Below are 53,844 nucleotides of genomic sequence, written 5' to 3' on the forward strand. Positions count from 1 at the left end.
CGGAGCAAGAAGAGCCCCAGGAGGAGCCTGGGGAGGCTGTGCCCAGGCCCTCCACTACCAGCTGGGGCAGGGAACGCCCCCGGGGGGCCACGGCCACCCCCAAAGAGGAGCACCAGCAGCTCCGAGGACTCTCCAGCCAACAAGAGGCCAGCACCACACCAGGGACCCTGGAGGGGCCCTCGCCAGACGGCCGAACCAGGACTGGGCCACCAGCTGCGGCACACGCTGGCCCTCAAGGGCTCCCAGATCCCATTAGCCAAATAAAAGAATCGCATGCAAATGACAGAAAAAGTCTCAGTGTTACCAACAGCGCAGATGGCTTTGCTGTCCTCACCCTTTTTAGCTTTTCTTTTACAGGGAGGGGTGGGATGTGAACGCTGAGGGGACCTTCTGCGCGTGCCAGGCACTATTTTGTTGTTCTCCCCCAAGGCAAGTGCTGCCCAGCTCCAGGCCTGCAGCTCTGCACTGGTCCCGGGGCAGATGTCTCCAGCCCGGGGGTCTCCAGGGCCAGCCCGTGCCCCATCGCTCAGCACCCCACGCCTGTCCCCCTCTTCCCGCACCCTCTGCCCCCACGTCTCGGGGCGCTGCTCCCCGACCAGCCTGCACTGCTGGGCGCAGCCTCGCGACGGTGGCACCCAAAACCCTGCTCCTGCACAGAGTCACGACGTGGTGCTGCTCTCTGCACCAGCCCAGGGTCGCACCCTGCCCCAGCAGAGCCCCAACAAGTGCAGCCAGGGGAAGCGCAGAGTCCTGGCCCTGGGGAGGTCACTACCAATAGAGCTTTGGATCCTAAAAAGATGCTTTCTGCTCTGAAAGTGAGGGTTTAAACCCTAACAAGGGAACGGTGTGCCCTAAGAAAGTCTATGGTTAATAAAAGACAGCTTTGGACCCAAAAAAATGAGGATTTCCGCCCTGCAAATAAGGCTCTGGGATCTAAAATGGATGGAGAGTGTCTAGAAATGACGCTTTGACCTCAAATGGAGACTTTGGACCCTATAAACAATGCTTTGGACTCTGAAAAGGAGGCTCTGCACCTTCAAAATGATGCTATGAGCCCTGGGTTTGGAACTTAGAAATGAGGGTTTGTACCCTAAAAAGGAGGCTTTGGGTCCTAAAAAGAAGGCATTAAAACCTACAATAAAAGTTTGGACACTAAAGATGAGTCCTGGAGACCAAGCGCCACCCCCACCCCGTCCCTTGGCAATGACAGACTCACAGCTGAGGATGGTGGCCCTCTTGCAGGGGCGGGCGCTGGCGGCGGCGGGGCAGAGAGCGGTGCAGAGGAGGTGCAGGCGGCCTCGCTGTCGCAGCCCTCGTGGAGGCAGCGGCAGGTCTGGCCCCGTCTCAGCAGGGCGGGCAGCGTCAGGAAGGAGATGATGTGCAGGAGCTGTGGGGATGGGGGAGAGCATCAGCCCTGGGACGCCCCTGCTTCGGGGGGCAGACCCCAGCCCCACATCCCCCCCGTCCTCGCCACCTCAGGGCAGACACTGGACGGCAGCCACGTCCTGCCCCTCCTCACCACCCTGCAGGCTGCTGCGGGGTCGCTGGGGCTGCGCGGAGGGGATGTGGGGGAGCCGATGGCCCCAGGGCAAGCATCACCCCCACCCAGCCTTGTCCACCCCACCGCCACCCCGGCGGCCTCAGCATCATGGAGACGGGGGGTTCCAGAACACGGGGACAGCTGGGGGGTGCAGAGGAGACAGAGAGGAGCGCTGCAAGGGGGGAGGAGGGGCCCTGGGCCTGGTCCAGGGGCTGCTCGGCCTCGGGGAAGGCCCCACAGGAGCCATGGTGAAGCTGGGCCTGGCTGCAATCGGGGCCCGCCTCCTTCCCATGTAGTCTTGGCCGGCAGAGGTCGGGAGGGCTGTCAGTCTCCTCCCCTGAGGTGCTGCTGCCTCTGATTGGCCCCCTTGTGGTCAGGCTGCTGGGTTACAGTGCCTGCCCTTCACCTGAGGGAATGACCTGCCATTGGCTGCCAGGGCTGTCACTCTGCCCAGATGCAATGCCCACCCGCCCCTGAGGTGCTGCTGCCTCTGATTGGACCCCAGGTGGTCAGGCTGCTGGGCTGCAGTGCCTGCCCTTCACCTGAGGGAATGACCTGCCATTGGCTGACAGTGCTGTCACTCTGCCCAGATGCAGTGCCCACCCTCCCCTGAGGTGACGCTGCCTCTGATTGGCCCCCTTGTGGTCAGGCTGCTGGGTTACAGTGCCTGCCCTTCACCTGAGGGAATGACCTGCCATTGGCTGCCAGGGCTGTCACTCTGCCCAGATGCAATGCCCACCCGCCCCTGAGGTGCTGCTGCCTCTGATTGGACCCCAGGTGGTCAGGCTGCTGGGCTGCAGTGCCTGCCCTTCACCTGAAGTGATGACCTGCCATTGGCTGACAGTGCTGTCACTCTGCCCAGATGCAGTGCCCACCCTCCCCTGAGGTGCTGCTCTCCGCTATTGGCTGCCTGAGGGCCCGCTCTCCCCTCCGCCGGTGCCTGCCCTGCTCCCAGGCGATGTGGTGATGAACTCCACAGGGTGGGCTGGGTGCTCGCGGTGACCCTGTGGGCACGGCAGAGCAGGGAGCTTCCGCTGGGGAGGCAGTGGCAGCCATCGCCCCATCCAACCGCCCGCCCTGCAGGGCTGGCCCGGCCTGACAGCAGAGCATGGAGGGCACTGCCCAAAGGGCTCCTGGGCACGGACAGGCCGGGGGCACCGACCGCCTCTCAGGCAGCCTGTCCCAGCGCCCGGCCGCCCTCTCGGTGCAGAAACGGATCCTTGAGCCCAGCTGAACCCGCCCTGACGCAGCTCTGGGCCGTTCCCACGCATCCTGTCCCTGGACCCCAGCAGCAGAGCTCAGCACCTCCCTCTCACGTCCCCTCCTGGGGAAGCTGTGGAGAGCGGTGAAGTGGGACAGGGAAATACGCGGCTGTGGGCAAGAACAGACAGGTTGGGGCCCCAAAAATGAGGATTTTGGCCCTGAAAATGAGGCTTTGCAGGTGAGGACTCTGGACTGAGGCACAGGGAACCTTCCCCCGGCTCAGGGCAAGGCTGCGCCAGCCCAGAGCACGCAGGAGGTGGCCGCCTCTGCACCGCGGCACGAGTGGCGACTCGCCGGCTTGGCAGGGCGCGGGGCCTTTCCATGCCCGGGGGTGTCTGGGGAGGGGGCAGGCTGCCTAAAGCGTCTCCCCTCCTCCTCCCCTCCAGGTCTCTGTGCTCCAGCGGGGCAGCTGGGGCTCTGCTGTAAGGACACCCGGGGTCAGCATGCGCTGTGCTGCCTTGGGCTGCTGGGAAGGGATGGCATTGGGATGCTCCCCGGGCAACCCTGCTTCCCCCGGGGGCTGCCATTTCCCTTTTTCCCACCCAGCTGCCAGGCAGCCATGCTGCTGTCGGAGGGGCAGGCTCTGCTCCAGGCCCCGGCTGAGGTGAGGCTGACACTGCCCTACCAAAGCCCTCCTGCTACACAGCTGTGGGATTCTGGGAGAAGGTGAGCACACAGGGTGTGTGCAAAGCAGTAACATTTGAGCACCTGCTTCTTGTCAGCATCCACACCTTCCCGAGCTCACACTCCTTCTGTCTCCTCCTCTGGTGATATTTCCACATTTCTTCTCTCAGTCTAGGTTTCTCCTGGAGAAGAGAGGTTGTACAATATGTTGGAAATACCTGTGGTCGCGCCACCCCTACACAAAGAAAAACTTTTTCTTCACGATTCAGGAGCTTAGCCCAGACGTATCAAGCACATTACCCAGGACTAGGAGCCAGGAGATTCCAGAAGCTGAGTTTCAGCTCTAGAGAAGAGTTGTTTTGTGATCTGGGATGACCCCACCTTCCTCCATCACTTTCTCTGTTGGCCAAATGACCAGTGAAACGCCGGCCTGCCTGAGGTGAAGCTGAAGGACTTGTTTCTCTTGGTAAGGGCTTGGGCTGGCAGAAGTCACTCTGTGCCTGCCAAACAAGTCCCTTTTGGGAACTCACCTCTTGCAGTCGTGGAACCCCAGCCACTGACGTAGCAGCTTCTCAGCTGCGACACTCTCAGCCAGGCGTCGGGCACACAGGCAAGCTGCACGTAGTAGCCGCACAGGACAGGCTGGTCCAATTCCAGCAAGGCAATGTCGTTCCTCTGCGTGATGTTGTAGTAGTGCTCGTGAACCAGTAGCCGCTTAATAGTGCGCACTTGGGTCTCAGGGCCCAGCTGAGTCAAGTGGCTGGCCCCGATCACCACGTGCCACATGGTGATGTGCCTGCAAGGCAGGTGGAGAGAGGGGTCAGAGGGAGCGCAGCCACGTGCTGCAAGCAGCCCAGCAGTTGCCTGCCTTCTGCTGCACAGGGCAGAGAGGAAGGCAGCGCTACGGAGGGTGCGACTGCCCTAGCACGCCTTGGGCACAAGGAGTGTCGGGCGGGAGGCTGCTAGGAAGCCGTGGCGTGAGCCCAGCCCTCTCGCGAGCAGTCTCTCAGCTGGGCTTGGCAGTGCCCAGGCACTGGGCGTGCTGCAGGGAAGCGGGATGGCGCTAGCACGTGCTGCTGTGGAGCGGGCACGTGCTAGTGCTGTGGGGCTGTTCCCTGGTCCTCCTTACCCGGGCGTGATGAAGCAGTGGGCTGCTGTCAGCACCCACTGTGGGCTGATGAGCGACCCTCCGCAGACATGCGCCATGCCTCCTATGATGGGCTTCTGGATGCTGACGATCCAGGGCCAGGCCCCTAGCTGGGCATCGGTGCCACCCACGACGCGTGACATGCCGTAGTAAGAATCCACGGGCCGGTGCCCGCAGGTCCCTCTGTAAGCAGAAACTGATGAATGTCCTGCTCGGTGGCTTGCTGCTGTTCAGGCTGCAGGTCAGCCCCCTTCCCCCCCACCAGGCGCTGCATGGACAGCAGGGCCGCGGAACCCTGTGGGGCATGCGTCCATCTACCCCTGTTTGTGCTTGAGCCCCGTAGGCGAGTTGTGCCAGCGGCCTGGCTGCTGGCAAGGAACTGAGGCTCCCACATGGCGTTTGGGAAGCTTTGGTGTGGCACAGATGGAGCACGCTCCACGCTGGCTCTGTCTGCCACCGCAACGCCCTCTAACAGGCTCCGTGTCCTTGCTGTCTACCAGCTACATTGCTCTTCTGGGCCAACACAGGTGCGGGCAGTCGCACTGCCTGCTATGCGTGGCCACAGACGTGCAATTGGAAGCAGCATGGCTTCATAGGCACTAGAAGATGTCCCCAAACAAACCGTACTCCACGCTGCTTTGGTTTTCAAAAATTGACCTGAAGGTGGTGCCCGATATCTGCTTAGAGCAGGCAGAAGATGGCCTTGGAGAATGTAACTTGTCTTCTGTGGATACTCTGTGATGCCAGCAGCAGATTTTTGCAGGTGGTTAAGAGGGAATGGTGTGAGAGGTGGGCACACTTCAGCAATATGTGAAGGAAGAGCTGGGGTCATTCTGAGGAGAGCACTCTGGCAGAGACAGCTTTGCTTGTTTGGCTGAGCCCTGTCCCTAATCACCACAGCCCCCAAACAGGTAGTGCAGAGGGGACGTGCCTAGGTGGGAAGCAGCTCGGGGTATGCGTGGTCAAGCACCTCCAAGTCCTTCCTGACTCCAGCAGGTGGAGATGTGGCCGGTGGTTGGCAGGCCTGGTCCTCTTGTAAGGTCTGTGAATGCTGGGGCTGATCAGTCAGGTAGGCTGCAGCCACATGCCACCCACGGGACTGAAAAGGTCTCTGTCCTCTTGCTCGAGAGCTAGGCCAGCTTCAGGTTCGCTAGTGCACTGCGCACGCACACAGCGCTCCCACCAGGAGCTGGCCCGAGACACTCGGTCTTTCCAACTGCGGGGTCCCTATGACCTGTGTTCCCTTCTGCCATCGCCAGCAGCCAGGCCGCTAGACCCACCCCTCTAGCAGGTACAGAGCGGGGCCACACAGAAAAGGATGTGGAATGGCTCTCAAGAAGAAGGTCGGACAGGCTGTGGGGAGTAGGGACAGGGTTCAGCCAAACAAGCAAACCAACCGGCACTTTGCTTATGCTCAAGCACGAGCTTCTTGAGCCCCCCTGCTCTCCATTTTCCACACTTATTCATCCCCCTCGACTTCCTTGGCTCCTCACTTTCTCTGCCCTTGTCTCCTCCCAATCAAGGGACCTAGCCCCGCCTACTAGTCCCCCTTGCTCCCAGGTCTGTCACATCTGGGAACAGATTGGGTCTTTCAGGGGCTGTTAGCTAGGTCATCTTGGCCTTGCGTGGCATTACTGCAGTGGTTTCCTGGCTACAGCTGTCCCTGCCAGAGTCCTCTCCCCAGAATGACCCCGGCTCTTCCTTCAGATATTGCTGAAGTCTGGCCACCTCTCACACCATTCCCCCTTAACTTCTGGTGACATCTGGCTCTTCCTCATGGCGCTGTAACTCCTGCCAGCTTTCTTTCATCTTTCCATTTAGCAAAGGCTTCAACCAGGTCCTAATCATCATCCCCAGAGTTGTCTGCATGTCACATCATTATTTTGCATCCTCTTTCTAGCCTCAATGTGCCAGTCTTCTTCATGCCACGGTGGCTCTGAGCACGCTCCTGTCTGACCAGGCATGGTGCCAGCCCTGCTGAGCGACTCTTGCCCTTTGTGCCCTCCTTGACTGCCTGCAGCCTCATTTTGCCGGGCGTGGAAATCCTTGCCTTGCGCACGAGAGTGAATTGGACTCAGGCACGGTTAACTGTGAAACCTGGCAACTTTATTCCAAGAACTAGGTCAGCTTCAGCATTTGTGTGCACTGGGAAGTGTTGCGGAGGAAGAACCGGACTCGACACGATGATCAATGTGATCACGTACAAGCCGTTTATTAGCCTCAGATAGCTCACTTTTATATTCCCCACTACATACGCGGCGATCCCCCATTGGTGATAATCAATTTAACTCACATAGTAACTCGATTATGATTGGTGTGCGTCACTAGCTCACGCGCACTGCTCGTGGCCTTCTTGCAGGCGGCAAGTTCCTCTTCGGCATCTGGGAGTTGTTTGTCTCTGCATTCTTACTTCCTCATTCCAACCGCAGTTTGTCCTCTGGATGCCCTTGCGGCCTTATGCTAAGGCTCTGCGGCCTTAGGCTAAGGCTTCATGGCCTTCTAGAGAAATGCTGGATTGCTCACATGTCCCCAGTGCTTTAATGCTTCATCCTCCACAGGGAGGAGAGCGGGCAGCACAGAGCAGGCCTTTGATGCTGAGGCTGCCTTTGGAGCAGCAGGCATTGCCCCAGAAGGAAATGATCATGGTCCAGTGCAGCCTGCGCTGGTTCCTGTTGATCCTGCTCCTCAAGCCTTTTTTCCCCTGAGGAACTGCAGGAGCTCCTTCAGCCGAGTAAAGAATTCCACCAGCTTCTGGCGTGGAAATGGACAGGAGCTAATGCTGCCCGACTGTGTTGGTGCTGGTGTTGGCCTTGGCCTCTGAGAGGGGCTTGAGGTGGAGAGAAAATGACTCCATGGCCGTGCTGTTGGACTATCTCTTCTTGCTGAGCGCAGTCCCATCTGTAGCAGGATCCAGTCGTAGAAGTGCTGCGTGGAGGTGTAGACTCCAGGCTGGTTTGGTCTGGCACAGCCTCTCCCCCAGCTGGTCACTCCAACAAGCCAGAAGTAGTCGTAGGTGTTATCTTTGCAGACCAGAGGACCACCGCTGTCACCCTGCAGCGGAGGAGAGAGGGTTAAGGTGGTGTTGGGTGGCCCCGGTCAGCACTCTGGCTGGCTCCTTCTCTCCCGCAGCAGCTGCCAGAGCTGTCCTGACTGCACACAAAGGCTCTGCTCAGGTGCTGGAGCCTACAGAAGCTTGTCTGGCAGGGGGTGGTGGGCCAGTCAGGCAGGGCTCTGTCCTCTTTGCACAGTGATCCTGGATGTGTGGAAGGGGGATGTTGCAGGACTGGGCTCTGGAGCTGTGGGCTGCCAAGAGCACTAGATGGGCTTTGTGGGCAGAGAGCCAGGCCTCTGGGACAAGGGCGGCCCTGGGCAAGGACCTGCATCTGGGCAAGGGGAGGTGAACCCCAAGAGTGGAGGGGACCCAGCAGTGGCAGGCTGACTTGCCAGGCAAAGCACGCGCTGGGGCAGGTTTGGGCGGTTGCCACAGGGCTGCCTGTGCTGTTGGGGGTGGACTTGTAGCACACTCCTACCTGGCAGGTGTCGATGCCGCCCTGCGGATAGCCAGCACACAAGTTGTGGCTGTGGATGGCCCCTCCGTACCAGCGGCTGCTGTTGCAGAGCTTGATATCGATGAGGCGGACCTTGGCCTCCTGCAGGACATAACTTGGTCCCCCAGCTGTCAGCACAGAAAGGAGTTAACAGCCAGCAGCTCGCTGCCAGTTCTCCTCTCCTCCCCTCCCCATGCCCCCGGCGTCTGGCTGAAGCCCTGCCCTAGGGCTGGGCTTTGCGTCTCCAGAGGCACTGTGCCGCTGCTGTCTCCCTTCTGTCTTGCTTGGGGTAATGGGCCAGGCCCACCTCTCCATCGGCATGCACCCCGCAGCCCGACTCTGGCTTTCGCCTCTGCTGTCAGGAAGCCCACCCCGCCTCCCCAGTGTGCCCAGCCTGCGCTCAGGACACCCCTCCCTTTTGGGAACTCACCTCTTGCAGTCGTAGAACCCCAGCCACTGACGTAGCAGCTTCTCAGCTGCGACACTCTCAGCCAGGCGTCGGGCACACAGGCAAGCTGCACGTAGTAGCCGCACAGGACAGGCTGGTCCAATTCCAGCAAGGCAATGTCGTTCCTCTGCGTGATGTTGTAGTAGTGCTCGAGAACCAGTAGCCGCTTAATAGTGCGCACTTGGGTCTCAGGGCCCAGCTGAGTCAAGTGGCTGGCCCCGATCACCACGTGCCACATGGTGATGTGCCTGCAAGGCAGGTGGAGAGAGGGGTCAGAGGGAGCGCAGCCACGTGCTGCAAGCAGCCCAGCAGTTGCCTGCCTTCTGCTGCACAGGGCAGAGAGGAAGGCAGCGCTACGGAGGGTGCGACTGCCCTAGCACGCCTTGGGCACAAGGAGTGTCGGGCGGGAGGCTGCTAGGAAGCCGTGGCGTGAGCCCAGCCCTCTCGCGAGCAGTCTCTCAGCTGGGCTTGGCAGTGCCCAGGCACTGGGCGTGCTGCAGGGAAGCGGGATGGCGCTAGCACGTGCTGCTGTGGAGCGGGCACGTGCTAGTGCTGTGGGGCTGTTCCCTGGTCCTCCTTACCCGGGCGTGATGAAGCAGTGGGCTGCTGTCAGCACCCACTGTGGGCTGATGAGCGACCCTCCGCAGACATGCGCCATGCCTCCTATGATGGGCTTCTGGATGCTGACGATCCAGGGCCAGGCCCCTAGCTGGGCATCGGTGCCACCCACGACGCGTGACATGCCGTAGTAAGAATCCACGGGCCGGTGCCCGCAGGTCCCTCTGTAAGCAGAAACTGATGAATGTCCTGCTCGGTGGCTTGCTGCTGTTCAGGCTGCAGGTCAGCCCCCTTCCCCCCCACCAGGCGCTGCATGGACAGCAGGGCCGCGGAACCCTGTGGGGCATGCGTCCATCTACCCCTGTTTGTGCTTGAGCCCCGTAGGCGAGTTGTGCCAGCGGCCTGGCTGCTGGCAAGGAACTGAGGCTCCCACATGGCGTTTGGGAAGCTTTGGTGTGGCACAGATGGAGCACGCTCCACGCTGGCTCTGTCATTGCCAAGGGACGGGGTGGGGGTGGCGCTTGGTCATTCTCGAGTGTTTAGTTTTCTAAGGTATTTTGTTTTATAATATGTTGCATGTAGATTACTGTATGTAGAGTATGCACTGTTCTGTACAGTACGTATTGTGTAGTTTTTATTGTTTTGCAGCCATTGTGGGTATTGTGGGTATGGTAGGTATGGGACTGCGCTATACAGTTTATTATTGTCTGTATTATATTGTACCCCGAACGGGATGGACCTTTTCCAGAACCACCCAATGCTCCTGCAGACCATGCAGCCCTGGGTCCAGCAGGAGCTGGAGCAGATCTTTGACAACAGGGGGTTGGAGGCAGCCATGGTGGAAGACACCATCATGGCCATGTTGACCAAGATGCCCCCGACCCTGCTGCCTCCTGAGGAGGGTCTCTGCCTCCCCCGGCAGCCCTGCGAGATCCGGCACGGACGAGCTCCTCGGCACCTCATGCGCCGCTGTTGGTGGGCACCTGGCAGCTGCCCCGCTGCTCCCGCTGCCATCCCCACGGAGCAAGAAGAGCCCCAGGAGGAGCCTGGGGAGGCTGTGCCCAGGCCCTCCACTACCAGCTGGGGCAGGGAACGCCCCCGGGGGGCCACGGCCACCCCCAAAGAGGAGCACCAGCAGCTCTGAGGACTCTCCAGCCAACAAGAGGCCAGCACCACACCAGGGACCCTGGAGGGGCCCTCGCCAGACGGCCGAACCAGGACTGGGCCACCAGCTGCAGCACACGCTGGCCCTCAAGGGCTCCCAGATCCCATTAGCCAAATAAAAGAATCGCATGCAAATGACAGAAAAAGTCTCAGTGTTACCAACAGCGCAGATGGCTTTGCTGTCCTCACCCTTTTTAGCTTTTCTTTTACAGGGAGGGGTGGGATGTGAACGCTGAGGGGTCCTTCTGCGCGTGCCAGGCACTATTTTGTTGTTCTCCCCCAAGGCAAGTGCTGCCCAGCTCCAGGCCTGCAGCTCTGCACTGGTCCCGGGGCAGATGTCTCCAGCCCGGGGGTCTCCAGGGCCAGCCCGTGCCCCATCGCTCAGCACCCCACGCCTGTCCCCCTCTTCCCGCACCCTCTGCCCCCACGTCTCGGGGCGCTGCTCCCCGACCAGCCTGCACTGCTGGGCGCAGCCTCGCGACGGTGGCACCCAAAACCCTGCTCCTGCACAGAGTCACGACGTGGTGCTGCTCTCTGCACCAGCCCAGGGTCGCACCCTGCCCCAGCAGAGCCCCAACAAGTGCAGCCAGGGGAAGCGCAGAGTCCTGGCCCTGGGGAGGTCACTACCAATAGAGCTTTGGATCCTAAAAAGATGCTTTCTGCTCTGAAAGTGAGGGTTTAAACCCTAACAAGGGAACGGTGTGCCCTAAGAAAGTCTATGGCTAATAAAAGACAGCTTTGGACCCCAAAAAATGAGGATTTCCGCCCTGCAAATAAGGCTCTGGGATCTAAAATGGATGGAGAGTGTCTAGAAATGACGCTTTGGGCCCTGCAAAGGAGGGGAACCTCTTGGTTCCTCTGTTGCCCCATAAAACGAAACACTCCAGTGCAGGCCTAGAGCTGTAAGAGGGGTTTGGCCCTAGAAGTGAGACTTTGGACTCTCCAAAAAAGAGTTTGGGCCTGAAGCATGGGGCGTTGGGATGTGAAAATAAGGCTTTGGAAATGAAAATGAGATGCTGAACCCTCAAATCAGGACTTTTGCCCTCACATGATGTTTTGGTGCCAAAAGCTAGGGCTCTGTATGCTAAAAACAGGTCTTTGGAGCCTCCAAATGAGGCTTCGGTCATTAAACAAGTGAGGCTTTGTACCCAAAATGAGCAGTTTGGATGCTAAAATGAGGCTTTGGACCCTCCAGCTTGCCGAGTGGATCCTCTAAATTAGGCTATGGATCCAGATAATGAGGCTTTGGTGCCATGAAAGGAGACTTTAGACCCTACAAATAAGGCTTTGGACTCTAAAAAGGAGCCCTTTGACACTCAGATCAGACTTTGGGCCTTCAAGAGAATGCTTTGGTCCCTTAAAAGGAGTCTGTGAATTGTAAAAGCGAAGCTTGCAACTTATCAATGAGGGTTTGACCCTGCAAAGGAGGGTTTGGACCCTAAAAAAAGGCTTGGTGCCCTCCAGATGGTGCTATCACCATCGACCTCTTGTAGGACAGAAAGAGGTCTTGTGAGGCAGCAGTTGCGTCCCACTGTGCAGGCTTTGAGCCAGCCCTGGGGACTCAGCTGACCAGCAGGTTGTCACTGGAGGACACTGGGGCTGCAAGGGTACGCATTTCCCAGCCATCACTTAGCTGCAGGGAGATCTGCTTTGACGGCCCCAGGCCAGAAGGACACGCACTGCACAGGCGGGCATTCACAGAGGCGTCTCTTGGACTTGCCAGGGCAGGAATCACCGAGGGCAGAGGACAACAGCCCAAGAGCAGGGAAGTGCTGGCCTGTTTTTCAAGCCAAGGCGGCAAATTCACCTGCAGGGGCTCTCCTGAGCAGCGGCACAAGTGCCAGCTGGCTGAAAGCATGCACAGCTCGCTCAAGGGCTGGGCTGAGTGCTTCGTGCCCCACTAACGCAGGGCAAAAACAAAGCGTGCTCACCTCGCCTGAACGAGCGGCTGCAGAGCTGTCACTCCCCGGGTCCAGGCGGGATCTCCACGTGTGCCCTGGGACACCCACGGGTGCGTACGCTGGAGCCGCACACTTCCCATGCCTGGTGACGGAGGGCTCCACGCACGCCGGAGGAGCTGGAGAGCAGCAAGGCAGACGCTCAGTGCCCTCAGCACCAGGGCCGAGCCCTGCTCTCGCAGCAGCACGGGGCAGAGCCATCTCCCCGTTCCCCTGGGCAGCTGTCCCCAGCGCTCCACAGGAAAACTGCCAGGGCGGTGTGTTAGGGGTTGGAAGGGACCTCTGTGGGTCATCGCGTGGGCAGCGGTGTGCAGAGCAACGGCGGGCTGAGGGCAGCCGAGGCAGGAGAGCAGCCTTGCGCTCAGTGGGACCAGGCTGCTCTCTGCTCTGCCACCAAAGCTAAGACTTTGGAAAGTCAAAATGATGCTTTGGATGCTAGAAATATAGCTCTGGAGCCTAAAAAGAGGCTTTCTGCCTCCAAAATGAGAGTTAGGACCCTCAAAATGGAACTGTGGGCCCTAAAAGAAGGTTGTGAGTGATAAAAGACAGGTTTGGATCCCATAAACGAGGGCTTCAGCCCTGAAAATGGGGCTCTGGGCACTCCAAAGGATAGGCTAGATGCTACAAGGGACGCTTTAGACCCTGAAAAGGAGGGGAACGACTTGGTTCCTCCATGGCCTCCAGAAATGGAGATTTCGTCCCAAATAGAGGGCTCTGGGCACTCCAGTGGAGGCTTTCAGGTGTAAAAGAGGGCTTGGGACCCTTCAAAGTAGAGTTTAGACCCGCCAAAGGATGGCTTGGGGCTTAAGAATGCAACATTGGGCCCTGAAAATGGGGCTTTGGAAATTACATTGAGGCATTGAACCCTGAACTTCTGATGGTTTTAAGCCCTGAAGTGATGCTTTGGGTTTGAAAATCAGGGCTTTGTACTGTTGAAATGGGATTTTAGACCGTCAGAATGAAGCTTGGGACATCAAACAAACAAGGCTTCTAAGTCTAAAGGAGCAGTTTTGATTCTACATGGAGGCTTTGGCTCCTGAAAAGCAGGGTTTTGAAGATAAAGATGAGGGTTGAGACCTCAAATGGAGACTTTGGACCCTATAAACAATGCTTTGGACTCTGAAAAGGAGGCTCTGCACCTTCAAAATGATGCTATGAGCCCTGGGTTTGGAACTTAGAAATGAGGGTTTGTACCCTAAAAAGGAGGCTTTGGGTCCTAAAAAGAAGGCATTAAAACCTACAATAAAAGTTTGGACACTAAAGATGAGTCCTGGAGACCAAGCGCCACCCCCACCCCGTCCCTTGGCAATGACAGACTCACAGCTGAGGATGGTGGCCCTCTTGCAGGGGCGGGCGCTGGCGGCGGCGGGGCAGAGAGCGGTGCAGAGGAGGTGCAGGCGGCCTCGCTGTCGCAGCCCTCGTGGAGGCAGCGGCAGGTCTGGCCCCGTCTCAGCAGGGCGGGCAGCGTCAGGAAGGAGATGATGTGCAGGAGCTGTGGGGATGGGGGAGAGCATCAGCCCTGGGACGCCCCTGCTTCGGGGGGCAGACCCCAGCCCCACATCCCCCCCGTCCTCGCCACCTTGTAACCACAGTGATGGAATTAGTTAATCATAAAGCACGAACAATGCTGCTATGTCTCTTGTACAGCCCTACCCATCTGAACATTAGGTCTGGGAACAGAGGGTTTAGTCCCTAGGTAATCATTAACGTTAAACAATAATGGTGAAGGGGATTTTTTTAATAGAAATAGCGTTACCAAATGATTGCAGGTGTATTTGTGGTACCTATCTATTGTGTGAATTAATTGAAGCAAAAAGTCATACATCTCTCCCCAAAGAAGGTAGTTTCAATTAAAACCAGCAGGTGCCTAGAACTGGTCAAGATGACCCGTGCCGCAGGGACAAGAGCCAGAAGAGGACTGAGTTTGCGCAGAAACTGTGATGAAGAGGATAAGCCTTCATCTTAGGACCCCCGACGACCACCACTAGGAGGCACTGCGCAAGTGCGGGTGGGAGGAGTGTATGAAAATGAACTGATTTGACTATGAAAGAAAGGGCTTATGTAATCAAATGAATACGTATATTTTGATCTATATAAACTGCACGGAAAGGGTATGGGGTATGCACGTTCGGCGGAATTATCCCCCATGCATCCGACGTCGCAATAAAGAATGCCTGCCTTTTAACACTACAGTGGTGTGACGAGGTTTTATTCCCGGATTTTTGGTGACAGTTTCTGGCGACCCAGATGGGACCCTGCTTGTGAATACCGACGGATCCGCGGGATCACGGGACCTCCAGCCGGCATCGAGGGATTCTCGAGGAGAACCTCTGATCCCCGGACCGAAGGATTCCAAGTAAGTCCCCTGGAATTTAATTAAGGCATTCTTTAGGTATAATATACGCCTGCTCGTAAATCGTGGTGAAAACCTCGTAGAGTTGGGCTGAAAGGTACCTTTGTGGAAAGTCTCTGCTCGGTGAAAGCCGGTGGAGCGGGGCCCAAGGGGGAGGTCTTCAACAGGGGGTTGAAGTCTCCAAGATCTCAGCAGGGGGCTGGGATCCCAAAAGGGAGCTCCAACAAGGGTTGGGGTCCCTCTGATTAGTGTTTGTGATATAGTGCACAATCACTACCACTGGTCATTTGAAGGATGGGCACCTTTCCGAGTAAAAGACCCATGCCAAGGGACACGCCTTTGGGATGTATTTTAAAGCACTGGAAAGAACTGGGGGGGGGCCCTTTAACTCGGAAGCAGTTAATTGAGTATTGTAATCATCGGTGGCCGTTATATACTCTAGATGACGGGGAGAAGTGGCCGGAGGATGGGACACTGTGTTATAATACCATTTTGCAATTAATGTTGTTTTGTAAAAGGGAAAATAAATAGAAAAAAATGACATATGTAGATTTGTTTTTCTCGTTAAGAAATCATTCGAAATGGCAAAGGCAGTGTAGGATACATCCGCGCGGTTCTATGGTAATGGCTTTAAAGAAAGGAAACTGCGAAAAGGGTTCAAAGAAATGTTGCGTCGCTTGTAGTGTTGGCAAAGAGTGTTTGAAATATGAGCCTGAGGAGGATGATGTTGAATTAAGAGTGGCACCGCATCGGAGATGGGGGGATAATTAGGAAGAGGAATCCGAGATCGTTAGCCCTTCCACCTCCCCTCTGGGGGAGGGTGCGAGAGGATTTAGCCCGGTTTCGGGAAGGACACAGGGAAGGACGGGGCGGGGGGGGGGGTACCAGAATCGGCTTCTCCCCTCCAAGCCCCTCTCTGAAAAGACAGAGAATGAGGAAGTAAAATTTTTAATAAATACAAGAACCACTTATTTGGTATTAAACACATGTAAAGGGAAATATAGTCATAAATCTGTAGATGTTGTTGGTGCGACAGGGTAAAAAGAAAATTAACCTTTCTTAGAGCTGTTGAAATTAAGAAAACAGTGGGTAACTCACCAGTTTCTATATATGCCTGAATGTCCGTTGCCTTTGTTAAGACAAGATTTATTAAGCAAATTAGAGGCACAAATAACTTTAAAAAAAAATGAAAAAATTAAATTATTGATACCAGAATCAAAAGCCGTAGAGGCAAGGGTGTTTGTGTTACAGGATTCTTTTAAGGAGGAACAAATTCCAGAAGAGGTGGAAAACGCAGTAATCCTGCTTGGTTTAGGCAAATGAAGTTCCGGGACAGTCCAAATTGGCAGAACTGGTAAAAGTGACCTTAAAACCTGGATCCAAACCGGTAAGACAAAAATAATATCCTATTAAGTGGGAGGCACGAAAAGAATTAAAGGGGTTAATCATGAAATTTTTGGAATATAGGCTTTTGGTAGAATGCGAGTCAAAATACAACACACCTATACTACCGGTAAAGAAACCTGGAGGACGGGAATATCGACTAGTCCAGGATCTAAGAGCTATAAATCAAATAGTTCAAGATATACACCCAGTAGTGGCCAATCCCTATACTTTATTGACATCCCTGAAAGAGGAGCATAAATGGTTTACTGTACTAGATTTAAAGAATACCTTCTTTTGCATACCTCTGGATGCACAAAGTCAAAGCATATTTGCTTTTGAATGGAAGAGCCCTGCAACAGAACGAAAGATACAACTGACATGGACTATACTTCCACAAGGATTTAAAAATAGCCCCACAATATTTGGAAAACTGTTTGTCCATAAAAGACAACATCTGGTCCTTAGAGTGCTGGCACAACGTCTGGGATCCTGGAAGCAGCCAGTAGGATACCTCTCTAAACAACTTGACAACGTGAGTAAAGGATGGCCGGGATGTTTGCGCGCCGTGGCAGCGACGGTATTGCTAATTCAGGAAGCTTGAAAATTGACTATGGGCCAAAAGATGGTGGTGTATGTACCACACATGGTGGTAACTGTTCTAGAACAAAAGGGGGGTCATTGGCTGTCCCCCAGCAGAATGCTAAAATATCAGGTTGTCTTGCCAGAGCAGGATGATGTGGAACTAAAAACCACAACCATCGTAAATCCAGCAATGTTTCTGTCAACGAAAAATCCAACAGAAAATCTAGAACATGACTGCCTGCTAACTGTTGAACAAGTCTATTCCAGCAGACCGGACCTGAGGGATGAGCCTCTGGAAAATCCTGATTTCGAATTGTTCACGGATGGAAGCAGCTTTGTGAAAGAAGAAAGACGAACGGCCGGATATGCTGTTGTCACCACCACCGAGGTACTGGAGTCAGGAACGCTACCTGCAAATACCTCGGCACAGAAAGCAGAACTGGTGGCGTTGAGGCAAGCCTTGCGAATGGCAGAAGAAAAAAGGGTAAATATATGGACTGACTCTAAATATGCATTTGGTGTAATTCATGCTCATGAAGCCATCTGGAAAGAAAGAGGACTGCTCTCAGCCCAAGGTTCATCGATAAAACATAAAGAAAAAATCCTTCAGCTCCTCGAAGAGGCGCAGAAACCAAAGAAAGTGGCAGTGATGCACTGCAAGGCTCATCAATTTGGTCGGACAACTATAAACATAAGTAATCGATTGGCAGACAAAACAACAAAAGAGACTGCTAAACAAAGTATCTTTGCACTAATACCAGTAAAACAAATAAAAATCCCAAATCTGAAACAAAATACAGTAAATTGGATGAACAATTGACAGAACAATTAAAGGCATCACAAAATACAGAAGAGTGGTGGGTAACACCAAAAAAGCAGATAACAATAACCCCGCAAGTCATGATAGAACTTGCGAAAAAAAACATACACAGACACATTGGGGTGTAGATGCTATAATCTCGAGCCTAAAATCATCTGCAGTGTGTGTAGGAATGACAGAAGTAATGAAATCTATAATAACTAAGTGTCCAATTTGTCTCAAAAATAATCCTTTAAATCGGAAAAGAGCACCCCTAGGAATAACAAAACAGGATAACACCCCAGAAAATTATTGACAAGTTGATTTTTCTGAACTGCCCAGGCAGAATGGATTCAAGTATCTATTAGTATTAATTAATACTTTTTCTGGATGGCCGGAAGCCTTTCCTTGTCACACCAACAAAGCGAAAAAAGTAGTTAAAATATTGTTAAAAAAAATAATACCAAGGTTTAGGGTACCAATTGGCATGTCTTCCGATAGGGGACCACATTTTGTAACAAAAATAGTTCAGCAAGTAAATAAAATTTTAAGAATAAATTAAGATTTACATACCCCCTGGAGGCCACAATCAAGTGGGAAAATTGAAAGAATAAACCAAACATTAAAAAGACAAATAAATAAAATTTGTCAAAAAGTGTCTTTAAAATGGCCACAAGCTTTACCATTAGCACTTCTGAGAATCAGAATCCAACCAAGATCTAAAGATGGTGTAAGTCCATACGAAATTTTGTATGGCAAACCTTATCAGACTCCTTTAATCCCAGGGGATATAAAAATAACAAGGGAAACAGATTTAAAAATGTATTTGGTTTCTTTAGGAAAAACACTTGAAGCACTCCGAAAATACATTGTGCTGACCAAATCGCTTGCTTTGGATACCCCTGTGCATCAGTATCAACCAGGTGATTTCATGTACATAAGAACTTGGAACTCTGAACCACTGCAAAAAAAGTGGAAAGAACCTTTTCAGGTACTGTTAACAACTTACACTGCAATCAAAGTAGAAGGGGTGGAACCGTAGATACACTACACTCGAGTGAAGAAGGCCCCTTCGTGGAGAGTCATCAATAGAGATCCAGAGACTGCAAAACTGACTTTGAAATATATCTAAAAAGAGTAGTTATTACTGTAAAATGCGAGGAGACTGTATCTCGATCTGAAAACTGATGATACTAAGAACACTGTTCAGTGTATTAGAAGTAAGAACAAAAAACGTTAATTCACTGCCAATAAAAGCAAAACAATTAATATACCTCCTAAGGAGGACTCCAGAAAAAATTTGATGATCGGGCTTATAGAAGAATTTGCAAATTTACAAAATGTGACCCAAATAACTACATGTCTTCCAATCCCAAGGGCGGTAGGAAAATCAGTCCCATGAAGAAATTCAACAAGACATGCAAGAAAATTGGCTTGATAAAATTTTTAATGGATTCAGGTGGAATATTAGTTCTTGGGTCAAATCTTTAGTCGGTACCGGACTGCTTTTACTGGTAGTAGTTTTAATAATAATACTGCTCATTTATTATTGTCTAAAAAAGGAACTCACCAACAGAACAGCTTTTAATCAAATGATTATTCAGGCTATTGCAAGAAGACAAAACCTTAGTGAGTCGGTTGTAACACTTCCACCACCCTATAGCGAAACAAGTGGACTATAAGTGTAGTGTTGTAATTTTGAAAAGTATATTTTAATAGTATTTAATCATTATATGATCAAAAAAAAATTTAATTCTGGAAGTATTGAAAAGATAATTATTTCAAAACTTCCAAAGGGGGGAAATGTAACCACAGTGATGGAATTAGTTAATCATAAAGCACGAACAATGCTGCTATGTCTCTTGTACAGCCCTACCCATCTGAACATTAGGTCTGGGAACAGAGGGTTTAGTCCCTAGGTAATCATTAACGTTAAACAATAATGGTGAAGGGGATTTTTTTAATAGAAATAGCGTTACCAAATGATTGCAGGTGTATTTGTGGTACCTATCTATTGTGTGAATTAATTGAAGCAAAAAGTCATACATCTCTCCCCAAAGAAGGTAGTTTCAATTAAAACCAGCAGGTGCCTAGAACTGGTCAAGATGACCCGTGCCGCAGGGACAAGAGCCAGAAGAGGACTGAGTTTGCGCAGAAACTGTGATGAAGAGGATAAGCCTTCATCTTAGGACCCCCGACGACCACCACTAGGAGGCACTGCGCAAGTGCGGGTGGGAGGAGTGTATGAAAATGAACTGATTTGACTATGAAAGAAAGGGCTTATGTAATCAGATGAATATGTATATTTTGATCTATATAAACTGCACGGAAAGGGTATGGGGTATGCACGTTCGGCGGAATTATCCCCCATGCATCCGACGTCGCAATAAAGAATGCCTGCCTTTTAACACTACATTGGTGTTACGAGGTTTTATTCCCGGATTTTCGGTGACAACCTCAGGGCAGACACTGGACGGCAGCCACGTCCTGCCCCTCCTCACCACCCTGCAGGCTGCTGCGGGGTCGCTGGGGCTGCGCGGAGGGGATGTGGGGGAGCCGATGGCCCCAGGGCAAGCATCACCCCCACCCAGCCTTGTCCACCCCACCGCCACCCCGGCGGCCTCAGCATCATGGAGACGGGGGGTTCCAGAACACGGGGACAGCTGGGGGGTGCAGAGGAGACAGAGAGGAGCGCTGCAAGGGGGGAGGAGGGGCCCTGGGCCTGGTCCAGGGGCTGCTCGGCCTCGGGGCAGGCCCCACAGGAGCCATTGTGAAGCTGGGCCTGGCTGCAATCGGGGCCCGCCTCCTTCCCATGTAGTCTTGGCCGGCAGAGGTCGGGAGGGCTGTCAGTCTCCTCCCCTGAGGTGCTGCTGCCTCTGATTGGCCCCCTTGTGGTCAGGCGGCTGGGTTACAGTGCCTGCCCTTCACCTGAGGGAATGACCTGCCATTGGCTGCCAGGGCTGTCACTCTGCCCAGATGCAATGCCCACCCGCCCCTGAGGTGCTGCTGCCTCTGATTGGACCCCAGGTGGTCAGGCTGCTGGGCTGCAGTGCCTGCCCTTCACCTGAAGTGATGACCTGCCATTGGCTGACAGTGCTGTCACTCTGCCCAGATGCAGTGCCCACCCTCCCCTGAGGTGACGCTGCCTCTGATTGGCCCCCTTTGCGTTCAGGCTGCCCCGGTGGGTGCCTGCCCTTCATTTGAAATGTGACCTCTGATTGGCTACCTGGGCTGTCGCTCTGCCATGGTGTGGGGCCCACCCTCCCCTGAGGTGCTGCTCTCCGCTATTGGCTGCCTGAGGGGCCGCTCTCCCCTCCGCCGGTGCCTGCCCTGCTCCCAGGCGATGTGGTGATGAACTCCACAGGGTGGGCTGGGTGCTCGCGGTGACCCTGTGGGCACGGCAGAGCAGGGAGCTTCGGCTGGGGAGGGAGCGGCAGCCATCGCCCCGTCCAACCGCCCGCCCTGCAGGGCTGGCCCGGCCTGACAGCAGAGCGTGGAGGGCACTGCCCAAAGGGCTCCTGGGCACGGACAGGCCGGGGGCACCGACCGCCTCTCAGGCAGCCTGTCCCAGCGCCCGGCCGCCCTCTCGGTGCAGAAACGGATCCTTGAGCCCAGCTGAACCCGCCCTGACGCAGCTCTGGGCCGTTCCCACGCATCCTGTCCCTGGACCCCAGCAGCAGAGCTCAGCACCTCCCTCTCACGTCCCCTCCTGGGGAAGCTGTGGAGAGCGGTGAAGTGGGACAGGGAAATACGCGGCTGTGGGCAAGAACAGACAGGTTGGGGCCCCAAAAATGAGGATTTTGGCCCTGAAAATGAGGCTTTGCAGGTGAGGACTCTGGACTGAGGCACAGGGAACCTTCCCCCGGCTCAGGGCAAGGCTGCGCCAGCCCAGAGCACGCAGGAGGTGGCCACCTCTGCACCGCGGCACGAGTGGCGACTCGCCGGCTTGGCAGGGCGCGGGGCCTTTCCATGCCCGGGGGTGTCTGGGGAGGGGGCAGGCTGCCTAAAGCGTCTCCCCTCCTCCTCCCCTCCAGGTCTCTGTGCTCCAGCGGGGCAGCTGGGGCTCTGCTGTAAGGACACCCGGGGTCAGCATGCGCTGTGCTGCCTTGGGCTGCTGGGAAGGGATGGCATTGGGATGCTCCCCGGGCAACCCTGCTTCCCCCGGGGGCTGCCATTTCCCATTTTCCCACCCAGCTGCCAGGCAGCCATGCTGCTGTCGGAGGGGCAGGCTCTGCTCCAGGCCCCGGCTGAGGTGAGGCTGACACTGCCCTGCCAAAGCCCTCCTGCTACACAGCTGTGGGATTCTGGGAGAAGGTGAGCACACAGGGTGTGTGCAAAGCAGTAACATTTGAGCACCTGCTTCTTGTCAGCATCCACACCTTCCCGAGCTCACACTCCTTCTGTCTCCTCCTCTGGTGATATTTCCACATTTTTTCTCTCAGTCTAGGTTTCTCCTGGAGAAGAGAGGTTGTACAATATGTTGGAAATACCTGTGGTCGCGCCACCCCTACACAAAGAAAAACTTTTTCTTCACGATTCAGGAGCTTAGCCCAGAAGTATCAAGCACATTACCCAGGACTAGGAGCCAGGAGATTCCAGAAGCTGAGTTTCAGCTCTAGAGAAGAGTTGTTTTGTGATCTGGGATGACCCCACCTTCCTCCATCACTTTCTCTGTTGGCCAAATGACCAGTGAAACGCCGGCCTGCCTGAGGTGAAGCTGAAGGACTTGTTTCTCTTGGTAAGGGCTTGGGCTGGCAGAAGTCACTCTGTGCCTGCCAAACAAGTCCCTTTTGGGAACTCACCTCTTGCAGTCGTGGAACCCCAGCCACTGACGTAGCAGCTTCTCAGCTGCGACACTCTCAGCCAGGCGTCGGGCACACAGGCAAGCTGCACGTAGTAGCCGCACAGGACAGGCTGGTCCAATTCCAGCAAGGCAATGTCGTTCCTCTGCGTGATGTTGTAGTAGTGCTCGTGAACCAGTAGCCGCTTAATAGTGCGCACTTGGGTCTCAGGGCCCAGCTGAGTCAAGTGGCTGGCCCCGATCACCACGTGCCACATGGTGATGTGCCTGCAAGGCAGGTGGAGAGAGGGGTCAGAGGGAGCGCAGCCACGTGCTGCAAGCAGCCCAGCAGTTGCCTGCCTTCTGCTGCACAGGGCAGAGAGGAAGGCAGGGCTACGGAGGGTGCGACTGCCCTAGCACGCCTTGGGCACAAGGAGTGTCGGGCGGGAGGCTGCTAGGAAGCCGTGGCGTGAGCCCAGCCCTCTCGCGAGCAGTCTCTCAGCTGGGCTTGGCAGTGCCCAGGCACTGGGCGTGCTGCAGGGAAGCGGGATGGCGCTAGCACGTGCTGCTGTGGAGCGGGCACGTGCTAGTGCTGTGGGGCTGTTCCCTGGTCCTCCTTACCCGGGCGTGATGAAGCAGTGGGCTGCTGTCAGCACCCACTGTGGGCTGATGAGCGACCCTCCGCAGACATGCGCCATGCCTCCTATGATGGGCTTCTGGATGCTGACGATCCAGGGCCAGGCCCCTAGCTGGGCATCGGTGCCACCCACGACGCGTGACATGCCGTAGTAAGAATCCACGGGCCGGTGCCCGCAGGTCCCTCTGTAAGCAGAAACTGATGAATGTCCTGCTCGGTGGCTTGCTGCTGTTCAGGCTGCAGGTCAGCCCCCTTCCCCCCCACCAGGCGCTGCCCAGCTCCAGGCCTGCAGCTCTGCACTGGTCCCGGGGCAGATGTCTCCAGCCCGGGGGTCTCCAGGGCCAGCCCGTGCCCCATCGCTCAGCACCCCACGCCTGTCCCCCTCTTCCCGCACCCTCTGCCCCCACGTCTCGGGGCGCTGCTCCCCGACCAGCCTGCACTGCTGGGCGCAGCCTCGCGACGGTGGCACCCAAAACCCTGCTCCTGCACAGAGTCACGACGTGGTGCTGCTCTCTGCACCAGCCCAGGGTCGCACCCTGCCCCAGCAGAGCCCCAACAAGTGCAGCCAGGGGAAGCGCAGAGTCCTGGCCCTGGGGAGGTCACTACCAATAGAGCTTTGGATCCTAAAAAGATGCTTTCTGCTCTGAAAGTGAGGGTTTAAACCCTAACAAGGGAACGGTGTGCCCTAAGAAAGTCTATGGCTAATAAAAGACAGCTTTGGACCCAAAAAAATGAGGATTTCCGCCCTGCAAATAAGGCTCTGGGATCTAAAATGGATGGAGAGTGTCTAGAAATGACGCTTTGGGCCCTGCAAAGGAGGGGAACCTCTTGGTTCCTCTGTTGCCCCATAAAACGAAACACTCCAGTGCAGGCCTAGAGCTGTAAGAGGGGTTTGGCCCTAGAAGTGAGACTTTGGACTCTCCAAAAAAGAGTTTGGGCCTGAAGCATGGGGCGTTGGGATGTGAAAATAAGGCTTTGGAAATGAAAATGAGATGCTGAACCCTCAAATCAGGACTTTTGCCCTCACATGATGTTTTGGTGCCAAAAGCTAGGGCTCTGTATGCTAAAAACAGGTCTTTGGAGCCTCCAAATGAGGCTTCGGTCATTAAACAAGTGAGGCTTTGTACCCAAAATGAGCAGTTTGGATGCTAAAATGAGGCTTTGGACCCTCCAGCTTGCCGACTGGATCCTCTAAATTAGGCTATGGATCCAGATAATGAGGCTTTGGTGCCATGAAAGGAGACTTTAGACCCTACAAATAAGGCTTTGGACTCTAAAAAGGAGCCCTTTGACACTCAGATCAGACTTTGGGCCTTCAAGAGAATGCTTTGGTCCCTTAAAAGGAGTCTGTGAATTGTAAAAGCGAAGCTTGCAACTTATCAATGAGGGTTTGACCCTGCAAAGGAGGGTTTGGACCCTAAAAAAAGGCTTTGTGCCCTCCAGATGGTGCTATCACCATCGACCTCTTGTAGGACAGAAAGGGGTCTTGTGAGGCAGCAGTTGCGTCCCACTGTGCAGGCTTTGAGCCAGCCCTGGGGACTCAGCTGACCAGCAGGTTGTCACTGGAGGACACTGGGGCTGCAAGGGTACGCATTTCCCAGCCATCACTTAGCTGCAGGGAGATCTGCTTTGACGGCCCCAGGCCAGAAGGACACGCACTGCACAGGCGGGCATTCACAGAGGCGTCTCTTGGACTTGCCAGGGCAGGAATCACCGAGGGCAGAGGACAACAGCCCAAGAGCAGGGAAGTGCTGGCCTGTTTTTCAAGCCAAGGCGGCAAATTCACCTGCAGGGGCTCTCCTGAGCAGCGGCACAAGTGCCAGCTGGCTGAAAGCATGCACAGCTCGCTCAAGGGCTGGGCTGAGTGCTTCGTGCCCCACTAGCGCAGGGCAAAAACAAAGCGTGCTCACCTCGCCTGAACGAGCGGCTGCAGAGCTGTCACTCCCCGGGTCCAGGCGGGATCTCCACGTGTGCCCTGGGACACCCACGGGTGCGTACGCTGGAGCCGCACACTTCCCATGCCTGGTGACGGAGGGCTCCACGCACGCCGGAGGAGCTGGAGAGCAGCAAGGCAGACGCTCAGTGCCCTCAGCACCAGGGCCGAGCCCTGCTCTCGCAGCAGCACGGGGCAGAGCCATCTCCCCGTTCCCCTGGGCAGCTGTCCCCAGCGCTCCACAGGCAAACTGCCAGGGCGGTGTGTTAGGGGTTGGAAGGGACCTCTGTGGGTCATCGCGTGGGCAGCGGTGTGCAGAGCAACGGCGGGCTGAGGGCAGCCGAGGCAGGAGAGCAGCCTTGCGCTCAGTGGGACCAGGCTGCTCTCTGCTCTGCCACCAAAGCGAAGACTTTGGAAAGTCAAAATGATGCTTTGGATGCTAGAAATATAGCTCTGGAGCCTAAAAAGAGGCTTTTTGCCTCCAAAATGAGAGTTAGGACCCTCAAAATGGAACTGTGGGCCCTAAAAGAAGGTTGTGAGTGATAAAAGACAGGTTTGGATCCCATAAACGAGGGCTTCAGCCCTGAAAATGGGGCTCTGGGCACTCCAAAGGATAGGCTAGATGCTACAAGGGACGCTTTAGACCCTGAAAAGGAGGGGAACGACTTGGTTCCACCATGGCCTCCAGAAATGGAGATTTCGTCCCAAATAGAGGGCTCTGGGCACTTCCAGTGGAGGCTTTCAGGTGTAAAAGAGGGCTTGGGACCCTTCAAAGTAGAGTTTAGACCCGCCAAAGGATGGCTTGGGGCTTAAGAATGCAACATTGGGCCCTGAAAATGGGGCTTTGGAAATTACATTGAGGCATTGAACCCTGAACTTCTGATGGTTTTAAGCCCTGAAGTGATGCTTTGGGTTTGAAAATCAGGGCTTTGTACTGTTGAAATGGGATTTTAGACCCTCAGAATGAAGCTTGGGACATCAAACAAACAAGGCTTCTAAGTCTAAAGGAGCAGTTTTGATTCTACATGGAGGCTTTGGCTCCTGAAAAGCAGGGTTTTGAAGATAAAGATGAGGGTTGAGACCTCAAATGGAGACTTTGGACCCTATAAACAATGCTTTGGACTCTGAAAAGGAGGCTCTGCACCTTCAAAATGATGCTATGAGCCCTGGGTTTGGAACTTAGAAATGAGGGTTTGTACCCTAAAAAGGAGGCTTTGGGTTGATAACTGTAAATGTAACAAATGTAACATGTAGGGGATGTTATCACTTCAGGTGGTCAGAAACAAGTCTTGGTTCTTTGTGAATAATTGGGATGGTTGCAAGACAAGGGACTCCTGAATAATCCCTTTAGGCACCTGGGCCTTGGGAGAACAGGTATGCAAACTACAGAGATAAGGATGCTGCAGGATAATCTGAAGACCCCTGCCGAGAGACGCCAAACAAACATGTGCGATGGACATTACCATATATTAATGAATTCTCGGAAAAGCCATTACTATGATTAACATTTCTTGGAAATGTAATGAATATGTATGTTAACATAGCATAAATACCTAGTAACTGTGTCTCTTCGGTGCACACGTTTGGAGGAGAGATCCCCCGTGTGCCCGGCGCCGCAATAAAGAATACCTGCTTAATAGTCTGCTGACTATTGAGTCTTCAATTCCGGCTTTTCACGGCATCATTTCTGGCACCCCAGATGGGACCCGCTCTGCTCGGCTGCAGGACCCGCTGAGAACAGGACTCCCTAGGGTACCCCCGGGATTTCCCGGAGGGACTCCTCGCCTCACTCGGATCACTGCGGGAGCAGACAAGGACCATCTAAACAAGTAAAGGTATTCTTTTTTTCCTTTCTTTCTCTGTTTTGGTATGTGAGACCGGTCATTTGGAGAGTTCTCATAAGTCGTAGGAGACGTCCTACGCTAAGCGCTGTACACCAGGCTACTAGTGCCTGAGGGTGTACGTCTTGGTGCGTTGGTGCAAGCACGGGTTGTGTTTTGCACTTCTGTAATAACGTGCTTTTGGTATTGTTGTATTGGTGCGTTGGTGCAGGCACGGGTTGTGTTTTGCACTTCTGTAATAACGTGCTTTTGGTATTGGTACACCTAGGAAACCTGCTTAAGTTGTACTTCTGGTGATACGGATTTGTTGGTATTGAACTCGGATATCGGATATATCGGATACTGGCTCGTTAAGAACCTTGTACGGCGAACCTCTTTTTTTATGTGACCAGAATATTAATTGTGACATTTGCGGAACGTGGTCAAAGCGGGACAGAAGGGGACAACAGTTTAGAATTTTAAGACAAAGATAACAGAAGTACAGAATCAGTAAAGTAAAATGGGGGCACAGCAAAGCAGTGGTATTTTAAAGAAAAGCCCCTTAGGATGTATTCTAGCACATTGGAAAGCTTGTGTGACTGTATGAAGCCTCTGTGTGAAAGACAAATAAGTCAAAAAGAAAAAAAAAAAAAAAGAAAAAAGAAAAAAAAAGAAAAAAGAAAAAAAAAGAGAGAAAAAAAATGGTGAAGAAAAAAAAAAAGAAACAAACACCACGTGCGTTTGGTATGTTCTGCTGATTTCCGGTTTTTGACTTGGGACTGTTGTATTTGAACTCTGAGTCTTCGGGGCCATGGTTTATGATTTCTTAAGTATCAGTGCAGGGTCTTCCCGTGGGGGGGATTTTGAGAGCCTCTCCCAGGATCTAGATGGCAACATTGGGAAAAGTAGGGGGAGACCCCTCACTTGACAACATCTTAATAATGTATGGGGTTTGGTTTGCTTAAAGAAAATAGGCATGATTTAGGAATTGAATTGGGAATTTGGGGATAGGTTTTAAAATACTTAGAAGTTGGTACATATTGTGGGGTTACAAGTTCTCTAGTTATTTGGCATTGATCGATCATTTAGGGACTCTAGTTTTGGGGTATGTATTCAATATACTGTATATATTGTTTTGAAAGAGCTCTATGTATATAAACATGTTAACTGAAGTGGTTTGCCTGTATATATTGTTGTACTTAGGTGATACAGTTTGTAAACAGAAGCATTTTAAAAGATCGCTTCTAGGTTGTGTGTGTGTGTGTGTGTTGTGTTAACCGATTGGTGGAGAAGTTGAGAAGTTATTTTATTGTAACATGAGCTTCGGAGGGAGGTGATCCCCTCACAAACAATTAATTGAATTATGATATGTTGTTAGAATTGATGCGGTTTTGTGGACAGTTAAAAAGTATTGGAGATGAAAAGTTTCACGCGGTATTGAAAAGAAAAAAAAAAAAATCCAAAGGAAAACCCCTCTGGATTTTACAGAGGCTTGTGTAAAGTGATTAGAACAGAAAGGTATCAAGTTACAAGCTGCTTTGCTAGCTGCTGCTCTAAATGAAAAAAAAAAAAAAAAAAGCAGCAAAGTTCTTAGAAGTTAAGCAACAGAAAAACAAAATGAAAAAGAGGGGAAGCAAGGTAACTTTTTACAGTATGGACTACTAGTGGAGTGTGAATCAGAATACAATACTCCTGTGTTACCAGTAAAAAAAAAAACAAAAACAGGTGGAACTTATTGGGTAGTACAGGATTTAAGAGAAGTGAATAAGATTGTTAGGGACGTACACCATGTGGTAGCAAGTATGGTTTACGGTATTGGATTTAAATGATGCATTCTTCTGTCTGCCTTTAGCCAAAGAAAGTCTGAATTTATTTGCATTTGAGTGGGAAAATCCTACCACGGGTAAAAAACCCCAGCTTGCCTGGACAGTGTTACCCCAAGGTTTTAAGCATAGCCCAACGATCTTTGGAAATCAACTAACACAAGAACTTGAAGCATGGAACCCTTCCTCCAGAGATGGAACCCTTTTACAGTACATTAATAGCAACTGAAACAAAACCTGACTGTATACAGTAGACTATCAGTTTGTTAAAGTTTTTGAGATTAAATGGGTATCAAGTCTCTCAACAGAAAACTCAGATGGTGCGGCAACGGGTAACCTACCTTGGATGCAAGCTGTCTGGACAAAGAGAACTAGGAACAGAACAGAATGAAGCCATCTGCAGGACTCCCCTCTGTCAGATGGTAAAAGAGCTCAGGACCTTTCTGGGACTGACAGGTTGGTGCTGGTTATGAATTTATAATTATGGAATAATAGTGAGACCCTTATGTGAACTTTTGAAAAACAACCCCACCCGATTGATGTGGTCCAAAGAAGCTCAAAATGCATTTCAGACACTTAAGAAGGATCTAATGAAGGCCCCGGCTCTGGGCCTGCCTGATGTTACTAAACCCTTTTGGCTGTTTTCTTATGAGACACAAGGCATAGCTCTGGGGATCCTAGCTCAACAGCTGGGACCCTACAAAAGAGCTGTGGCCTATTTTGCTAAACAGCTGGATGGAGTAAGCAAAGGATGGCCAGGATGTCTGCAAGCTGTGGCGGCGGTGGTCTTGACTATTCAGGAAGCCCGAAAATTCACCTTGGGCAAGAGATCACAGTACCGATCTCACACAGAATATCAGCTGTACTGCAACAAAAAGGGAACTACTGGCTTTCCCCATCCCAATTTCCACGATACCAGGGACTAATACTACAAACCCAGCTTCTTTTCTCAGCGGATTAATCTCTGAACCATTGGTACCTGATTGCTTAGAAACCATAGAGACTGTGTACTCCAGCAGACCAGATCTGAAAGAGGAACCCCTGGAAGATGCACAGGACTCCTGGTTCACGGATGGAAGCAGCATTGTCGGACAAGGTATTCGAAAGGCCAGGTATGTGGTGACAACAGCAGCCGAAGTAGTTTGTTCTCAATCATTACCTGCTAGAACATCAGCTCAAAAGGCTGAAACTATTGCCCTAACTAGGGCTCTGGAGTTAACAAAAGGAAAAAGATAAATATATGGACAGATTCCAAATATGCCTTTGGAGTTGTCCACGCTCATGGGACAATTTGGAAGGAGCGAGGACTACTAACTGCGCAAGGGAAGCAGATTAAATACGCTGAGGAAATCCTTCGACTATTAGAAGCCATTCAGCTACCAACAAAAGTTGCCATCGTGTACTGCCGAGGACACCTGAAGGGTAACACTGACCAGGAAAGAGGTAACAGGTTGGCTGACTCTGAAGCTAAACAGGCAGCAGAGAGAATGTAAGAGATTTTAGCCTTAATTCCAGATTATAGAAATAGAAACCTGAGTGACCAAGAAAATGTTGAGTATTCTAAAGCTGATGAAGAATTAATAGAGGGATTAGGGGGCCAAGTTCCATCCCAGGGGTGGGCCTACTTAAGTGATGGCAGAATTATAATCCCTGCTAAACAGATATGGGGGGTGGTTAAAGAAGAACACAATAGGACACACTGGAGAGCGGACTCCCTGTACAAATTTTTAAATCAGAAATTAATAGGGAAAAATTTGTATACTACAGTCCGACAAGTAACCCAACAGTGTGAAACGTGTTTAAAAATAACCCCAATACAGGTAACCGGGTACAATTAGGAAGTATTGGGAAGGGAAGTATACGGGGACAACATTGGCAAATTGATTTCTCTGAACTTCCAGGAAAAGGAGGGTACAGGTACTTATTAGTACTCACGGATACCTTTTCAGGTTGGCCAGAAGCATTCCCTTGTAGAACAAATAAAGCAAGGGAAGTAACTAAGGTATTATTAAATGAAATAATACCTCGATTTGGGGTACCGACAACTATCTCCTCAGATAGGGGGACGCATTTTTGTGCAGAAGTAGTGCAACAGGTCAGCAAACTGTTAGGAATCAATTGGCAGTTACATACGCCCTACAGACCACAAGCCAGTGGGCAAGTAGAAAAGATGCAAAAATATGCCAAAAAGCAAATCTATATTGGTACCAAGCATTGCCTATTGCACTACTTCGGATACGTGTAAAACCTAGGGCCAAAGAAAATTTGAGCCCTTTTGAGATAGTATATGGGAGACCATATCAGGCTAAACATCGGGGGGAAGATTTGAACCAGTTGGGAAATCAGTATCTACAAAATTATGTTATATCCTTAGGAAAACAATTAGAAAGGATTAGTAAAAATGTTTTGGGTACCAGGGCTAAAGGGTTAGATCACTCGATCCATCCATTTCGCCCTGGAGATTGGGTTTATGTTAAGAATTTTTCAGGTGATCCACTGAGAGAGAAGTGGAATGGACCTTACCAGGTATTGCTGACTACCTTCACTGCAATCAAGATTAGAGAACAACCGGCCTGGATCCATTATTCCCGAGTGAAGAAGGCTCCTAAACCAGGATGGATGGTCAAAAAGGCTGGCGGTTTGAAACTATGATTGCGGTGGTAACTTTGTTAAACCTAGGCTTTTTAGGATACTGCGATCATGACAACTCGAACTACATGACTGGACCAAGATTTGATTGTTGGATTTGTACTGCCTTACCAAAAGGTGACATGAGACTCCCTTTATACGGGGTATGATCCACTCATTGGAATTGTGACAATCCCAGATATTGGTCAGCAATAATAGCTGCCTATGGAAAGCAAGATCCAACACTTGTTCGTGCTGACCCCCTTCCATACACACAAAAATTGTACTTGCAGGGATGGGTGGAATGATTATTTGATCAACAAAACTGCAGTAGAAGTAGGAACTTGCAATTTGAAAGGGACAGGCATGATATATATGGATTTTTGTAGCAGAACCCAATTAGAAACCTATAGCCCCTCGAACTGGGATTTTTTGAGGAATGTACCAATTGGCTGGGTAAACTGCGAAACATTTTACGGAGCTAATCTCACAGCCACTGATGGGCCCTGTAAATATACCTGACGGGTATTGGTGGCGATGTGGTGATGGCATTAGCAGAAAGCAGCTCCCTGCGGGTTGGAAGGGAATGTGTACCATAGGTCATCTAGTCAGCCAGGACCGAATATATAATCAGTCCCAAATACCTAAAGGCATATTAAGAACATCATGGAGACGAGCCAAACGGGAAGACAACCCACTTGTAAGTAGGGGAACAAAATTTAACCTCTTGGCTCCCCAATTTAGAGTGATTGAAACAATTGTTCATGGGAATGATCACACTGGTCATTTTAGGAATACTTGTTTGCATGTCTCTCAAATGTCTCCTTTGGTGTTGTCGGGATTCAGTTGAGACACACAGTGATTGGAAAAAGGAATAAGATTAGGCACCAAATAGAATTATTTGAAAATAATACCTACAAAATAGAATAGTGAGGATTCATAGCTTTCTAGCTACAAATCCTCAAAAGAAAAGGAGGGATTGATAACTGTAAATGTAACAAATGTAACATGTAGGGGATGTTATCACTTCAGGTGGTCAGAAACAAGTCTTGGTTCTTTGTGAATATTAGGACGGTTGCAAGACAAGGGACTCCTGAATAATCCCTTTAGGTGCCTGGGCCTTGGGAGAACAGGTATGCAAACTACAGAGATAAGGAGGCTGCAGGATAATCTGAAGATCCCTGCCGAGAGACGCCAAACAAACATGTGCGACGGATATTACCATATATTAATGAATTCTCGGAAAAGCCATTACTATGATAAACATTTCTTGGAAATGTAATTAATATGTATGTTAACATAGCATAAATACCTAGTAACTGTGTCTCTTCGGTGCACACGTTTGGAGGAGAGATCCCCCGTGTGCCCGGCGCCGTAATAAAGAATACCTGCTTAATAGTCTGCTGACTATTGAGTCTTCAATTCCGGCTTTTCACGGCATCAGGGTCCTAAAAAGAAGGCATTAAAACCTACAATAAAAGTTTGGACACTAAAGATGAGTCCTGGAGACCAAGCGCCACCCCCACCCCGTCCCTTGGCAATGACAGACTCACAGCTGAGGATGGTGGCCCTCTTGCAGGGGCGGGCGCTGGCGGCGGCGGGGCAGAGAGCGGTGCAGAGGAGGTGCAGGCGGCCTCGCTGTCGCAGCCCTCGTGGAGGCAGCGGCAGGTCTGGCCCCGTCTCAGCAGGGCGGGCAGCGTCAGGAAGGAGATGATGTGCAGGAGCTGTGGGGATGGGGGAGAGCATCAGCCCTGGGACGCCCCTGCTTCGGGGGGCAGACCCCAGCCCCACACCCCCCCCGTCCTCGCCACCTCAGGGCAGACACTGGACGGCAGCCACGTCCTGCCCCTCCTCACCACCCTGCAGGCTGCTGCGGGGTCGCTGGGGCTGCGCGGAGGGGATGTGGGGGAGCCGATGGCCCCAGGGCAAGCATCACCCCCACCCAGCCTTGTCCACCCCACCGCCACCCCGGCGGCCTCAGCATCATGGAGACGGGGGGTTCCAGAACACGGGGACAGCTGGGGGGTGCAGAGGAGACAGAGAGGAGCGCTGCAGGGGGGGAGGAGGGGCCCTGGGCCTGGTCCAGGGGCTGCTCGGCCTCGGGGAAGGCCCCACAGGAGCCATGGTGAAGCTGGGCCTGGCTGCAATCGGGGCCCGCCTCCTTCCCATGTAGTCTTGGCCGGCAGAGGTCGGGAGGGCTGTCAGTCTCCTCCCCTGAGGTGCTGCTGCCTCTGATTGGCCCCCTTGTGGTCAGGCTGCTGGGTTACAGTGCCTGCCCTTCACCTGAGGGAATGACCTGCCATTGGCTGCCAGGGCTGTCACTCTGCCCAGATGCAATGCCCACCCGCCCCTGAGGTGCTGCTGCCTCTGATTGGACCCCAGGTGGTCAGGCTGCTGGGCTGCAGTGCCTGCCCTTCACCTGAAGTGATGACCTGCCATTGGCTGACAGTGCTGTCACTCTGCCCAGATGCAGTGCCCACCCTCCCCTGAGGTGACGCTGCCTCTGATTGGCCCCCTTTGCGTTCAGGCTGCCCCGCTGGGTGCCTGCCCTTCATTTGAAATGTGACCTCTGATTGGCTACCTGGGCTGTCGCTCTGCCATGGTGTGGGGCCCACCCTCCCCTGAGGTGCTGCTCTCCGCTATTGGCTGCCTGAGGGCCCGCTCTCCCCTCCGCCGGTGCCTGCCCTGCTCCCAGGCGATGTGGTGATGAACTCCACAGGGTGGGCTGGGTGCTCGCGGTGACCCTGTGGGCACGGCAGAGCAGGGAGCTTCGGCTGGGGAGGGAGCGGCAGCCATCGCCCCGTCCAACCGCCCGCCCTGCAGGGCTGGCCCGGCCTGACAGCAGAGCGTGGAGGGCACTGCCCAAAGGGCTCCTGGGCACGGACAGGCCGGGGGCACCGACCGCCTCTCAGGCAGCCTGTCCCAGCGCCCGGCCGCCCTCTCGGTGCAGAAACGGATCCTTGAGCCCAGCTGAACCCGCCCTGACGCAGCTCTGGGCCGTTCCCACGCATCCTGTCCCTGGACCCCAGCAGCAGAGCTCAGCACCTCCCTCTCACGTCCCCTCCTGGGGAAGCTGTGGAGAGCGGTGAAGTGGGACAGGGAAATACGCGGCTGTGGGCAAGAACAGACAGGTTGGGGCCCCAAAAATGAGGATTTTGGCCCTGAAAATGAGGCTTTGCAGGTGAGGACTCTGGACTGAGGCACAGGGAACCTTCCCCCGGCTCAGGGCAAGGCTGCGCCAGCCCAGAGCACGCAGGAGGTGGCCACCTCTGCACCGCGGCACGAGTGGCGACTCGCCGGCTTGGCAGGGCGCGGGGCCTTTCCATGCCCGGGGGTGTCTGGGGAGGGGGCAGGCTGCCTAAAGCATCTCCCCTCCTCCTCCCCTCCAGGTCTCTGTGCTCCAGCGGGGCAGCTGGGGCTCTGCTGTAAGGACACCCGGGGTCAGCATGCGCTGTGCTGCCTTGGGCTGCTGGGAAGGGATGGCATTGGGATGCTCCCCGGGCAACCCTGCTTCCCCCGGGGGCTGCCATTTCCCATTTTCCCACCCAGCTGCCAGGCAGCCATGCTGCTGTCGGAGGGGCAGGCTCTGCTCCAGGCCCCGGCTGAGGTGAGGCTGACACTGCCCTGCCAAAGCCCTCCTGCTACACAGCTGTGGGATTCTGGGAGAAGGTGAGCACACAGGGTGTGTGCAAAGCAGTAACATTTGAGCACCTGCTTCTTGTCAGCATCCACACCTTCCCGAGCTCACACTCCTTCTGTCTCCTCCTCTGGTGATATTTCCACATTTTTTCTCTCAGTCTAGGTTTCTCCTGGAGAAGAGAGGTTGTACAATATGTTGGAAATACCTGTGGTCGCGCCACCCCTACACAAAGAAAAACTTTTTCTTCACGATTCAGGAGCTTAGCCCAGAAGTATCAAGCACATTACCCAGGACTAGGAGCCAGGAGATTCCAGAAGCTGAGTTTCAGCTCTAGAGAAGAGTTGTTTTGTGATCTGGGATGACCCCACCTTCCTCCATCACTTTCTCTGTTGGCCAAATGACCAGTGAAACGCCGGCCTGCCTGAGGTGAAGCTGAAGGACTTGTTTCTCTTGGTAAGGGCTTGGGCTGGCAGAAGTCACTCTGTGCCTGCCAAACAAGTCCCTTTTGGGAACTCACCTCTTGCAGTCGTGGAACCCCAGCCACTGACGTAGCAGCTTCTCAGCTGCGACACTCTCAGCCAGGCGTCGGGCACACAGGCAAGCTGCACGTAGTAGCCGCACAGGACAGGCTGGTCCAATTCCAGCAAGGCAATGTCGTTCCTCTGCGTGATGTTGTAGTAGTGCTCGTGAACCAGTAGCCGCTTAATAGTGCGCACTTGGGTCTCAGGGCCCAGCTGAGTCAAGTGGCTGGCCCCGATCACCACGTGCCACATGGTGATGTGCCTGCAAGGCAGGTGGAGAGAGGGGTCAGAGGGAGCGCAGCCACGTGCTGCAAGCAGCCCAGCAGTTGCCTGCCTTCTGCTGCACAGGGCAGAGAGGAAGGCAGGGCTACGGAGGGTGCGACTGCCCTAGCACGCCTTGGGCACAAGGAGTGTCGGGCGGGAGGCTGCTAGGAAGCCGTGGCGTGAGCCCAGCCCTCTCGCGAGCAGTCTCTCAGCTGGGCTTGGCAGTGCCCAGGCACTGGGCGTGCTGCAGGGAAGCGGGATGGCGCTAGCACGTGCTGCTGTGGAGCGGGCACGTGCTAGTGCTGTGGGGCTGTTCCCTGGTCCTCCTTACCCGGGCGTGATGAAGCAGTGGGCTGCTGTCAGCACCCACTGTGGGCTGATGAGCGACCCTCCGCAGACATGCGCCATGCCTCCTATGATGGGCTTCTGGATGCTGACGATCCAGGGCCAGGCCCCTAGCTGGGCATCGGTGCCACCCACGACGCGTGACATGCCGTAGTAAGAATCCACGGGCCGGTGCCCGCAGGTCCCTCTGTAAGCAGAAACTGATGAATGTCCTGCTCGGTGGCTTGCTGCTGTTCAGGCTGCAGGTCAGCCCCCTTCCCCCCCACCAGGCGCTGCCCAGCTCCAGGCCTGCAGCTCTGCACTGGTCCCGGGGCAGATGTCTCCAGCCCGGGGGTCTCCAGGGCCAGCCCGTGCCCCATCGCTCAGCACCCCACGCCTGTCCCCCTCTTCCCGCACCCTCTGCCCCCACGTCTCGGGGCGCTGCTCCCCGACCAGCCTGCACTGCTGGGCGCAGCCTCGCGACGGTGGCACCCAAAACCCTGCTCCTGCACAGAGTCACGACGTGGTGCTGCTCTCTGCACCAGCCCAGGGTCGCACCCTGCCCCAGCAGAGCCCCAACAAGTGCAGCCAGGGGAAGCGCAGAGTCCTGGCCCTGGGGAGGTCACTACCAATAGAGCTTTGGATCCTAAAAAGATGCTTTCTGCTCTGAAAGTGAGGGTTTAAACCCTAACAAGGGAACGGTGTGCCCTAAGAAAGTCTATGGCTAATAAAAGACAGCTTTGGACCCAAAAAAATGAGGATTTCCGCCCTGCAAATAAGGCTCTGGGATCTAAAATGGATGGAGAGTGTCTAGAAATGACGCTTTGGGCCCTGCAAAGGAGGGGAACCTCTTGGTTCCTCTGTTGCCCCATAAAACGAAACACTCCAGTGCAGGCCTAGAGCTGTAAGAGGGGTTTGGCCCTAGAAGTGAGACTTTGGACTCTCCAAAAAAGAGTTTGGGCCTGAAGCATGGGGCGTTGGGATGTGAAAATAAGGCTTTGGAAATGAAAATGAGATGCTGAACCCTCAAATCAGGACTTTTGCCCTCACATGATGTTTTGGTGCCAAAAGCTAGGGCTCTGTATGCTAAAAACAGGTCTTTGGAGCCTCCAAATGAGGCTTCGGTCATTAAACAAGTGAGGCTTTGTACCCAAAATGAGCAGTTTGGATGCTAAAATGAGGCTTTGGACCCTCCAGCTTGCCGACTGGATCCTCTAAATTAGGCTATGGATCCAGATAATGAGGCTTTGGTGCCATGAAAGGAGACTTTAGACCCTACAAATAAGGCTTTGGACTCTAAAAAGGAGCCCTTTGACACTCAGATCAGACTTTGGGCCTTCAAGAGAATGCTTTGGTCCCTTAAAAGGAGTCTGTGAATTGTAAAAGCGAAGCTTGCAACTTATCAATGAGGGTTTGACCCTGCAAAGGAGGGTTTGGACCCTAAAAAAAGGCTTTGTGCCCTCCAGATGGTGCTATCACCATCGACCTCTTGTAGGACAGAAAGGGGTCTTGTGAGGCAGCAGTTGCGTCCCACTGTGCAGGCTTTGAGCCAGCCCTGGGGACTCAGCTGACCAGCAGGTTGTCACTGGAGGACACTGGGGCTGCAAGGGTACGCATTTCCCAGCCATCACTTAGCTGCAGGGAGATCTGCTTTGACGGCCCCAGGCCAGAAGGACACGCACTGCACAGGCGGGCATTCACAGAGGCGTCTCTTGGACTTGCCAGGGCAGGAATCACCGAGGGCAGAGGACAACAGCCCAAGAGCAGGGAAGTGCTGGCCTGTTTTTCAAGCCAAGGCGGCAAATTCACCTGCAGGGGCTCTCCTGAGCAGCGGCACAAGTGCCAGCTGGCTGAAAGCATGCACAGCTCGCTCAAGGGCTGGGCTGAGTGCTTCGTGCCCCACTAGCGCAGGGCAAAAACAAAGCGTGCTCACCTCGCCTGAACGAGCGGCTGCAGAGCTGTCACTCCCCGGGTCCAGGCGGGATCTCCACGTGTGCCCTGGGACACCCACGGGTGCGTACGCTGGAGCCGCACACTTCCCATGCCTGGTGACGGAGGGCTCCACGCACGCCGGAGGAGCTGGAGAGCAGCAAGGCAGACGCTCAGTGCCCTCAGCACCAGGGCCGAGCCCTGCTCTCGCAGCAGCACGGGGCAGAGCCATCTCCCCGTTCCCCTGGGCAGCTGTCCCCAGCGCTCCACAGGCAAACTGCCAGGGCGGTGTGTTAGGGGTTGGAAGGGACCTCTGTGGGTCATCGCGTGGGCAGCGGTGTGCAGAGCAACGGCGGGCTGAGGGCAGCCGAGGCAGGAGAGCAGCCTTGCGCTCAGTGGGACCAGGCTGCTCTCTGCTCTGCCACCAAAGCGAAGACTTTGGAAAGTCAAAATGATGCTTTGGATGCTAGAAATATAGCTCTGGAGCCTAAAAAGAGGCTTTTTGCCTCCAAAATGAGAGTTAGGACCCTCAAAATGGAACTGTGGGCCCTAAAAGAAGGTTGTGAGTGATAAAAGACAGGTTTGGATCCCATAAACGAGGGCTTCAGCCCTGAAAATGGGGCTCTGGGCACTCCAAAGGATAGGCTAGATGCTACAAGGGACGCTTTAGACCCTGAAAAGGAGGGGAACGACTTGGTTCCACCATGGCCTCCAGAAATGGAGATTTCGTCCCAAATAGAGGGCTCTGGGCACTTCCAGTGGAGGCTTTCAGGTGTAAAAGAGGGCTTGGGACCCTTCAAAGTAGAGTTTAGACCCGCCAAAGGATGGCTTGGGGCTTAAGAATGCAACATTGGGCCCTGAAAATGGGGCTTTGGAAATTACATTGAGGCATTGAACCCTGAACTTCTGATGGTTTTAAGCCCTGAAGTGATGCTTTGGGTTTGAAAATCAGGGCTTTGTACTGTTGAAATGGGATTTTAGACCCTCAGAATGAAGCTTGGGACATCAAACAAACAAGGCTTCTAAGTCTAAAGGAGCAGTTTTGATTCTACATGGAGGCTTTGGCTCCTGAAAAGCAGGGTTTTGAAGATAAAGATGAGGGTTGAGACCTCAAATGGAGACTTTGGACCCTATAAACAATGCTTTGGACTCTGAAAAGGAGGCTCTGCACCTTCAAAATGATGCTATGAGCCCTGGGTTTGGAACTTAGAAATGAGGGTTTGTACCCTAAAAAGGAGGCTTTGGGTTGATAACTGTAAATGTAACAAATGTAACATGTAGGGGATGTTATCACTTCAGGTGGTCAGAAACAAGTCTTGGTTCTTTGTGAATAATTGGGATGGTTGCAAGACAAGGGACTCCTGAATAATCCCTTTAGGCGCCTGGGCCTTGGGAGAACAGGTATGCAAACTACAGAGATAAGGATGCTGCAGGATAATCTGAAGACCCCTGCCGAGAGACGCCAAACAAACATGTGCGATGGACATTACCATATATTAATGAATTCTCGGAAAAGCCATTACTATGATTAACATTTCTTGGAAATGTAATGAATATGTATGTTAACATAGCATAAATACCTAGTAACTGTGTCTCTTCGGTGCACACGTTTGGAGGAGAGATCCCCCGTGTGCCCGGCGCCGCAATAAAGAATACCTGCTTAATAGTCTGCTGACTATTGAGTCTTCAATTCCGGCTTTTCACGGCATCATTTCTGGCACCCCAGATGGGACCCGCTCTGCTCGGCTGCAGGACCCGCTGAGAACAGGACTCCCTAGGGTACCCCCGGGATTTCCCGGAGGGACTCCTCGCCTCACTCGGATCACTGCGGGAGCAGACAAGGACCATCTAAACAAGTAAAGGTATTCTTTTTTTCCTTTCTTTCTCTGTTTTGGTATGTGAGACCGGTCATTTGGAGAGTTCTCATAAGTCGTAGGAGACGTCCTACGCTAAGCGCTGTACACCAGGCTACTAGTGCCTGAGGGTGTACGTCTTGGTGCGTTGGTGCAGGCACGGGTTGTGTTTTGCACTTCTGTAATAACGTGCTTTTGGTATTGTTGTATTGGTGCGTTGGTGCAGGCACGGGTTGTGTTTTGCACTTCTGTAATAACGTGCTTTTGGTATTGGTACACCTAGGAAACCTGCTTAAGTTGTACTTCTGGTGATACGGATTTGTTGGTATTGAACTCGGATATCGGATATATCGGATACTGGCTCGTTAAGAACCTTGTACGGCGAACCTCTTTTTTTATGTGACCAGAATATTAATTGTGACATTTGCGGAACGTGGTCAAAGCGGGACAGAAGGGGACAACAGTTTAGAATTTTAAGACAAAGATAACAGAAGTACAGAATCAGTAAAGTAAAATGGGGGGACAGCAAAGCAGTGGTATTTTAAAGAAAAGCCCCTTAGGATGTATTCTAGCACATTGGAAAGCTTGTGTGACTGTATGAAGCCTCTGTGTGAAAGACAAATAAGTCAAAAAGAAAAAAAAAAAAAAAGAAAAAAGAAAAAAAAAGAAAAAAGAAAAAAAAAGAGAGAAAAAAAATGGTGAAGAAAAAAAAAAAGAAACAAACACCACGTGCGTTTGGTATGTTCTGCTGATTTCCGGTTTTTGACTTGGGACTGTTGTATTTGAACTCTGAGTCTTCGGGGCCATGGTTTATGATTTCTTAAGTATCAGTGCAGGGTCTTCCCGTGGGGGGGATTTTGAGAGCCTCTCCCAGGATCTAGATGGCAACATTGGGAAAAGTAGGGGGAGACCCCTCACTTGACAACATCTTAATAATGTATGGGGTTTGGTTTGCTTAAAGAAAATAGGCATGATTTAGGAATTGAATTGGGAATTTGGGGATAGGTTTTAAAATACTTAGAAGTTGGTACATATTGTGGGGTTACAAGTTCTCTAGTTATTTGGCATTGATCGATCATTTAGGGACTCTAGTTTTGGGGTATGTATTCAATATACTGTATACATTGTTTTGAAAGAGCTCTATGTATATAAACATGTTAACTGAAGTGGTTTGCCTGTATATATTGTTGTACTTAGGTGATACAGTTTGTAAACAGAAGCATTTTAAAAGATCGCTTCTAGGTTGTGTGTGTGTGTGTGTGTGTTGTGTTAACCGATTGGTGGAGAAGTTGAGAAGTTATTTTATTGTAACATGAGCTTCGGAGGGAGGTGATGCCCTCACAAACAATTAATTGAATTATGATATGTTGTTAGAATTGATGCGGTTTTGTGGACAGTTAAAAAGTATAGGAGATGAAAAGTTTCACGCGGTATTGAAAAGAAAAAAAAAAAAATCCAAAGGAAAACCCCTCTGGATTTTACAGAGGCTTGTGTAAAGTGATTAGAACAGAAAGGTATCAAGTTACAAGCTGCTTTGCTAGCTGCTGCTCTAAATGAAAAAAAAAAAAAAAAAAGCAGCAAAGTTCTTAGAAGTTAAGCAACAGAAAAACAAAATGAAAAAGAGGGGAAGCAAGGTAACTTTTTACAGTATGGACTACTAGTGGAGTGTGAATCAGAATACAATACTCCTGTGTTACCAGTAAAAAAAGAAACAAAAACAGGTGGAACTTATTGGGTAGTACAGGATTTAAGAGAAGTGAATAAGATTGTTAGGGACGTACACCATGTGGTAGCAAGTATGGTTTACGGTATTGGATTTAAATGATGCATTCTTCTGTCTGCCTTTAGCCAAAGAAAGTCTGAATTTATTTGCATTTGAGTGGGAAAATCCTACCACGGGTAAAAAACCCCAGCTTGCCTGGACAGTGTTACCCCAAGGTTTTAAGCATAGCCCAACGATCTTTGGAAATCAACTAACACGAGAACTTGAAGCATGGAACCCTTCCTCCAGAGATGGAACCCTTTTACAGTACATTAATAGCAACTGAAACAAAACCTGACTGTATACAGTAGACTATCAGTTTGTTAAACTTTTTGAGATTAAATGGGTATCAAGTCTCTCAACAGAAAACTCAGATGGTGCGGCAACGGGTAACCTACCTTGGATGCAAGCTGTCTGGACAAAGAGAACTAGGAACAGAACAGAATGAAGCCATCTGCAGGACTCCCCTCCGTCAGATGGTAAAAGAGCTCAGGACCTTTCTGGGACTGACAGGTTGGTGCTGGTTATGAATTTATAATTATGGAATAATAGTGAGACCCTTATGTGAACTTTTGAAAAACAACCCCACCCGATTGATGTGGTCCAAAGAAGCTCAAAATGCATTTCAGACACTTAAGAAGGATCTAATGAAGGTCCCGGCTCTGGGCCTGCCTGATGTTACTAAACCCTTTTGGCTGTTTTCTTATGAGACACAAGGCATAGCTCTGGGGATCCTAGCTCAACAGCTGGGACCCTACAAAAGAGCTGTGGCCTATTTTGCTAAACAGCTGGATGGAGTAAGCAAAGGATGGCCAGGATGTCTGCAAGCTGTGGCGGCGGTGGTCTTGACTATTCAGGAAGCCCGAAAATTCACCTTGGGCAAGAGATCACAGTACCGATCTCACACAGAATATCAGCTGTACTGCAACAAAAAGGGAACTACTGGCTTTCCCCATCCCAATTTCCACGATACCAGGGACTAATACTACAAACCCAGCTTCTTTTCTCAGCGGATTAATCTCTGAACCATTGGTACCTGATTGCTTAGAAACCATAGAGACTGTGTACTCCAGCAGACCAGATCTGAAAGAGGAACCCCTGGAAGATGCACAGGACTCCTGGTTCACGGATGGAAGCAGCATTGTCGGACAAGGTATTCGAAAGGCCAGGTATGTGGTGACAACAGCAGCCGAAGTAGTTTGTTCTCAATCATTACCTGCTAGAACATCAGCTCAAAAGGCTGAAACTATTGCCCTAACTAGGGCTCTGGAGTTAACAAAAGGAAAAAGATAAATATATGGACAGATTCCAAATATGCCTTTGGAGTTGTCCACGCTCATGGGACAATTTGGAAGGAGCGAGGACTACTAACTGCGCAAGGGAAGCAGATTAAATACGCTGAGGAAATCCTTCGACTATTAGAAGCCATTCAGCTACCAACAAAAGTTGCCATCGTGTACTGCCGAGGACACCTGAAGGGTAACACTGACCAGGAAAGAGGTAACAGGTTGGCTGACTCTGAAGCTAAACAGGCAGCAGAGAGAATGTAAGAGATTTTAGCCTTAATTCCAGATTATAGAAATAGAAACCTGAGTGACCAAGAAAATGTTGAGTATTCTAAAGCTGATGAAGAATTAATAGAGGGATTAGGGGGCCAAGTTCCATCCCAGGGGTGGGCCTACTTAAGTGATGGCAGAATTATAATCCCTGCTAAACAGATATGGGGGGTGGTTAAAGAAGAACACAATAGGACACACTGGAGAGCGGACTCCCTGTACAAATTTTTAAATCAGAAATTAATAGGGAAAAATTTGTATACTACAGTCCGACAAGTAACCCAACAGTGTGAAACATGTTTAAAAATAACCCCAATACAGGTAACCGGGTACAATTAGGAAGTATTGGGAAGGGAAGTATACGGGGACAACATTGGCAAATTGATTTCTCTGAACTTCCAGGAAAAGGAGGGTACAGGTACTTATTAGTACTCACGGATACCTTTTCAGGTTGGCCAGAAGCATTCCCTTGTAGAACAAATAAAGCAAGGGAAGTAACTAAGGTATTATTAAATGAAATAATACCTCGATTTGGGGTACCGACAACTATCTCCTCAGATAGGGGGACGCATTTTTGTGCAGAAGTAGTGCAACAGGTCAGCAAACTGTTAGGAATCAATTGGCAGTTACATACGCCCTACAGACCACAAGCCAGTGGGCAAGTAGAAAAGATGCAAAAATATGCCAAAAAGCAAATCTATATTGGTACCAAGCATTGCCTATTGCACTACTTCGGATACGTGTAAAACCTAGGGCCAAAGAAAATTTGAGCCCTTTTGAGATAGTATATGGGAGACCATATCAGGCTAAACATCGGGGGGAAGATTTGAACCAGTTGGGAAATCAGTATCTACAAAATTATGTTATATCCTTAGGAAAACAATTAGAAAGGATTAGTAAAAATGTTTTGGGTACCAGGGCTAAAGGGTTAGATCACTCGATCCATCCATTTCGCCCTGGAGATTGGGTTTATGTTAAGAATTTTTCAGGTGATCCACTGAGAGAGAAGTGGAATGGACCTTACCAGGTATTGCTGACTACCTTCACTGCAATCAAGATTAGAGAACAACCGGCCTGGATCCATTATTCCCGAGTGAAGAAGGCTCCTAAACCAGGATGGATGGTCAAAAAGGCTGGCGGTTTGAAACTATGATTGCGGTGGTAACTTTGTTAAACCTAGGCTTTTTAGGATACTGCGATCATGACAACTCGAACTACATGACTGGACCAAGATTTGATTGTTGGATTTGTACTGCCTTACCAAAAGGTGACATGAGACTCCCTTTATACGGGGTATGATCCACTCATTGGAATTGTGACAATCCCAGATATTGGTCAGCAATAATAGCTGCCTATGGAAAGCAAGATCCAACACTTGTTCGTGCTGACCCCCTTCCATACACACAAAAATTGTACTTGCAGGGATGGGTGGAATGATTATTTGATCAACAAAACTGCAGTAGAAGTAGGAACTTGCAATTTGAAAGGGACAGGCATGATATATATGGATTTTTGTAGCAGAACCCAATTAGAAACCTATAGCCCCTCGAACTGGGATTTTTTGAGGAATGTACCAATTGGCTGGGTAAACTGCGAAACATTTTACGGAGCTAATCCCACAGCCACTGATGGGCCCTGTAAATATACCTGACGGGTATTGGTGGCGATGTGGTGATGGCATTAGCAGAAAGCAGCTCCCTGCGGGTTGGAAGGGAATGTGTACCATAGGTCATCTAGTCAGCCAGGACCGAATATATAATCAGTCCCAAATACCTAAAGGCATATTAAGAACATCATGGAGACGAGCCAAACGGGAAGACAACCCACTTGTAAGTAGGGGAACAAAATTTAACCTCTTGGCTCCCCAATTTAGAGTGATTGAAACAATTGTTCATGGGAATGATCACACTGGTCATTTTAGGAATACTTGTTTGCATGTCTCTCAAATGTCTCCTTTGGTGTTGTCGGGATTCAGTTGAGACACACAGTGATTGGAAAAAGGAATAAGATTAGGCACCAAATAGAATTATTTGAAAATAATACCTACAAAATAGAATAGTGAGGATTCATAGCTTTCTAGCTACAAATCCTCAAAAGAAAAGGAGGGATTGATAACTGTAAATGTAACAAATGTAACATGTAGGGGATGTTATCACTTCAGGTGGTCAGAAACAAGTCTTGGTTCTTTGTGAATATTAGGACGGTTGCAAGACAAGGGACTCCTGAATAATCCCTTTAGGTGCCTGGGCCTTGGGAGAACAGGTATGCAAACTACAGAGATAAGGAGGCTGCAGGATAATCTGAAGATCCCTGCCGAGAGACGCCAAACAAACATGTGCGACGGATATTACCATATATTAATGAATTCTCGGAAAAGCCATTACTATGATAAACATTTCTTGGAAATGTAATTAATATGTATGTTAACATAGCATAAATACCTAGTAACTGTGTCTCTTCGGTGCACACGTTTGGAGGAGAGATCCCCCGTGTGCCCGGCGCCGTAATAAAGAATACCTGCTTAATAGTCTGCTGACTATTGAGTCTTCAATTCCGGCTTTTCACGGCATCAGGGTCCTAAAAAGAAGGCATTAAAACCTACAATAAAAGTTTGGACACTAAAGATGAGTCCTGGAGACCAAGCGCCACCCCCACCCCGTCCCTTGGCAATGACAGACTCACAGCTGAGGATGGTGGCCCTCTTGCAGGGGCGGGCGCTGGCGGCGGCGGGGCAGAGAGCGGTGCAGAGGAGGTGCAGGCGGCCTCGCTGTCGCAGCCCTCGTGGAGGCAGCGGCAGGTCTGGCCCCGTCTCAGCAGGGCGGGCAGCGTCAGGAAGGAGATGATGTGCAGGAGCTGTGGGGATGGGGGAGAGCATCAGCCCTGGGACGCCCCTGCTTCGGGGGGCAGACCCCAGCCCCACACCCCCCCCGTCCTCGCCACCTCAGGGCAGACACTGGACGGCAGCCACGTCCTGCCCCTCCTCACCACCCTGCAGGCTGCTGCGGGGTCGCTGGGGCTGCGCGGAGGGGATGTGGGGGAGCCGATGGCCCCAGGGCAAGCATCACCCCCACCCAGCCTTGTCCACCCCACCGCCACCCCGGCGGCCTCAGCATCATGGAGACGGGGGGTTCCAGAACACGGGGACAGCTGGGGGGTGCAGAGGAGACAGAGAGGAGCGCTGCAGGGGGGGAGGAGGGGCCCTGGGCCTGGTCCAGGGGCTGCTCGGCCTCGGGGAAGGCCCCACAGGAGCCATGGTGAAGCTGGGCCTGGCTGCAATCGGGGCCCGCCTCCTTCCCATGTAGTCTTGGCCGGCAGAGGTCGGGAGGGCTGTCAGTCTCCTCCCCTGAGGTGCTGCTGCCTCTGATTGGCCCCCTTGTGGTCAGGCTGCTGGGTTACAGTGCCTGCCCTTCACCTGAGGAAATGACCTGCCATTGGCTGCCAGGGCTGTCACTCTGCCCAGATGCAATGCCCACCCGCCCCTGAGGTGCTGCTGCCTCTGATTGGACCCCAGGTGGTCAGGCTGCTGGGTTACAGTGCCTGCCCTTCACCTGAAGTGATGACCTGCCATTGGCTGACAGTGCTGTCACTCTGCCCAGATGCAGTGCCCACCCTCCCCTGAGGTGACGCTGCCTCTGATTGGCCCCCTTTGCGTTCAGGCTGCCCCGGTGGGTGCCTGCCCTTCATTTGAAATGTGACCTCTGATTGGCTACCTGGGCTGTCGCTCTGCCATGGTGTGGGGCCCACCCTCCCCTGAGGTGCTGCTCTCCGCTATTGGCTGCCTGAGGGGCCGCTCTCCCCTCCGCCGGTGCCTGCCCTGCTCCCAGGCGATGTGGTGATGAACTCCACAGGGTGGGCTGGGTGCTCGCGGTGACCCTGTGGGCACGGCAGAGCAGGGAGCTTCGGCTGGGGAGGGAGCGGCAGCCATCGCCCCGTCCAACCGCCCGCCCCGCAGGGCTGGCCCGGCCTGACAGCAGAGCATGGAGGGCACTGCCCAAAGGGCTCCTGGGCACGGACAGGCCGGGGGCACCGACCGCCTCTCAGGCAGCCTGTCCCAGCGCCCGGCCGCCCTCTCGGTGCAGAAACGGATCCTTGAGCCCAGCTGAACCCGCCCTGACGCAGCTCTGGGCCGTTCCCACGCATCCTGTCCCTGGACCCCAGTAGCAGAGCTCAGCACCTCCCTCTCACGTCCCCTCCTGGGGAAGCTGTGGAGAGCGGTGAAGTGGGACAGGGAAATACGCGGCTGTGGGCAAGAACAGACAGGTTGGGGCCCCAAAAATGAGGATTTTGGCCCTGAAAATGAGGCTTTGCAGGTGAGGACTCTGGACTGAGGCACAGGGAACCTTCCCCCGGCTCAGGGCAAGGCTGCGCCAGCCCAGAGCACGCAGGAGGTGGCCGCCTCTGCACCGCGGCACGAGTGGCGACTCGCCGGCTTGGCAGGGCGCGGGGCCTTTCCATGCCCGGGGGTGTCTGGGGAGGGGGCAGGCTGCCTAAAGCGTCTCCCCTCCTCCTCCCCTCCAGGTCTCTGTGCTCCAGCGGGGCAGCTGGGGCTCTGCTGTAAGGACACCCGGGGTCAGCGTGCGCTGTGCTGCCTTGGGCTGCTGGGAAGGGATGGCATTGGGATGCTCCCCGGGCAACCCTGCTTCCCCCGGGGGCTGCCATTTCCCATTTTCCCACCCAGCTGCCAGGCAGCCATGCTGCTGTCGGAGGGGCAGGCTCTGCTCCAGGCCCCGGCTGAGGTGAGGCTGACACTGCCCTACCAAAGCCCTCCTGCTACACAGCTGTGGGATTCTGGGAGAAGGTGAGCACACAGGGTGTGTGCAAAGCAGTAACATTTGCTGCTTCTTGTCAGCATCCACACCTTCCCGAGCTCACACTCCTTCTGTCTCCTCCTCTGGTGATATTTCCACATTTCTTCTCTCAGTCTAGGTTTCTCCTGGAGAAGAGAGGTTGTACAATATGTTGGAAATACCTGTGGTCGCGCCACCCCTACACAAAGAAAAACTTTTTCTTCACGATTCAGGAGCTTAGCCCAGACGTATCAAGCACATTACCCAGGACTAGGAGCCAGGAGATTCCAGAAGCTGAGTTTCAGCTCTAGAGAAGAGTTGTTTTGTGATCTGGGATGACCCCACCTTCCTCCATCACTTTCTCTGTTGGCCAAATGACCAGTGAAACGCCGGCCTGCCTGAGGTGAAGCTGAAGGACTTGTTTCTCTTGGTAAGGGCTTGGGCTGGCAGAAGTCACTCTGTGCCTGCCAAACAAGTCCCTTTTGGGAACTCACCTCTTGCAGTCGTGGAACCCCAGCCACTGACGTAGCAGCTTCTCAGCTGCGACACTCTCAGCCAGGCGTCGGGCACACAGGCAAGCTGCACGTAGTAGCCGCACAGGACAGGCTGGTCCAATTCCAGCAAGGCAATGTCGTTCCTCTGCGTGATGTTGTAGTAGTGCTCGTGAACCAGTAGCCGCTTAATAGTGCGCACTTGGGTCTCAGGGCCCAGCTGAGTCAAGTGGCTGGCCCCGATCACCACGTGCCACATGGTGATGTGCCTGCAAGGCAGGTGGAGAGAGGGGTCAGAGGGAGCGCAGCCACGTGCTGCAAGCAGCCCAGCAGTTGCCTGCCTTCTGCTGCACAGGGCAGAGAGGAAGGCAGCGCTACGGAGGGTGCGACTGCCCTAGCACGCCTTGGGCACAAGGAGTGTCGGGCGGGAGGCTGCTAGGAAGCCGTGGCGTGAGCCCAGCCCTCTCGCGAGCAGTCTCTCAGCTGGGCTTGGCAGTGCCCAGGCACTGGGCGTGCTGCAGGGAAGCGGGATGGCGCTAGCACGTGCTGCTGTGGAGCGGGCACGTGCTAGTGCTGTGGGGCTGTTCCCTGGTCCTCCTTACCCGGGCGTGATGAAGCAGTGGGCTGCTGTCAGCACCCACTGTGGGCTGATGAGAGACCCTCCGCAGACATGCGCCATGCCTCCTATGATGGGCTTCTGGATGCTGACGATCCAGGGCCAGGCCCCTAGCTGGGCATCGGTGCCACCCACGACGCGTGACATGCCGTAGTAAGAATCCACGGGCCGGTGCCCGCAGGTCCCTCTGTAAGCAGAAACTGATGAATGTCCTGCTCGGTGGCTTGCTGCTGTTCAGGCTGCAGGTCAGCCCCCTTCCCCCCCACCAGGCGCTGCATGGACAGCAGGGCCGCGGAACCCTGTGGGGCATGCGTCCATCTACCCCTGTTTGTGCTTGAGCCCCGTAGGCGAGTTGTGCCAGCGGCCTGGCTGCTGGCAAGGAACTGAGGCTCCCACATGGCGTTTGGGAAGCTTTGGTGTGGCACAGATGGAGCACGCTCCACGCTGGCTCTGTCATTGCCAAGGGACGGGGTGGGGGTGGCGCTTGGTCATTCTCGAGTGTTTAGTTTTCTAAGGTATTTTGTTTTATAATATGTTGCATGTAGATTACTGTATGTAGAGTATGCACTGCTCTGTACAGTACGTATTGTGTAGTTTTTATTGTTTTGCAGCCATTGTGGGTATTGTGGGTATGGTAGGTATGGGACTGCGCTATACAGTTTATTATTGTCTGTATTATATTGTACCCCGAACGGGATGGACCTTTTCCAGAACCACCCAATGCTCCTGCAGACCATGCAGCCCTGGGTCCAGCAGGAGCTGGAGCAGATCTTTGACAACAGGGGGTTGGAGTCAGCCATGGTGGAAGACACCATCATGGCCATGTTGACCAAGATGCCCCCGACCCCGCTGCCTCCTGAGGAGGGTCTCTGCCTCCCCCGGCAGCCCTGCGAGATCCGGCACGGACGAGCTCCTCGGCACCTCATGCGCCGCTGTTGGTGGGCACCTGGCAGCTGCCCCGCTGCTCCCGCTGCCATCCCCACGGAGCAAGAAGAGCCCCAGGAGGAGCCTGGGGAGGCTGTGCCCAGGCCCTCCACTACCAGCTGGGGCAGGGAACGCCCCCGGGGGGCCACGGCCACCCCCAAAGAGGAGCACCAGCAGCTCTGAGGACTCTCCAGCCAACAAGAGGCCAGCACCACACCAGGGACCCTGGAGGGGCCCTCGCCAGACGGCCGAACCAGGACTGGGCCACCAGCTGCAGCACACGCTGGCCCTCAAGGGCTCCCAGATCCCATTAGCCAAATAAAAGAATCGCATGCAAATGACAGAAAAAGTCTCAGTGTTACCAACAGCGCAGATGGCTTTGCTGTCCTCACCCTTTTTAGCTTTTCTTTTACAGGGAGGGGTGGGATGTGAACGCTGAGGGGTCCTTCTGCGCGTGCCAGGCACTATTTTGTTGTTCTCCCCCAAGGCAAGTGCTGCCCAGCTCCAGGCCTGCAGCTCTGCACTGGTCCCGGGGCAGATGTCTCCAGCCCGGGGGTCTCCAGGGCCAGCCCGTGCCCCATCGCTCAGCACCCCACGCCTGTCCCCCTCTTCCCGCACCCTCTGCCCCCACGTCTCGGGGCGCTGCTCCCCGACCAGCCTGCACTGCTGGGCGCAGCCTCGCGACGGTGGCACCCAAAACCCTGCTCCTGCACAGAGTCACGACGTGGTGCTGCTCTCTGCACCAGCCCAGGGTCGCACCCTGCCCCAGCAGAGCCCCAACAAGTGCAGCCAGGGGAAGCGCAGAGTCCTGGCCCTGGGGAGGTCACTACCAATAGAGCTTTGGATCCTAAAAAGATGCTTTCTGCTCTGAAAGTGAGGGTTTAAACCCAAACAAGGGAACGGTGTGCCCTAAGAAAGTCTATGGCTAATAAAAGACAGCTTTGGACCCAAAAAAATGAGGATTTTCGCCCTGCAAATAAGGCTCTGGGATCTAAAATGGATGGAGAGTGTCTAGAAATGACGCTTTGGGCCCTGCAAAGGAGGGGAACCTCTTGGTTCCTCTGTTGCCCCATAAAACGAAACACTCCAGTGCAGGCCTAGAGCTGTGAGAGGGGTTTGGCCCTAGAAGTGAGACTTTGGACTCTCCAAAAAAGAGTTTGGGCCTGAAGCATGGGGCGTTGGGATGTGAAAATAAGGCTTTGGAAATGAAAATGAGATGCTGAACCCTCAAATCAGGACTTTTGCCCTCACATGATGTTTTGGTGCCAAAAGCTAGGGCTCTGTATGCTAAAAACAGGTCTTTGGAGCCTCCAAATGAGGCTTCGGTCATTAAACAAGTGAGGCTTTGTACCCAAAATGAGCAGTTTGGATGCTAAAATGAGGCTTTGGACCCTCCAGCTTGCCGACTGGATCCTCTAAATTAGGCTATGGATCCAGATAATGAGGCTTTGGTGCCATGAAAGGAGACTTTAGACCCTACAAATAAGGCTTTGGACTCTAAAAAGGAGCCCTTTGACACTCAGATCAGACTTTGGGCCTTCAAGAGAATGCTTTGGTCCCTTAAAAGGAGTCTGTGAATTGTAAAAGCGAAGCTTGCAACTTATCAATGAGGGTTTGACCCTGCAAAGGAGGGTTTGGACCCTAAAAAAAGGCTTGGTGCCCTCCAGATGGTGCTATCACCATCGACCTCTTGTAGGACAGAAAGAGGTCTTGTGAGGCAGCAGTTGCGTCCCACTGTGCAGGCTTTGAGCCAGCCCTGGGGACTCAGCTGACCAGCAGGTTGTCACTGGAGGACACTGGGGCTGCAAGGGTACGCATTTCCCAGCCATCACTTAGCTGCAGGGAGATCTGCTTTGACGGCCCCAGGCCAGAAGGACACGCACTGCACAGGCGGGCATTCCCAGAGGCGTCTCTTGGACTTGCCAGGGCAGGAATCACCGAGGGCAGAGGACAACAGCCCAAGAGCAGGGAAGTGCTGGCCTGTTTTTCAAGCCAAGGCGGCAAATTCACCTGCAGGGGCTCTCCTGAGCAGCGGCACAAGTGCCAGCTGGCTGAAAGCATGCACAGCTCGCTCAAGGGCTGGGCTGAGTGCTTCGTGCCCCACTAGCGCAGGGCAAAAACAAAGCGTGCTCACCTCGCCTGAACGAGCGGCTGCAGAGCTGTCACTCCCCGGGTCCAGGCGGGATCTCCACGTGTGCCCTGGGACACCCACGGGTGCGTACGCTGGAGCCGCACACTTCCCATGACTGGTGACGGAGGGCTCCACGCACGCCGGAGGAGCTGGAGAGCAGCAAGGCAGACGCTCAGTGCCCTCAGCACCAGGGCCGAGCCCTGCTCTCGCAGCAGGACGGGGCAGAGCCATCTCCCCGTTCCCCTGGGCAGCTGTCCCCAGCGCTCCACAGGCAAAGTGCCAGGGCGGTGTGTTAGGGGTTGGAAGGGACCTCTGTGGGTCATCGCGTGGGCAGCGGTGTGCAGAGCAACGGCGGGCTGAGGGCAGCCGAGGCAGGAGAGCAGCCTTGCGCTCAGTGGGACCAGGCTGCTCTCTGCTCTGCCACCAAAGCTAAGACTTTGGAAAGTCAAAATGATGCTTTGGATGCTAGAAATATAGCTCTGGAGCCTAAAAAGAGGCTTTCTGCCTCCAAAATGAGAGTTAGGACCCTCAAAATGGAACTGTGGGCCCTAAAAGAAGGTTGTGAGTGATAAAAGACAGGTTTGGATCCCATAAACGAGGGCTTCAGCCCTGAAAATGGGGCTCTGGGCACTCCAAAGGATAGGCTAGATGCTACAAGGGACGCTTTAGACCCTGAAAAGGAGGGGAACGACTTGGTTCCTCCATGGCCTCCAGAAATGGAGATTTCGTCCCAAATAGAGGGCTCTGGGCACTCCAGTGGAGGCTTTCAGGTGTAAAAGAGGGCTTGGGACCCTTCAAAGTAGAGTTTAGACCCGCCAAAGGATGGCTTGGGGCTTAAGAATGCAACATTGGGCCCTGAAAATGGGGCTTTGGAAATTACATTGAGGCATTGAACCCTGAACTTCTGATGGTTTTAAGCCCTGAAGTGATGCTTTGGGTTTGAAAATCAGGGCTTTGTACTGTTGAAATGGGATTTTAGACCCTCAGAATGAAGCTTGGGACATCAAACAAACAAGGCTTCGAAGTCTAAAGGAGCAGTTTTGATTCTACATGGAGGCTTTGGCTCCTGAAAAGCAGGGTTTTGAAGATAAAGATGAGGGTTGAGACCTCAAATGGAGACTTTGGACCCTATAAACAATGCTTTGGACTCTGAAAAGGAGGCTCTGCACCTTCAAAATGATGCTATGAGCCCTGGGTTTGGAACTTAGAAATGAGGGTTTGTACCCTAAAAAGGAGGCTTTGGGTTGATAACTGTAAATGTAACAAATGTAACATGTAGGGGATGTTATCACTTCAGGTGGTCAGAAACAAGTCTTGGTTCTTTGTGAATAATTGGGATGGTTGCAAGACAAGGGACTCCTGAATAATCCCTTTAGGCACCTGGGCCTTGGGAGAACAGGTATGCAAACTACAGAGATAAGGATGCTGCAGGATAATCTGAAGACCCCTGCCGAGAGACGCCAAACAAACATGTGCGATGGACATTACCATATATTAATGAATTCTCGGAAAAGCCATTACTATGATTAACATTTCTTGGAAATGTAATGAATATGTATGTTAACATAGCATAAATACCTAGTAACTGTGTCTCTTCGGTGCACACGTTTGGAGGAGAGATCCCCCGTGTGCCCGGCGCCGCAATAAAGAATACCTGCTTAATAGTCTGCTGACTATTGAGTCTTCAATTCCGGCTTTTCACGGCATCATTTCTGGCACCCCAGATGGGACCCGCTCTGCTCGGCTGCAGGACCCGCTGAGAACAGGACTCCCTAGGGTACCCCCGGGATTTCCCGGAGGGACTCCTCGCCTCACTCGGATCACTGCGGGAGCAGACAAGGACCATCTAAACAAGTAAAGGTATTCTTTTTTTCCTTTCTTTCTCTGTTTTGGTATGTGAGACCGGTCATTTGGAGAGTTCTCATAAGTCGTAGGAGACGTCCTACGCTAAGCGCTGTACACCAGGCTACTAGTGCCTGAGGGTGTACGTCTTGGTGCGTTGGTGCAAGCACGGGTTGTGTTTTGCACTTCTGTAATAACGTGCTTTTGGTATTG

General features: G+C 52.8%; 2 long non-coding RNA genes across 2 annotated transcripts; both read right to left on the reverse strand.

The window, feature by feature from the left end:
- Nucleotides 1-26,168: 26,168 nt before the first annotated feature.
- On the reverse strand, nucleotides 26,169-32,715 carry LOC142364836 (uncharacterized). Its single transcript, XR_012766343.1, has 2 exons — nucleotides 32,545-32,715; nucleotides 26,169-32,460 (listed from the first exon to the last, which is right to left on the reverse strand). It is a non-coding gene; the product is annotated as an uncharacterized LOC142364836 (long non-coding RNA).
- Nucleotides 32,716-45,224: 12,509 nt separating this feature from the next.
- On the reverse strand, nucleotides 45,225-45,732 carry LOC142364846 (uncharacterized). Its single transcript, XR_012766348.1, has 2 exons — nucleotides 45,523-45,732; nucleotides 45,225-45,438 (listed from the first exon to the last, which is right to left on the reverse strand). It is a non-coding gene; the product is annotated as an uncharacterized LOC142364846 (long non-coding RNA).
- Nucleotides 45,733-53,844: the final 8,112 nt, after the last annotated feature.

Source organism: Opisthocomus hoazin, chromosome 29 (assembly GCF_030867145.1).
Source record: "Opisthocomus hoazin isolate bOpiHoa1 chromosome 29, bOpiHoa1.hap1, whole genome shotgun sequence".
In the NCBI taxonomy this organism is placed as follows: domain Eukaryota; kingdom Metazoa; phylum Chordata; class Aves; order Opisthocomiformes; family Opisthocomidae; genus Opisthocomus; species Opisthocomus hoazin.